Source organism: Gnatocerus cornutus, chromosome 1 (genome assembly GCF_029298725.1).
Source record: "Gnatocerus cornutus isolate USDA-ARS CGAHR chromosome 1, icGnaCorn1.1, whole genome shotgun sequence".
NCBI classification, from domain to species: domain Eukaryota; kingdom Metazoa; phylum Arthropoda; class Insecta; order Coleoptera; family Tenebrionidae; genus Gnatocerus; species Gnatocerus cornutus.
Window position 1 is genome coordinate 22,449,266 of NC_142233.1, and position 72,089 is coordinate 22,521,354.

Sequence of the window (72,089 nt, forward strand, 5' to 3'; positions counted from 1 at the left end):
AAGATTCAACGGCTGAATTGCAAGAAAACAGCAGAATTCTGCACGAAATCATCAAAATTCTTACAGAAAACCGCATTTTTCGATGCAAAACGACGTTTTCTCGCCGATTTTCGTTGTTTTCTGGCTTGAATTCGCAAAGAAGAGCACGAAATCTACAAAATCATGACTTTTTACCAAGATTCAACAGCTGAATTGCAAGAAAACAGCAGAATTCTGCACGAAATCATCAAAATTCTTACAGAAAACCGCATATTTCGATGCAAAACGATTATTTCTCGCCGATTTTCGTTGTTTTCTGGCTTGAATTCGCAAAGAAGAGCACGAAATCTACAAAATCATGACTTTTTACCAAGATTCAACGGCTGAATTGCAAGAAAACAGCAGAATTCTGCACGAAATCATCAAAATTCTTACAGAAAACCGCATATTTCGATGCAAAACGACGATTTCTCGCCGATTTTCGTTGTTTTCTGGCTTGAATTCGCAAAGAAGAGCACGAAATCTACAAAATCATGACTTTTTACCAAGATTCAACGGCTGAATTGCAAGAAAACAGCAGAATTCTGCACGAAATCATCAAAATTCTTACAGAAAACCGCATATTTCGACGCATAACAACGATTTCTCGCCGATTTTCGTTGTTTTCTGGCTTGAATTCGCAAAGAAGAGCACGAAATCTACAAAATCATCACTTTTTACCAAGATTCTACGGCTGAATTGCAAGAAAACAGCAGAATTCTACACGAAATCATCAAAATTCTTACAGAAAACCGCATATTTCGATGCAAAACGACGATTTCTCGCCGATTTTCGTTGTTTTCTGGCTTGAATTCGCAAAGAAGAGCACGAAATCTACAAAATCATGACTTTTTACCAAGATTCAACGGCTGAATTGCAAGAAAACAGCAGAATTCTGCACGAAATCATAAAAATTCTTAGAGAAAACTGCATATTTCGATGCAAAACAACGATTTCTCGCCGATTTTCGTTGTTTTCTATCTTGAATTCGCCAAGAAGAGCACGAAATCTACAAAATCATGACTTTTTACCAAGATTCAACGGCTGAATTGCAAGAAAACAGCAGAATTCTGCACGAAATCGTCAAAATTCTTAGAGAAAACCGCATATTTCGATGCAAAACGACGATTTCTCGCCGATTTTCGTTGTTTTCTGGCTTGAATTCGCAAAGAAGAGCACGAAATCTACAAAATCATCACTTTTTACCAAGATTCAACGGCTGAATTGCAAGAAAACAGCAGAATTCTGCACGAAATCATCAAAATTCTTAGAGAAAACCGCATATTTCGATGCAAAACGACGATTTCTCGCCGATTTTCGTGGTTTTCTGGCTTGAATTCGCAAAGAAGAGCACGAAATCTACAAAATCATGACTTTTTTCCAAGAGTCAACGGCTGAATTGCAAGAAAACAGCAGAGTTTTGCACGAAATCATCAAAATTCTTACAGAAAACCGCATATTTCGATGCAAAACGATTATTTCTCGCCGATTTTCGTTGTTTTCTGGCTTGAATTCGCAAAGAAGAGCACGAAATCTACAAAATCATGACTTTTTACCAAGATTCAACGGCTGAATTGCAAGAAAACAGCAGAATTCTGCACGAAATCATCAAAATTCTTATAGAAAACCGCATATTTCGATGCAAAACGACGATTTCTCGCCGATTTTCGTTGTTTTCTGGCTTGAATTCGCAAAGAAGAGCACGAAATCTACAAAATCATGACTTTTTACCAAGATTCAACGGCTGAATTGCAGGAAAACCGCAGAATTCTGCACGAAATCATCAAAATTCTTACAGAAAACCGCATTTTTCGATGCAAATCGACGATTTCTCTCCGATTTTCGTTGTTTTCTGGCTTGAATTCGCAAAGAAGAGCACGAAATCTACAAAATCAGGACTTTTTACCAAGATTCAACGGCTGAATTGCAAGAAAACAGCAGAATTCTGCACGAAATCATCAAAATTCTTACAGAAAACCGCATATTTCGATGCAAAACGACGATTTCTCGGCGATTTTCGCTGTTTTCTGGCATGAATTTGCAAAGAAGAGCACGAAATCTACAAAATCATGACTTTTTACCAAGATTCAACTGCTGAATTGCAAGAAAACAGCAGAATTCTGCACGAAATCATCAAAATTCTTAGAGAAAACCGCATATTTCGATGCAAAACAATGATTTCTCGCTGATTTTCGTTGTTTTCTGTCTTAAATTCGCAAAGAAGAGCACGAAATCTACAAAATCATGACTTTTTACCAAGATTCAACGGCTGAATTGCAAGTAAACAGCAGAATTCTGCACGAAATCGTCAAAATTCTTAAGGAAAACCGCATATTTCGATGCAAAACGACGATTTCTCGCCGATTTTCGTTGTTTTCTGGCTTGAATTCGCAAAGAAGAGCACGAAATCTACAAAATCATGACTTTTTACCAAGATTCAACGGCTGAATTGCAAGAAAACAGCAGAATTCTGCACGAAATCATCAAAATTCTTACAGAAAACCGCATATTTCGATGCAAAACGACGATTTCTCGCCGATTTTCGTTGTTTTCTGGCTTGAATTCGCAAAGAAGAGCACGAAATCTACAAAATCATGACTTTTTACCAAGATTCAACGGCTGAATTGCAAGAAAACAGCAGAATTCTGCACGAAATCATCAAAATTCTTATAGAAAACCGCATATTTCGATGCAAAACGACGATTTCTCGCCGATTTTCGTTGTTTTCTGGCTTGAATTCGCAAAGAAGAGCACGAAATCTACAAAATCATGACTTTTTACCAAGATTCAACGGCTGAATTGCAGGAAAACCGCAGAATTCTGCACGAAATCATCAAAATTCTTACAGAAAACCGCATTTTTCGATGCAAATCGACGATTTCTCTCCGATTTTCGTTGTTTTCTGGCTTGAATTCGCAAAGAAGAGCACGAAATCTACAAAATCAGGACTTTTTACCAAGATTCAACGGCTGAATTGCAAGAAAACAGCAGAATTCTGCACGAAATCATCAAAATTCTTACAGAAAACCGCATATTTCGATGCAAAACGACGATTTCTCGGCGATTTTCGCTGTTTTCTGGCATGAATTTGCAAAGAAGAGCACGAAATCTACAAAATCATGACTTTTTACCAAGATTCAACTGCTGAATTGCAAGAAAACAGCAGAATTCTGCACGAAATCATCAAAATTCTTAGAGAAAACCGCATATTTCGATGCAAAACAATGATTTCTCGCTGATTTTCGTTGTTTTCTGTCTTAAATTCGCAAAGAAGAGCACGAAATCTACAAAATCATGACTTTTTACCAAGATTCAACGGCTGAATTGCAAGTAAACAGCAGAATTCTGCACGAAATCGTCAAAATTCTTAAGGAAAACCGCATATTTCGATGCAAAACGACGATTTCTCGCCGATTTTCGTTGTTTTCTGGCTTGAATTCGCAAAGAAGAGCACGAAATCTACAAAATCATGACTTTTTACCAAGATTCAACGGCTGAATTGCAAGAAAACAGCAGAATTCTGCACGAAATCATCAAAATTCTTACAGAAAACCGCATATTTCGATGCAAAACGACGATTTCTCGCCGATTTTCGTTGTTTTCTGGCTTGAATTCGCAAAGAAGAGCACGAAATCTACAAAATCATGACTTTTTACCAAGATTCAACGGCTGAATTGCAAGAAAACAGCAGAATTCTGCACGAAATCATAAAAATTCTTAGAGAAAACTGCATATTTCGATGCAAAACAACGATTTCTCGCCGATTTTCGTTGTTTTCTATCTTGAATTCGCCAAGAAGAGCACGAAATCTACAAAATCATGACTTTTTACCAAGATTCAACGGCTGAATTGCAAGAAAACAGCAGAATTCTGCACGAAATCGTCAAAATTCTTAGAGAAAACCGCATATTTCGATGCAAAACGACGATTTCTCGCCGATTTTCGTTGTTTTCTGGCTTGAATTCGCAAAGAAGAGCACGAAATCTACAAAATCATCACTTTTTACCAAGATTCAACGGCTGAATTGCAAGAAAACAGCAGAATTCTGCACGAAATCATCAAAATTCTTAGAGAAAACCGCATATTTCGATGCAAAACGACGATTTCTCGCCGATTTTCGTGGTTTTCTGGCTTGAATTCGCAAAGAAGAGCACGAAATCTACAAAATCATGACTTTTTTCCAAGAGTCAACGGCTGAATTGCAAGAAAACAGCAGAATTTTGCACGAAATCATCAAAATTCTTACAGAAAACCGCATATTTCGATGCAAAACGATTATTTCTCGCCGATTTTCGTTGTTTTCTGGCTTGAATTCGCAAAGAAGAGCACGAAATCTACAAAATCATGACTTTTTACCAAGATTCAACGGCTGAATTGCAAGAAAACAGCAGAATTCTGCACGAAATCATCAAAATTCTTACAGAAAACCGCATATTTCGATGCAAAACGACGATTTCTCGCCGATTTTTGTTGTTTTCTGGCTTGAATTCGCAAAGAAGAGCACGAAATCTACAAAATCATGACTTTTTACCAAGATTCAACGGCTGAATTGCAAGAAAACAGCAGAATTCTGCACGAAATCATCAAAATTCTTACAGAAAACCGCATATTTCGATGCAAAACGACGATTTCTCGGCGATTTTCGTTGTTTTCTGGCATGAATTTGCAAAGAAGAGCACGAAATCTACAAAATCATGACTTTTTACCAAGATTCAACTGCTGAATTGCAAGAAAACAGCAGAATTCTGCACGAAATCATCAAAATTCTTAGAGAAAACCGCATATTTCGATGCAAAACAATGATTTCTCTCTGATTTTCGTTGTTTTCTGTCTTAAATTCGCAAAGAAGAGCACGAAATCTACAAAATCATGACTTTTTACCAAGATTCAACGGCTGAATTGCAAGAAAACAGCAGAATTCTGCACGAAATCATCAGAATTCTTAGAGAAAACCGCATATTTCGATGCAAAACGACGATTTCGCGCTGATTTTCGTTGTTTTCTATCTTGAATTCGCAAAGAAGAGCACGAAATTTACAAAATCATGACATTTTACCAAGATTCAACGGCTGAATTGCAAGAAAACAGCAGAATTCTGCACGAAATCATCAAAATTCTTACAGAAAACCGCATATTTCGATGCAAAACGACGATTTCTCGCCGATTTTTGTTGTTTTCAGGCTTTAATTCGCAAAGAAGGGCACGAAATCTACTAAATAATCACGTTTTACCAAGATTCAACGGCTGAATTGCAAGAAAACAGCAGAATTCTGCACGAAATCGTCAAAATTCTTAGAGAAAACCGCATATTTCGAGGCAAAACGACGATTTCTCGCCGATTTTCGTTGATTTCTGGCTTGAATTCGCAAAGAAGAGCACGAAATCTACAAAATCATCATTTTTTACCAAGATTCAACGGCTGAATTGCAAGAAAACAGCAGAATTCTGCACAAAATCATCAGAATTCTTAGAGAAAACCGCATATTTCGATGCAAAACGACGATTTCTCGCTGATTATCGTTGTTTTCTATCTTGAATTCGCATAGAAGAGCACAAAATCTACAAAATCATGACTTTTTACCAAGATTCAACGGCTGAATTGCAAGAAAACAGCAGAATTCTGCACGAAATCATCAAAATTCTTACAGAAAACCGCATTTTTCGATGCAAAACGACGTTTTCTCGCCGATTTTCGTTGTTTTCTGGCTTGAATTCGCAAAGAAGAGCACGAAATCTACAAAATCATGACTTTTTACCAAGATTCAACGGCTGAATTGCAAGAAAACAGCAGAATTCTGCACGAAATCATCAAAATTCTTGCAGAAAACCGCATATTTCGATGCAAAACGACGATTTCTCGCCGATTATCGTTGTTTTCTGGCTTGAATTCGCAAAGAAGAGCAGAAATCTACAAAATCATGACTTTTTACCAAGATTCAACGGCTGAATTGCAAGGAAACAGCAGAATTCTGCACGAAATCATCAAAATTCTTACAGAAAACCGCATATTTCGATGCAAAACGACGATTTCTCGCCGTTTTTCGTTGTTTTCTGACTTGAATTCGCAAAGAAGAGCACGAAATCTACAAAATCATGACTTTTTACCAAGATTCAACGGCTGAATTGCAAGAAAACAGCAGAATTCTGCACGAAATCATCAAAATTCTTACAGAAAACCGCATATTTCGATGCAAAACGATTATTTCTCGCCGATTTTCGTTGTTTTCTGGCTTGAATTCGCAAAGAAGAGCACGAAATCTACAAAATCATGACTTTTTACCAAGATTCAACGGCTGAATTGCAAGAAAACAGCAGAATTCTGCACGAAATCATCAAAATTCTTACAGAAAACCGCATATTTCGATGCAAAACGACGATTTCTCGCCGATTTTCGTTGTTTTCTGGCTTGAATTCGCAAAGAAGAGCACGAAATCTACAAAATCATGACTTTTTACCAAGATTCAACGGCTGAATTGCAAGAAAACAGCAGAATTCTGCACGAAATCATCAAAATTCTTACAGAAAACCGCATATTTCGACGCATAACAACGATTTCTCGCCGATTTTCGTTGTTTTCTGGCTTGAATTCGCAAAGAAGAGCACGAAATCTACAAAATCATCACTTTTTACCAAGATTCTACGGCTGAATTGCAAGAAAACAGCAGAATTCTACACGAAATCATCAAAATTCTTACAGAAAACCGCATATTTCGATGCAAAACGACGATTTCTCGCCGACTTTCGTTGTTTTCTGGCTTGAATTCGCAAAGAAGAGCACGAAATCTACAAAATCATGACTTTTTACCAAGATTCAACGGCTGAATTGCAAGAAAACAGCAGAATTCTGCACGAAATCATAAAAATTCTTAGAGAAAACTGCATATTTCGATGCAAAACAACGATTTCTCGCCGATTTTCGTTGTTTTTTATCTTGAATTCGCCAAGAAGAGCACGAAATCTACAAAATCATGACTTTTTACCAAGATTCAACGGCTGAATTGCAAGAAAACAGCAGAATTCTGCACGAAATCGTCAAAATTCTTAGAGAAAACCGCATATTTCGATGCAAAACGACGATTTCTCGCCGATTTTCGTTGTTTTCTGGCTTGAATTCGCAAAGAAGAGCACGAAATCTACAAAATCATCACTTTTTACCAAGATTCAACAGCTGAATTGCAAGAAAACAGCAGAATTCTGCACGAAATCATCAAAATTCTTAGAGAAAACCGCATATTCCGATGCAAAACGACGATTTCTCGCCGATTTTCGTGGTTTTCTGGCTTGAATTCGCAAAGAAGAGCACGAAATCTACAAAATCATGACTTTTTACCAAGATTCAACGGCTGAATTGCAAGAAAACAGCAGAATTCTGCACGAAATCATAAAAATTCTTAGAGAAAACTGCATATTTCGATGCAAAACAACGATTTCTCGCCGATTTTTGTTGTTTTCTATCTTGAATTCGCCAAGAAGAGCACGAAATCTACAAAATCATGACTTTTTACCAAGATTCAACAGCTGAATTGCAAGAAAACAGCAGAATTCTGCACGAAATCATAAAAATTCTTAGAGAAAACTGCATATTTCGATGCAAAACAACGATTTCTCGCCGATTTTCGTTGTTTTCTATCTTGAATTCGCCAAGAAGAGCACGAAATCTACAAAATCATGACTTTTTACCAAGATTCAACGGCTGAATTGCAAGTAAACAGCAGAATTCTGCACGAAATCGTCAAAATTCTTAAGGAAAACCGCATATTTCGATGCAAAACGACGATTTCTCGCCGATTTTCGTTGTTTTCTGGCTTGAATTCGCAAAGAAGAGCACGAAATCTACAAAATCATGACTTTTTACCAAGATTCAACGGCTGAATTGCAAGAAAACAGCAGAATTCTGCACGAAATCATAAAAATTCTTAGAGAAATCTGCATATTTCGATGCAAAACAACGATTTCTCGCCGATTTTCGTTGTTTTCTATCTTGAATTCGCCAAGAAGAGCACGAAATCTACAAAATCATGACTTTTTACCAAGATTCAACGGCTGAATTGCAAGAAAACAGCAGAATTCTGCACGAAATCGTCAAAATTCTTAGAGAAAACCGCATATTTCGATGCAAAACGACGATTTCTCGCCGATTTTCGTTGTTTTCTGGCTTGAATTCGCAAAGAAGAGCACGAAATCTACAAAATCATCACTTTTTACCAAGATTCAACGGCTGAATTGCAAGAAAACAGCAGAATTCTGCACGAAATCATCAAAATTCTTAGAGAAAACCGCATATTTCGATGCAAAACGACGATTTCTCGCCGATTTTCGTGGTTTTCTGGCTTGAATTCGCAAAGAAGAGCACGAAATCTACAAAATCATGACTTTTTTCCAAGAGTCAACGGCTGAATTGCAAGAAAACAGCAGAATTTTGCACGAAATCATCAAAATTCTTACAGAAAACCGCATATTTCGATGCAAAACGATTATTTCTCGCCGATTTTCGTTGTTTTCTGGCTTGAATTCGCAAAGAAGAGCACGAAATCTACAAAATCATGACTTTTTACCAAGATTCAACGGCTGAATTGCAAGAAAACAGCAGAATTCTGCACGAAATCATCAAAATTCTTAGAGAAAACCGCATATTTCGATGCAAAACAATGATTTCTCGCTGATTTTCGTTGTTTTCTGTCTTAAATTCGCAAAGAAGAGCACGAAATCTACAAAATCATTACTTTTTACCAAGATACAACGGCTGAATTGCAAGTAAACAGCAGAATTCTGCACGAAATCATCAAAATTCTTACAGAAAACCGCATATTTCGATGCAAAACGACGATTTCTCGCCGATTTTTGTTGTTTTCTGGCTTGAATTCGCAAAGAAGAGCACGAAATCTACAAAATCATGACTTTTTACCAATATTCAACGGCTGAATTGCAGGAAAACCGCAGAATTCTGCACGAAATCATCAAAATTCTTACAGAAAACCGCATTTTTCGATGCAAATCGACGATTTCTCTCCGATTTTCGTTGTTTTCTGGCTTGAATTCGCAAAGAAGAGCACGAAATCTACAAAATCATGACTTTTTACCAAGATTCAACGGCTGAATTGCAAGAAAACAGCAGAATTCTGCACGAAATCATCAAAATTCTTAGAGAAAACCGCATATTTCGATGCAAAACGACGATTTCTCGGCGATTTTCGTTGTTTTCTGGCATGAATTTGCAAAGAAGAGCACGAAATCTACAAAATCATGACTTTTTACCAAGATTCAACTGCTGAATTGCTAGAAAACAGCAGAATTCTGCACGAAATCATCAAAATTCTTAGAGAAAACCGCATATTTCGATGCAAAACAATGATTTCTCGCTGATTTTCGTTGTTTTCTGTCTTAAATTCGCAAAGAAGAGCACGAAATCTACAAAATCATGACTTTTTACCAAGATACAACGGCTGAATTGCAAGTAAACAGCAGAATTCTGCACGAAATCGTCAAAATTCTTAAGGAAAACCGCATATTTCGATGCAAAACGACGATTTCTCGCCGATTTTCGTTGATTTCTGGCTTGAATTCGCTAAGAAGAGCACGAAATCTACAAAATCATGACTTTTTACCAAGATTCAACGGCTGAATTGCAAGAAAACAGCAGAATTCTGCACGAAATCATCAAAATTCTTAGAGAAAACCGCATATTTCGATGCAAAACGACGATTTCTCGCCGATTTTCGTGGTTTTCTGGCTTGAATTCGCAAAGAAGAGCACGAAATCTACAAAATCATGACTTTTTTCCAAGAGTCAACGGCTGAATTGCAAGAAAACAGCAGAATTTTGCACGAAATCATCAAAATTCTTACAGAAAACCGCATATTTCGATGCAAAACGATTATTTCTCGCCGATTTTCGTTGTTTTCTGGCTTGAATTCGCAAAGAAGAGCACGAAATCTACAAAATCATGACTTTTTACCAAGATTCAACGGCTGAATTGCAAGAAAACAGCAGAATTCTGCACGAAATCATCAAAATTCTTACAGAAAACCGCATATTTCGATGCAAAACGACGATTTCTCGCCGATTTTTGTTGTTTTCTGGCTTGAATTCGCAAAGAACAGCACGAAATCTACAAAATCATGACTTTTTACCAATATTCAACGGCTGAATTGCAGGAAAACCGCAGAATTCTGCACGAAATCATCAAAATTCTTACAGAAAACCGCATTTTTCGATGCAAATCGACGATTTCTCTCCGATTTTCGTTGTTTTCTGGCTTGAATTCGCAAAGAAGAGCACGAAATCTACAAAATCATGACTTTTTACCAAGATTCAACGGCTGAATTGCAAGAAAACAGCAGAATTCTGCACGAAATCATCAAAATTCTTAGAGAAAACCGCATATTTCGATGCAAAACAATGATTTCTCGCTGATTTTCGTTGTTTTCTGTCTTAAATTCGCAAAGAAGAGCACGAAATCTACAAAATCATGACTTTTTACCAAGATACAACGGCTGAATTGCAAGTAAACAGCAGAATTCTGCACGAAATCGTCAAAATTCTTAAGGAAAACCGCATATTTCGATGCAAAACGACGATTTCTCGCCGATTTTCGTTGATTTCTGGCTTGAATTCGCTAAGAAGAGCACGAAATCTACAAAATCATGACTTTTTACCAAGATTCAACGGCTGAATTGCAAGAAAACAGCAGAATTCTGCACGAAATCATCAAAATTCTTACAGAAAACCGCATATTTCGATGCAAAACGACGATTTCTCGCCGATTTTCGTTGTTTTCTGGCTTGAATTCGCAAAGAAGAGCACGAAATCTACAAAATCATGACTTTTTACCAAGATTCAACGGCTGAATTACAGGAAAACCGCAGAATTCTGCACGAAATCATCAAAATTCTTACAGAAAACCGCATTTTTCGATGCAAATCGACGATTTCTCTCCGATTTTCGTTGTTTTCTGGCTTGAATTCGCAAAGAAGAGCACGAAATCTACAAAATCATGACTTTTTACCAAGATTCAACTGCTGAATTGCAAGAAAACAGCAGAATTCTGCACGAAATCATCAAAATTCTTAGAGAAAACCGCATATTTCGATGCAAAACAATGATTTCTCGCTGATTTTCGTTGTTTTCTGTCTTAAATTCGCAAAGAAGAGCACGAAATCTACAAAATCATGACTTTTTACCAAGATTCAACGGCTGAATTGCAAGAAAACAGCAGAATTCTGCACGAAATCATCAAAATTCTTACAGAAAACCGCATATTTCGATGCAAGACGACGATTTCTCGCCGATTTTCGTTGTTTTCTGGCATGAATTTGCAAAGAAGAGCACGAAATCTACAAAATCATGACTTTTTACCAAGATTCAACGGCTGAATTGCAAGAAAACAGCAGAATTCTGCACGAAATCATAAAAATTCTTAGAGAAAACTGCATATTTCGATGCAAAACAACGATTTCTCGCCGATTTTCGTTGTTTTCTATCTTGAATTCGCCAAGAAGAGCACGAAATCTACAAAATCATGACTTTTTACCAAGATTCAACGGCTGAATTGCAAGAAAACAGCAGAATTTTGCACGAAATCATCAAAATTCTTACAGAAAACCGCATATTTCGATGCAAAACGATTATTTCTCGCCGATTTTCGTTGTTTTCTGGCTTGAATTCGCAAAGAAGAGCACGAAATCTACAAAATCATGACTTTTTACCAAGATTCAACGGCTGAATTGCAAGAAAACAGCAGAATTCTGCACGAAATCATCAAAATTCTTACAGAAAACCGCATATTTCGATGCAAAACGACGATTTCTCGCCGATTTTCGTTGTTTTCTGGCTTGAATTCGCAAAGAAGAGCACGAAATCTACAAAATCATGACTTTTTACCAAGATTCAACGGCTGAATTGCAGGAAAACCGCAGAATTCTGCACGAAATCATCAAAATTCTTACAGAAAACCGCATTTTTCGATGCAAATCGACGATTTCTCTCCGATTTTCGTTGTTTTCTGGCTTGAATTCGCAAAGAAGAGCACGAAATCTACAAAATCATGACTTTTTACCAAGATTCAACTGCTGAATTGCAAGAAAACAGCAGAATTCTGCACGAAATCATCAAAATTCTTAGAGAAAACCGCATATTTCGATGCAAAACAATGATTTCTCGCTGATTTTCGTTGTTTTCTGTCTTAAATTCGCAAAGAAGAGCACGAAATCTACAAAATCATGACTTTTTACCAAGATTCAACGGCTGAATTGCAAGTAAACAGCAGAATTCTGCACGAAATCGTCAAAATTCTTAAGGAAAACCGCATATTTCGATGCAAAACGACGATTTCTCGCCGATTTTCGTTGTTTTCTGGCTTGAATTCGCAAAGAAGAGCACGAAATCTACAAAATCATGACTTTTTACCAAGATTCAACGGCTGAATTGCAAGAAAACAGCAGAATTCTGCACGAAATCATCAAAATTCTTACAGAAAACCGCATATTTCGATGCAAAACGACGATTTCTCGCCGATTTTCGTTGTTTTCTGGCTTGAATTTGCAAAGAAGAGCACGAAATCTACAAAATCATGACTTTTTACCAAGATTCAACGGCTGAATTGCAAGAAAACAGCAGAATTCTGCACGAAATCATCAAAATTCTTAGAGAAAACTGCATATTTCGATGCAAAACAACGATTTCTCGCCGATTTTCGTTGTTTTCTATCTTGAATTCGCCAAGAAGAGCACGAAATCTACAAAATCATGACTTTTTACCTAGATTCAACGGCTGAATTGCAAGAAAACAGCAGAATTCTGCACGAAATCATCAAAATTCTTACAGAAAACCGCATATTTCGATGCATAACGACGATTTCTCGCCGATTTTCGTTGTTTTCTGGCTTGAATTCGCAAAGAAGAGCACGAAATCTACAAAATCATGACTTTTTACCAAGATTCAACAGCTGAATTGCAAGAAAACAGCAGAATTCTGCACGAAATCATCAAAATTCTTACAGAAAACCGCATATTTCGATGCAAAACGACGATTCCTCGCCGATTTTCGTTGTTTCCTGGCTTGAATTCGCAAAGAAGAGCACGAAATCTACAAAATCATGATTTTTTACCAAGATTCAACGGCTGAATTGCAAGAAAACAGCAGAATTCTGCACGAAATCATCAAAATTCTTAGAGAAAACCGCATATTTCGATGCAAAACGACGATTTCTCGCTGATTTTCGTTGTTTTCTATCTTGAATTCGCAAAGAAGAGCACGAAATCTACAAAATCATGACTTTTTACCAAGATTCAACGGCTGAATTGCAAGTAAACAGCAGAATTCTGCACGAAATCGTCAAAATTCTTAGAGAAAACCGCATATTTCGATGCAAAACGACGATTTCTCGCCGATTTTCGTTGTTTTCTGGCTTGAATTCGCAAAGAAGAGCACGAGATCTACAAAATCATCACTTTTTACCAAGATTCTACGGCTGAATTGCAAGAAAACAGCAGAATTCTGCACGAAATCATCAAAATTCTTAGAGAAAACTGCATATTTCGATGCAAAACAACGATTTCTCGCCGATTTTCGTTGTTTTCTATCTTGAATTCGCCAAAAAAAGCACGAAATCTACAAAATCATGACTTTTTACCAAGATTCAACGGCTGAATTGCAAGAATACAGCAGAATTCTGCACGAAATCGTCAAAATTCTTAGAGAAAACCGCATATTTCGATGCAAAACGACGATTTCTCGCCGATTTTCGTTGTTTTCTGGCTTGAATTCGCAAAGAAGAGCACGAAATCTACAAAATCATCACTTTTTACCAAGATTCAACGGCTGAATTGCAAGAAAACAGCAGAATTCTGCACGAAATCATCAAAATTCTCAGAAAAAAACCGCATATTTCGATGCAAAACGACGATTTCTCGCCGATTTTTGTGGTTTTCTGGCTTGAATTTGCAAAATAGAGCACGAAATCTACAAAATCATGACTTTTTACCAAGATTCAACGGCTGAATTGCAAGAAAACAGCAGAATTCTGCACGAAATCATCAAAATTCTTACAGAAAACCGCATATTTCGATGCAAAACGACGATTTCTCGCCGATTTTCGTTGTTTTCTGGCTTGAATTCGCAAAGAAGAGCACGAAATCTACAAAATCATCACTTTTTACCAAGATTCTACGGCTGAATTGCAAGAAAACAGCAGAATTCTGCACGAAATCATCAAAATTCTTACAGAAAACCGCATATTTCGATGCAAAACAACGATTTCTCGCCGATTTTCGTTGTTTTCTGGCTTGAATTCGTAAAGAAGAGCACGAAATCTACAACATCATCACTTTCTACCAAGATTCTACGGCTGAATTGCAAGAAAACAGCAGAATTCTGCACGAAATCATCAAAATTCTTACAGAAAACCGCATATTTCGATGCAAAACGACGATTTCTCGCCGATTTTCGTTGTTTTCTGGCTTGAATTCGCAAAGAAGAGCACGAAATCTACAAAATCATCACTTTTTACCAAGATTCTACGGCTGAATTGCAAGAAAACAGCAGAATTCTGCACGAAATCATCAAAATTCTTAGAGAAAACTGCATATTTCGATGCAAAACAACGATTTCTCGCCGATTTTCGTTGTTTTCTATCTTGAATTCGCCAAGAAAAGCACGAAATCTACAAAATCATGACTTTTTACCAAGATTCAACGGCTGAATTGCAAGAAAACAGCAGAATTCTGCACGAAATCGTCAAAATTCTTAGAGAAAACCGTATATTTCGATGCAAAACGACGATTTCTCGCCGATTTTCGTTGTTTTCTGGCTTGAATTCGCAAAGAAGAGCACGAAATCGACAAAATCATCACTTTTTACCAAGATTCAACGGCTGAATTGCAAGAAAACAGCAGAATTCTGCACGAAATCATCAAAATTCTCAGAGAAAACCGCATATTTCGATGCAAAACGACGATTTCTCGCCGATTTTTGTGGTTTTCTGGCTTGAATTCGCAAAATAGAACACGAAATCTACAAAATCATGACTTTTTACCAAGATTCAACAGCTGAATTGCAAGAAAACAGCAGAATTCTGCACGAAATCATCAAAATTCTTACAGAAAACCGCATATTTCGATGCAAAACGATTATTTCTCGCCGATTTTCGTTGTTTTCTGGCTTGAATTCGCAAAGAAGAGCACGAAATCTACAAAATCATGACTTTTTACCAAGATTCAACGGCTGAATTGCAAGATAACAGCAGAATTCTGCACGAAATCATCAAAATTCTTACAGAAAACCGCATATTTCGATGCAAAACGACGATTTCTCGCCGATTTTCGTTGTTTTCTCGCTTGAATTCGCAAAGAAGAGCACGAAATCTACAAAATCATGACTTTTTACCAAGATTCAACGGCTGAATTGCAAGAAAACAGCAGAATTCTGCACGAAATCATCAAAATTCTTACAGAAAACCGCATATTTCGATGCAAAACGATTATTTCTCGCCGATTTTCGTTGTTTTCTGGCTTGAATTCGCAAAGAAGAGCACGAAATCTACAAAATCATGACTTTTTACCAAGATTCATCGGCTGAATTGCAAGATAACAGCAGAATTCTGCACGAAATCATCAAAATTCTTACAGAAAACCGCATATTTCGATGCAAAACGACGATTTCTCGCCGATTTTCGTTGTTTTCTGGCTTGAATTCGCAAAGAGGAGCACGAAATCTACAAAATCATGACTTTTTACCAAGATTCAACGGCTGAATTGCAAGAAAACAGCAGAATTCTGCACGAAATCATCAAAATTCTTACAGAAAACCGCATATTTCGATGCAAAACATCGATTTCTCGCCGATTTTCGTTGTTTTCTGGCTTGAATTCGCAAAGAAGAGCACGAAATCTACAAAACCATCACTTTTTACCAAGATTCTACGGCTGAATTGCAAGAAAACAGCAGAATTCTGCACGAAATCATCAAAATTCTTACAGAAAACCGCATATTTCGATGCAAAACGACGATTTCTCGCCGATTTTCGTTGTTTTCTGGCTTAAATTCGCAAAGAAGAGCACAAAATCTACAAAATCATGACTTTTTACCAAGATTCAACGGCTGAATTGCAAGAAAACAGCAGAATTCTGCACGAAATCATCAGAATTCTTAGAGAAAACCGCATATTTCGATGCAAAACGACGATTTCGCGCTGATTTTCGTTGTTTTCTATCTTGAATTCGCAAAGAAGAGCACGAAATCTACAAAATCATGACATTTTACCAAGATTCAACGGCTGAATTGCAAGAAAACAGCAGAATTCTGCACGAAATCATCAAAATTCTTACAGAAAACCGCCTATTTCGATGCAAAACGACGATTTCTCGCCGATTTTTGTTGTTTTCAGGCTTTAATTCGCAAAGAAGGGCACGAAATCTACTAAATAATCACTTTTTACCAAGATTCAACGGCTGAATTGCAAGAAAACAGCAGAATTCTGCACGAAATCGTCAAAATTCTTAGAGAAAACCGCATATTTCGAGGCAAAACGACGATTTCTCGCCGATTTTCGTTGTTTTCTGGCTTGAATTCGCAAAAAAGAGCACGAAATCTACAAAATCATCACTTTTTACCAAGATTCAACGGCTGAATTGCAAGAAAACAGCAGAATTCTGCACAAAATCATCAGAATTCTTAGAGAAAACCGCATATTTCGATGCAAAACGACGATTTCTCGCTGATTATCGTTGTTTTCTATCTTGAATTCGCATAGAAGAGCACGAAATCTACAAAATCATGACTTTTTACCAAGATCCAACGGCTGAATTGCAAGAAAACAGCAGAATTCTGCACGAAATCATCAAAATTCTTACAGAAAACCGCATTTTTCGATGCAAAACGACGTTTTCTCGTCGATTTTCGTTGTTTTCTGGCTTGAATTCGCAAAGAAGAGCACGAAATCTACAAAATCATGACTTTTTACCAAGATTCAACAGCTGAATTGCAAGAAAACAGCAGAATTCTGCACGAAATCATCAAAATTTTTGCAGAAAACCGCATATTTCGATGCAAAACGACGATTTCTCGCCGATTTTCGTTGTTTTCTGGCTTGAATTCGCAAAGAAGAGCAGAAATCTACAAAATCATGACTTTTTACCAAGATTCAACGGCTGAATTGCAAGGAAACAGCAGAATTCTGCACGAAATCATCAAAATTCTTACAGAAGACCACATATTTCGATGCAAAACGACGATTTCTCGCCGATTTTCGTTGTTTTCTGACTTGAATTCGGACTGAAGAGCACGAAATCTACTAATTAATCACTTTTTATCAAGATTCAACGGCTGAATTGCAAGAAAACAGCGGAATTCTGCACGAAATCATCAAAATTCTTACAGAAAACCGCATATTTCGATGCAAAACGACGATTTCTCGCCGATTTTCGTTGTTTTCTGGCTTGAATTCGCTAAGAAGAGCACGAAATCTACAAAATCATGACTTTTTACCAAAATTCAACGGCTGAATTGCAAGAAAACAGCAGAATTCCGCACGAAATCGTCAAAATTCTTAGAGAAAACCGCATATTTCGATGCAAAACGACAATTTCTCGCCGATTTTCGTTGTTTTCTGGCTTGAATTCGCAAAGAAGAGCACGAAATCTACAAAATCATTACTTTTTACCAAGATTCAACGGCTGAATTGCAAAAAAACAGCAGAATTCTGCACGAAATCATCCGAATTCTTAGAGAAAACCGCATATTTCGATGCAAAACGACGATTTCTCGCTGATTTTCGTTGTTTTGTATCTTGAATTTGCAAAGAAGAGCACGAAATCTACAAAATCATGACTTTTTACCAAGATTCAACGGCTGAATTGCAAGAAAACAGCAGAATTCTGCACGAAATCATGAAAATTCTTGCAGAAAACCGTATATTTCGATGCAAAACGAGGATTTCTCGCCGATTTTCGTTGTTTTCAGGCTTGAATTCGCAAAGAAGAGCACGAAATCTACTAAATAATCACTTTTTACCAAAATTCAACGGCTGAATTGCAAGAAAACAGCAGAATTCTGCACGAAATCATCAAAATTCTTACAGAAAACCGCATATTTCGATGCAAAACGACGATTTCTCGCCGATTTTCGTTGTTTTCTGGCTTGAATTCGCAAAGAAGAGCACGAAATCTACAAAATCATGACTTTTTACCAAGATTCAACGACTGAATTGCAAGAAAACAGCAGAATTCTGCACGAAATCATCAAAATTCTTAGAGAAAACTGCATATTTCGATGCAAAACAACGATTTCTCGCCGATTTTCGTTGTTTTCTATCTTGAATTCGCCAAGAAGAGCACGAAATCTACAAAATCATGACTTTTTACCTAGATTCAACGGCTGAATTGCAAGAAAACAGCAGAATTCTGCACGAAATCATCAAAATTCTTACAGAAAACCGCATATTTCGATGCATAACGACGATTTCTCGCCGATTTTCGTTGTTTTCTGGCTTGAATTCGCAAAGAAGAGCACGAAATCTACAAAATCATGACTTTTTACCAAGATCCAACAGCTGAATTGCAAGAAAACAGCAGAATTCTGCACGAAATCATTAAAAATTCTTACAGAAAACCGCATATTTCGATGCAAAACGACGATTCCTCGCCGATTTTCGTTGTTTTCTGGCTTGAATTCGCAAAGAAGAGCACGAAATCTACAAAATCATGACTATTTACCAAGATTCAACGGCTGAATTGCAAGAAAACAGCAGAATTCTGCACGAAATCATCAAAATTCTTAGAGAAAACCGCATATTTCGATGCAAAACGACGATTTCTCGCTGATTTTCGTGTTTTTCTATCATGAATTCGCAAAGAAAAGCACGAAATCTACAAAATCATGACTTTTTACCAAGATTCAACGGCTGAATTGCAAGTAAACAGCAGAATTCTGCACGAAATCGTCAAAATTCTTAGAGAAAACCGCATATTTCGATGCAAAACGACGATTTCTCGCCGATTTTCGTTGTTTTCTGGCTTGAATTCGCAAAGAAGAGCACGAAATCTACAAAATCATCACTTTTTACCAAGATTCAACGGCTGAATTGCAAGAAAACAGCAGAATTCTGCACGAAATCATCAAAATTCTTAAAGAAAACCGCATATTTCGATGCAAAACGACGATTTCTCGCCGATTTTCGTTGTTTTCTGGCTTGAATTCGCAAAGAAGAGCACGAAATATACAAAATCATCACTTTTTACCAAGATTCAACGGCTGAATTGCAAGAAAACAGCAGAATTCTGCACGAAATCATCAAAATTCTTAGAGAAAACCGCATATTTCGATGCAAAACGACGATATCTCGCTGATTTTCGTTGTTTTCTATCTTGAATTCGCAAAGAAGAGCACGGAATCTACAAAATCATGATTTTTACCAAGATTCAACAGCTGAATTGCAAGAAAACAGCAGAATTCTGCACGAAATGATCAAAATTCTTACAGAAAACCGCATATTTCGATGCAAAACGACGATTTCTCGCCGATTTTCGTTGTTTTCTGGCTTGAATTCGCAAAGAAGAGCACGAAATCTACAAAATCATCACTTTTTACCAAGATTCAACGGCTGAATTGCAAGAAAACAGCAGAATTCTGCACGAAATCATCAAAATTCTTACAGAAAACCGCATATTTCGATGCAAAACGACGATTTCTCGCCGATTTTCGTTGTTTTCTGGCTTGAATTCGCAAAGAAGAGCACGAAATCTACAAAATCATCACTTTTTACCAAGATTCTACGGCTGAATTGCAAGAAAACAGCAGAATTCTGCACGAAATCATCAAAATTTTTACAGAAAACCGCATATTTCGATGCAAAACAACGATTTCTCGCCGATTTTCGTTGTTTTCTGGCTTGAATTCGCAAAGAAGAGCACGAAATCTACAAAATCATCACTTTCTACCAAGATTCTACAGCTGAATTGCAAGAAAACAGCAGAATTCTGCACGAAATCATCAAAATTCTTACAGAAGACCGCATATTTCGATGCAAAACGACGATTTCTCGCCGATTTTCGTTGTTTTCTGGCTTGAATTCGCAAAGAAGAGCACAAAATCTACAAAATCATCACTTTTTACTAAGATTCTACGGCTGAATTGCAAGAAAACAGCAGAATTCTGCACGAAATCATCAAAATTCTTAGAGAAAACTGAATATTTCGATGCAAAACAACGATTTCTCGCCGATTTTCGTTGTTTTCTATCTTGAATTCGCCAAGAAAAGCACGAAATCTACAAAATCATGACTTTTTACCAAGATTCAACGGCTGAATTGCAAGAAAACAGCAGAATTCTGCACGAAATCGTCAAAATTCTTAGAGAAAACCGCATATTTCGATGCAAAACGACGATTTCTCGCCGATTTTCGTTGTTTTCTGGCTTGAATTCGCAAAGAAGAGCACGAAATCTACAAAATCATCACTTTTTGCCAAGATTCTACGGCTGAATTGCAAGAAAACAGCAGAATTCTGCACGAAATCATCAAAATTCTTAGAGAAAACTGCATATTTCGATGCAAAACAACGATTTCTCGCCGATTTTCGTTGTTTTCTATCTTGAATTCGCCAAGAAAAGCACGAAATCTACAAAATCATGACTTTTTACCAAGATTCAACGGCTGAATTGCAAGAAAACAGCAGAATTCTGCACGAAATCGTCAAAATTCTTAGAGAAAACCGCATATTTCGATGCAAAACGACGATTTCTCGCCGATTTTCGTTGTTTTCTGGCTTGAATTCGCAAAGAAGAGCACGAAATCTACAAAATCATCACTTTTTACCAAGATTCAACGGCTGAATTGCAAGAAAACAGCAGAATTCTGCACGAAATCATCAAAATTCTCAGAGAAAACCGCATATTTCGATGCAAAACGACGATTTCTCGCCGATTTTTGTGGTTTTCTGGCTTGAATTCGCAAAGAAGAGCACGAAATCTACAAAATCATGACTTTTTACCAAGATTCAACGGCTGAATTGCAAGAAAACAGCAGAACTCTGCACGAAATCGTCAAAATTCTTAGAGAAAACCGCATATTTCGATGCAAAACGACGATTTCTCGCCGATTTTCGTTGTTTTCTGGCTTGAATTCGCAAAGAAGAGCACGAAATCTACAAAATCATCACTTTTTACCAAGATTCAACGGCTGAATTTCAAGAAAACAGCAGAATTCTGCACGAAATCATCAAAATTCTCAGAGAAAACCGCATATTTCGATGCAAAACGACGATTTCTCGCCGATTTTTGTGGTTTTCTGGCTTGAATTCGCAAAATAGAGCACGAAATCTACAAAATCATGACTTTTTACCAAGATTCAACGGCTGAATTGCAAGAAAACAGCAGAATTCTGCCCGAAATGGTCAAAATTCTTAGAGAAAACTGCATATTTCGATGCAAAACAACGATTTCTCGCCGATTTTCGTTGTTTTCTATCTTGAATTCGCCAAGAAGAGCACGAAATCTACAAAATCATGACTTTTTACCTAGATTCAACGGCTGAATTGCAAGAAAACAGCAGAATTCTGCACGAAATCATCAAAATTCTTACAGAAAACCGCATATTTCGATGCAAAACAACGATTTCTCGCCGATTTTCGTTGTTTTCTCGCTTGAATTCGCAAAGAAGAGCACGAAATCTACAAAATCATGACTTTTTACCAAGATTCAACAGCTGAATTGCAAGAAAACAGCAGAATTCTGCACGAAATCATCAAAATTCTTACAGAAAACCGCATATTTCGATGCAAAACAACGATTTCTCGCCGATTTTCGTTGTTTTCTCGCTTGAATTCGCGAAGAAGAGCACGAAATCTACAAAATCATGACTTTTTACCAAGATTCAACGGCTGAATTGCAAGAAAACAGCAGAATTCTGCACGAAATCATCAAAATTCTTACAGAAAACCGCATATTTCGATGCAAAACGACGATTTCTCGCCGATTTTCGTTGTTTTCTGGCATGAATTAGCAAAGAAGAGCACGAAATCTACAAAATCATGACTTTTTACCAAGATTCAACGGCTGAATTGCAAGAAAACAGCAGAATTCTGCACGAAATCATCAAAATTCTTAGAGAAAACCGCATATTTCGATGCAAAACGACGATTTCTCGCTGATTTTCGTTGTTTTCTCGCTTGAATTCGCAAAGAAGAGCACGAAATCTACAAAATCATGACTTTTTACCAAGATTCAACGGCTGAATTGCAAGAAAACAGCAGAATTCTGCACAAAATCATCAAAATTCTTAGAGAAAACCGCATATTTCGATGCAAAACGACGATTTCTCGCTGATTTTCGTTGTTTTCTATCTTGAATTCGCAAAGAAGAGCACGAAATCTACAAAATCATGACTTTTTACCAAGATTCAACGGCTGAATTGCAAGAAAACAGCAGAATTCTGCACGAAATCATCAAAATTCTTACAGAAAACCGCATATTTCGATGCAAAACAACGATTTCTCGCCGATTTTCGTTGTTTTCTGGCTTGAATTCGCAAAGAAGAGCACGAAATCTACAAAATCATCACTTTTTACCAAGATTCTACGGCTGAATTGCAAGAAAACAGCAGAATTCTGCACGAAATCATCAAAATTCTTACAGAAAACCGCATATTTCGACGCATAACAACGATTTCTCGCCGATTTTCGTTGTTTTCTGGCTTGAATTCGCAAAGAAGAGCACGAAATCTACAAAATCATCACTTTTTACCAAGATTCTACGGCTGAATTGCAAGAAAACAGCAGAATTCTGCACGAAATCATCAAAATTCTTACAGAAAACCGCATTTTTCGATGCAAAACGACGATTTCTCGCCGATTTTCGTTGTTTTCTGGCATGAATTTGCAAAGAAGAGCACGAAATCTACAAAATCATGACTTTTTACCAAGATTCAACGGCTGAATTGCAAGAAAACAGCAGAATTCTGCCCGAAATCATCAAAATTCTTAGAGAAAACCGCATATTTCGATGCAAAACGACGATTTCTCGGCGATTTTCGTTGTTTTCTGGCTTGAATTCGCAAAGAAGAGCACGAAATCTACAAAATCATCACTTTTTACCAAGATTCAACGGCTGAATTGCAAGAAAACAGCAGAATTCTGCACGAAATTATCAAAATTCTTAGAGAAAACCGCATATTTCGATGCAAATCGACGATTTCTCGCCGATTTTCGTTGTTTTCTGGCTTGAATTCGCAAAGAAGAGCACGAAATCTACAAAATCATCACTTTTTACCAAGATTCAACGGCTGAATTGCAAGAAAACAGCAGAATTCTGCACGAAATCATCAAAATTCTTAGAGAAAACCGCATATTTCGATGCAAAACGACGATTTCTCGCCGATTTTCGTTGTTTTCTGGCTTGAATTCGCAAAGAAGAGCACGAAATCTACAAAATCATGACTTTTTATCAAGATTCAACGGCTGAATTGCAAGAAAACAGCAGAATTCTGCACGAAATCGTCAATATTCTTAGAGAAAACCGCATATTTCGATGCAAAACGACGATTTCTCGCCGATTTTCGTTGTTTTCTGGCTTGAATTCGCAAAGAAGTGCACGAAATCTACAAAATCATCACTTTTTACCAAGATTCAACGGCTGAATTGCAAGAAAACAGCAGAATTCTGCACGAAATCATCAAAATTCTCAGAGAAAACCGCATATTTCGATGCAAAACGACGATTTCTCGCCGATTTTTGTGGTTTTCTGGCTTGAATTCGCAAAATAGAGCACGAAATCTACAAAATCATGACTTTTTACCAAGATTCAACGGCTGAATTGCAAGAAAACAGCAGAATTCTGCCCGAAATGGTCAAAATTCTTAGAGAAAACTGCATATTTCGATGCAAAACAACGATTTCTCGCCGATTTTCGTTGTTTTCTATCTTGAATTCGCCAAGAAGAGCACGAAATCTACAAAATCATGACTTTTTACCTAGATTCAACGGCTGAATTGCAAGAAAACAGCAGAATTCTGCACGAAATCATCAAAATTCTTACAGAAAACCGCATATTTCGATGCAAAACAACGATTTCTCGCCGATTTTCGTTGTTTTCTCGCTTGAATTCGCAAAGAAGAGCACGAAATCTACAAAATCATGACTTTTTACCAAGATTCAACGGCTGAATTGCAAGAAAACGGCAGAATTCTGCACGAAATCATCAAAATTCTTACAGAAAACCGCATATTTCGATGCAAAACGACGATTTCTCGCCGATTTTCGTTGTTTTCTGGCATGAATTAGCAAAGAAGAGCACGAAATCTACAAAATCATGACTTTTTACCAAGATTCAACGGCTGAATTGCAAGAAAACAGCAGAATTCTGCACGAAATCATCAAAATTCTTAGAGAAAACCGCATATTTCGATGCACAACGACGATTTCTCGCTGATTTTCGTTGTTTTCTCGCTTGAATTCGCAAAGAAGAGCACGAAATGTACAAAATCATGACTTTTTACCAAGATTCAACGGCTGAATTGAAAGAAAACAGCAGAATTCTGCTCGAAATCATCAAAATTCTTACAGAAAACCGCATATTTCGATGCAAAACGACGATTTCTCGCCGATTTTCGTTGTTTTCTGGCATGAATTTGCAAAGAAGAGCACGAAATCTACAAAATCATGACTTTTTACCAAGATTCAACGGCTGAATTGCAAGAAAACAGCAGAATTCTGCACAAAATCATCAAAATTCTTAGAGAAAACCGCATATTTCGATGCAAAACGACGATTTCTCGCTGATTTTCGTTGTTTTCTATCTTGAATTCGCAAAGAAGAGCACGAAATCTACAAAATCATGACTTTTTACCAAGATTCAACGGCTGAATTGCAAGAAAACAGCAGAATTCTGCACGAAATCATCAAAATTCTTACAGAAAACCGCATATTTCGATGCAAAACAACGATTTCTCGCCGATTTTCGTTGTTTTCTGGCTTGAATTCGCAAAGAAGAGCACGAAATCTACAAAATCATCACTTTTTACCAAGATTCTACGGCTGAATTGCAAGAAAACAGCAGAATTCTGCACGAAATCATCAAAATTCTTACAGAAAACCGCATATTTCGACGCATAACAACGATTTCTCCCCGATTTTCGTTGTTTTCTGGCTTGAATTCGCAAAGAAGGGCACGAAATCTACAAAATCATGACTTTTTACCAAGATTCAACGGCTGAATTGCAAGAAAACAGCAGAATTCTGCACGAAATCATCAAAATTCTTACAGAAAACCGCATATTTCGACGCATAACAACGATTTCTCGCCGATTTTCGTTGTTTTCTGGCTTGAATTCGCAAAGAAGAGCACGAAATCTACAAAATCATCACTTTTTACCAAGATTCTACGGCTGAATTGCAAGAAAACAGCAGAATTCTGCACGAAATCATCAAAATTCTTACAGAAAACCGCATTTTTCGATGCAAAACGACGATTTCTCGCCGATTTTCGTTGTTTTCTGGCATGAATTTGCAAAGAAGAGCACGAAATCTACAAAATCATCACTTTTTACCAAGATTCAACGGCTGAATTGCAAGAAAACAGCAGAATTCTGCACGAAATTATCAAAATTCTTAGAGAAAACCGCATATTTCGATGCAAATCGACGATTTCAAATAAAAAAGAAAAATCATCACTTTTTACCAAGATTCAACGGCTGAATTGCAAGAAAACAGCAGAATTCTGCACGAAATTATCAAAATTCTTAGAGAAAACCGCATATTTCGATGCAAATCGACGATTTCTCGCCGATTTTCGTTGTTTTCTGGCATGAATTTGCAAAGAAGAGCACGAAATCTACAAAATCATGACTTTTTACCAAGATTCAACGGCTGAATTGCAAGAAAACAGCAGAATTCTGCACGAAATCATCAAAATTCTTACAGAAAACCGCATATTTCGACGCATAACAACGATTTCTCGCCGATTTTCGTTGTTTTCTGGCTTGAATTCGCAAAGAAGAGCACGAAATCTACAAAATCATCACTTTTTACCAAGATTCTACGGCTGAATTGCAAGAAAACAGCAGAATTCTGCACGAAATCATCAAAATTCTTACAGAAAACCGCATTTTTCGATGCAAAACGACGATTTCTCGCCGATTTTCGTTGTTTTCTGGCATGAATTTGCAAAGAAGAGCACGAAATCTACAAAATCATGACTTTTTACCAAGATTCAACGGCTGAATTGCAAGAAAACAGCAGAATTCTGCACGAAATCATCAAAATTCTTAGAGAAAACCGCATATTTCGATGCAAAACGAAGATTTCTCGGCGATTTTCGTTGTTTTCTGGCTTGAATTCGCAAAGAAGAGCACGAAATCTACAAAATCATCACTTTTTACCAAGATTCAACGGCTGAATTGCAAGAAAACAGCAGAATTCTGCACGAAATTATCAAAATTCTTAGAGAAAACCGCATATTTCGATGCAAATCGACGATTTCTCGCCGATTTTCGTTGTTTTCTGGCTTGAATTCGCAAAGAAGAGCACGAAATCTACAAAATCATCACTTTTTACCAAGATTCAACGGCTGAATTGCAAGAAAACAGCAGAATTCTGCACGAAATCATCAAACTTCTTAGAGAAAACCGCATATTTCGATGCAAAACGACGATTTCTCGCCGATTTTCGTTGTTTTCTGGCTTGAATTCGCAAAGAAGAGCACGAAATCTACAAAATCATGACTTTTTACCAAGATTCAACGGCTGAATTGCAAGAAAACAGCAGAATTCTGCACGAAATCATCAAAATTCTTAGAGAAAACTGCATATTTCGATGCAAAACAACGATTTCTCGCCGATTTTCGTTGTTTTCTGGCTTGAATTCGCAAAGAAGAGCACGAAATCTACAAAATCATGACTTTTTACCAAGATTCGACGGCTGAATTGCAAGAAAACAGCAGAATTCTGCACGAAATCATCAAAATTCTTAGAGAAAACTGCATATTTCGATGCAAAACAACGATTTCTCGCCGATTTTCGTTGTTTTCTATCTTGAATTCGCCAAGAAGGGCACGAAATCTACAAAATCATGACTTTTTACCTAGATTCAACGGCTGAATTGCAAGAAAACAGCAGAATTCTGCACGAAATCATCAAAATTCTTACAGAAAACCGCATATTTCGATGCAAAACGACGATTTCTCGCCGATTTTCGTTGTTTTCTGACTTGAATTCGCAAAGAAGAGCACGAAATCTACAAAATCATGACTTTTTACCAAGATTCAACGGCTGAATTGCAAGAAAACAGCAGAATTCTGCACGAAATCATCAAAATTCTTACAGAAAACCGCATATTTCGATGCAAAACGACGATTTCTCGCCGATTTTCGTTGTTTTCTGGCTTGAATTCGCAAAGAAGAGCACGAAATCTACAAAATCATGACTTTTTACCAAGATTCAACGGCTGAATTGCAAGAAAACAGCAGAATTCTGCACGAAATCATCAAAATTCTTAGAGAAAACCGCATATTTCGATGCAAAACGACGATTTCTCGCTGATTTTCGTTGTTTTCTATCTTGAATTCGCAAAGAAGAGCACGAAATCTACAAAATCATGATTTTTTACCAAGATTCAACGGCTGAATTGCAAGTAAACAGCAGAATTCTGCACGAAATCGTCAAAATTCTTAGAGAAAACCGCATATTTCGATGAAAAACGACGATTTCTCGCCGATTTTCGTTGTTTTCTGGCTTGAATTCGCAAAGAAGAGCACGAAATCAACAAAATCATCACTTTTTACCAAGATTCAACGGCTGAATTGCAAGAATACAGCAGAATTCTGCACGAAATCATCAAAATTCTTAGAGAAAACCGCATATTTCGATGCAAAACGACGATTTCTCGCCGATTTTCGTTGTTTTCTGGCTTGAATTCGCAAAGAAGAGCACGAAATCTACAAAATCATCACTTTTTACCAAGATTCAACGGCTGAATTGCAAGAAAACAGCAGAATTCTGCACGAAATCATCAAAATTCTTACAGAAAACCGCATTTTTCGATGCAAATCGACGATTTCTCACCGATTTTCGTTGTTTTCTGGCTTGAATTCGTAAAGAAGAGCACGAAATCTACAAAATCATGACCTTTTACCAAGATTCAACCGCTGAATTGCAAGAAAACAGCAGAATTCTGCACGAAATCATCAAAATTCTTACAGAAAACCGCATATTTCGGTGCAAAACAACAATTTCTCGCCGATTTTCGTTGTTTTCTGGCTTGAATTCGCAAAGAAAAGCACGAAATCTACAAAATCATCACTATTTACCAAGAGTCTACGGCTGAACAGCAGAATTCTGCACAAAATCATCAAAATTCTTACAGAAAACCGCATATTTCGATGCAAAACGACGATTTCTCGCCGATTTTCGTTGTTTTCTGGCTTGAATTCGCAAAGAAGAGCACGAAATCTACAAAATCATGACTTTTTACCAAGATTCAACGGCTGAATTGCAAGAAAACAGCAGAATTCTGCCCGAAATGGTCAAAATTCTTAGAGAAAACTGCATATTTCGATGCAAAACAACGATTTCTCGCCGATTTTCGTTGTTTTCTATCTTGAATTCGCCAAGAAGAGCACGAAATCTACAAAATCATGACTTTTTACCAAGATTCAACGGCTGAATTGCAAGAAAACAGCAGAATTCTGCACGAAATCATCAAAATTCTTACAGAAAACCGCATATTTCGATGCAAAACAACGATTTCTCGCCGATTTTCGTTGTTTTCTCGCTTGAATTCGCAAAGAAGAGCACGAAATCTACAAAATCATGACTTTTTACCAAGATTCAACGGCTGAGTTGCAAGAAAACAGCAGAATTCTGCACGAAATCATCAAAATTCTTACAGAAAACCGCATATTTCGATGCAAAACGACGATTTCTCGCCGATTTTCATTGTTTTCTGGCATGAATTTGCAAAGAAGAGCACGAAATCTACAAAATCATGACTTTTTACCAAGATTCAACGGCTGAATTGCAAGAAGACAACAGAATTCTGCACGAAATCATCAAAATTCTTACAGAAAACCGCATTTTTCGATGCAAATCGACGATTTCTCACCGATTTTCGTTGTTTTCTGGCTTGAATTCGTAAAGAAGAGCACGAAATCTACAAAATCATCACTTTTTACCAAGAGTCTACGGCTGAACAGCAGAATTCTGCACGAAATCATCAAAATTCTTACAGAAAACCGCATATTTCGATGCAAAACGACGATTTCTCGCCGATTTTCGTTGTTTTCTGGCTTGAATTCGCTAAGAAGAGCACGAAATCTACAAAATCATGACTTTTTACCAAGATTCAACGGCTGAATTGCAAGAAAACAGCAGAATTCTGCCCGAAATGGTCAAAATTCTTAGAGAAAACTGCATATTTCGATGCAAAACAACGATTTCTCGCCGATTTTCGTTGTTTTCTATCTTGAATTCGCCAAGAAGAGCACGAAATCTACAAAATCATGACTTTTTACCTAGATTCAACAGCTGAATTGCAAGAAAACAGCAGAATTCTGCACGAAATCATCAAAATTCTTACAGAAAACCGCATATTTCGATGCAAAACAACGATTTCTCGCCGATTTTCGTTGTTTTCTCGCTTGAATTCGCAAAGAAGAGCACGAAATCTACAAAATCATGACTTTTTACCAAGATTCAACGGCTGAATTGCAAGAAAACAGCAGAATTCTGCACGAAATCATCAAAATTCTTAGAGAAAACCGCATATTTCGATGCAAAACGACGATTTCTCGCCGATTTTCGTTGTTTTCTGGCTTGAATTCGCAAAGAAGAGCACGAAATCTACAAAATCATCACTTTTTACCAAGATTCAACGGCTGAATTGCAAGAAAACAGCAGAATTCTGCACGAAATCATCAAAATTCTTACAGAAAACCGCATTTTTCGATGCAAATCGACGATTTCTCACCGATTTTCGTTGTTTTCTGGCTTGAATTCGTAAAGAAGAGCACGAAATCTACAAAATCATGACCTTTTACCAAGATTCAACCGCTGAATTGCAAGAAAACAGCAGAATTCTGCACGAAATCATCAAAATTCTTACAGAAAACCGCATATTTCGGTGCAAAACAACGATTTCTCGCCGATTTTCGTTGTTTTCTGGCTTGAATTCGCAAAGAAAAGCACGAAATCTACAAAATCATCACTTTTTACCAAGAGTCTACGGCTGAACAGCAGAATTCTGCACAAAATCATCAAAATTCTTACAGAAAACCGCATATTTCGATGCAAAACGACGATTTCTCGCCGATTTTCGTTGTTTTCTGGCTTGAATTCGCAAAGAAGAGCACGAAATCTACAAAATCATGACTTTTTACCAAGATTCAACGGCTGAATTGCAAGAAAACAGCAGAATTCTGCACGAAATCATCAAAATTCTTAGAGAAAACCGCATATTTCGATGCAAAACGACGATTTCTCGCTGATTTTCGTTGTTTTCTATCTTGAATTCGCAAAGAAGAGCACGAAATCTACAAAATCATGATTTTTTACCAAGATTCAACGGCTGAATTGCAAGTAAACAGCAGAATTCTGCACGAAATCGTCAAAATTCTTAGAGAAAACCGCATATTTCGATGAAAAACGACGATTTCTCGCCGATTTTCGTTGTTTTCTGGCTTGAATTCGCAAAGAAGAGCACGAAATCAACAAAATCATCACTTTTTACCAAGATTCAACGGCTGAATTGCAAGAATACAGCAGAATTCTGCACGAAATCATCAAAATTCTTAGAGAAAACCGCATATTTCGATGCAAAACGACGATTTCTCGCCGATTTTCGTTGTTTTCTGGCTTGAATTCGCAAAGAAGAGCACGAAATCTACAAAATCATCACTTTTTACCAAGATTCAACGGCTGAATTGCAAGAAAACAGCAGAATTCTGCACGAAATCATCAAAATTCTTACAGAAAACCGCATTTTTCGATGCAAATCGACGATTTCTCACCGATTTTCGTTGTTTTCTGGCTTGAATTCGTAAAGAAGAGCACGAAATCTACAAAATCATGACCTTTTACCAAGATTCAACCGCTGAATTGCAAGAAAACAGCAGAATTCTGCACGAAATCATCAAAATTCTTACAGAAAACCGCATATTTCGGTGCAAAACAACGATTTCTCGCCGATTTTCGTTGTTTTCTGGCTTGAATTCGCAAAGAAAAGCACGAAATCTACAAAATCATCACTTTTTACCAAGAGTCTACGGCTGAACAGCAGAATTCTGCACAAAATCATCAAAATTCTTACAGAAAACCGCATATTTCGATGCAAAACGACGATTTCTCGCCGATTTTCGTTGTTTTCTGGCTTGAATTCGCAAAGAAGAGCACGAAATCTACAAAATCATGACTTTTTACCAAGATTCAACGGCTGAATTGCAAGAAAACAGCAGAATTCTGCCCGAAATGGTCAAAATTCTTAGAGAAAACTGCATATTTCGATGCAAAACAACGATTTCTCGCCGATTTTCGTTGTTTTCTATCTTGAATTCGCCAAGAAGAGCACGAAATCTACAAAATCATGACTTTTTACCAAGATTCAACGGCTGAATTGCAAGAAAACAGCAGAATTCTGCACGAAATCATCAAAATTCTTACAGAAAACCGCATATTTCGATGCAAAACAACGATTTCTCGCCGATTTTCGTTGTTTTCTCGCTTGAATTCGCAAAGAAGAGCACGAAATCTACAAAATCATGACTTTTTACCAAGATTCAACGGCTGAGTTGCAAGAAAACAGCAGAATTCTGCACGAAATCATCAAAATTCTTACAGAAAACCGCATATTTCGATGCAAAACGACGATTTCTCGCCGATTTTCATTGTTTTCTGGCATGAATTTGCAAAGAAGAGCACGAAATCTACAAAATCATGACTTTTTACCAAGATTCAACGGCTGAATTGCAAGAAGACAACAGAATTCTGCACGAAATCATCAAAATTCTTACAGAAAACCGCATTTTTCGATGCAAATCGACGATTTCTCACCGATTTTCGTTGTTTTCTGGCTTGAATTCGTAAAGAAGAGCACGAAATCTACAAAATCATGACTTTTTACCAAGATTCAACCGCTGAATTGCAAGAAAACAGCAGAATTCTGCACGAAATCATCAAAATTCTTACAGAAAACCGCATATTTCGGTGCAAAACAACGATTTCTCGCCGATTTTCGTTGTTTTCTGGCTTGAATTCGCAAAGAAAAGCACGAAATCTACAAAATCATCACTTTTTACCAAGAGTCTACGGCTGAACAGCAGAATTCTGCACGAAATCATCAAAATTCTTACAGAAAACCGCATATTTCGATGCAAAACGACGATTTCTCGCCGATTTTCGTTGTTTTCTGGCTTGAATTCGCTAAGAAGAGCACGAAATCTACAAAATCATGACTTTTTACCAAGATTCAACGGCTGAATTGCAAGAAAACAGCAGAATTCTGCCCGAAATGGTCAAAATTCTTAGAGAAAACTGCATATTTCGATGCAAAACAACGATTTCTCGCCGATTTTCGTTGTTTTCTATCTTGAATTCGCCAAGAAGAGCACGAAATCTACAAAATCATGACTTTTTACCTAGATTCAACAGCTGAATTGCAAGAAAACAGCAGAATTCTGCACGAAATCATCAAAATTCTTACAGAAAACCGCATATTTCGATGCAAAACAACGATTTCTCGCCGATTTTCGTTGTTTTCTCGCTTGAATTCGCAAAGAAGAGCACGAAATCTACAAAATCATGACTTTTTACCAAGATTCAACGGCTGAATTGCAAGAAAACAGCAGAATTCTGCACGAAATCATCAAAATTCTTACAGAAAACCGCATATTTCGATGCAAAACGACGATTTCTCGCCGATTTTCGTTGTTTTCTGGCATGAATTTGCAAAGAAGAGCACGAAATCTACAAAATCATGACTTTTTACCAAGATTCAACGGCTGAATTGCAAGAAAACAGCAGAATTCTGCACGAAATCATCAAAATTCTTAGAGAAAACCGCATATTTCGATGCAAAACGACGATTTCTCGCTGATTTTCGTTGTTTTCTCGCTTGAATTCGCAAAGAAGAGCACGAAATGTACAAAATCATGACTTTTTACCAAGATTCAACGGCTGAATTGCAAGAAAACAGCAGAATTCTGCTCGAAATCATCAAAATTCTTACAGAAAACCGTATATTTCGATGCAAAACGACGATTTCTCGCCGATTTTCGTTGTTTTCTGGCTTGAATTCGCAAAGAAGAGCACGAAATCTACAAAATCATCACTTTTTACCAAGATTCTACGGCTGAATTGCAAGAAAACAGCAGAATTCTGCACGAAATCATCAAAATTTTTACAGAAAACCGCATATTTCGATGCAAAACAACGATTTCTCGCCGATTTTCGTTGTTTTCTGGCTTGAATTCGCAAAGAAGAGCACGAAATCTACAAGATCATGACTTTTTACCAAGATTCAACGGCTGAGTTGCAAGAAAACAGCAGAATTCTGCACGAAATCATCAAAATTCTTACAGAAAACCGCATATTTCGATGCAAAACGACGATTTCTCGCCGATTTTCATTGTTTTCTGGCATGAATTTGCAAAGAAGAGCACGAAATCTACAAAATCATGACTTTTTACCAAGATTCAACGGCTGAATTGCAAGAAGACAACAGAATTCTGCACGAAATCATCAAAATTCTTACAGAAAACCGCATTTTTCGATGCAAATCGACGATTTCTCACCGATTTTCGTTGTTTTCTGGCTTGAATTCGTAAAGAAGAGCACGAAATCTACAAAATCATGACTTTTTACCAAGATTCAACCGCTGAATTGCAAGAAAACAGCAGAATTCTGCACGAAATCATCAAAATTCTTACAGAAAACCGCATATTTCGGTGCAAAACAACGATTTCTCGCCGATTTTCGTTGTTTTCTGGCTTGAATTCGCAAAGAAAAGCACGAAATCTACAAAATCATCACTTTTTACCAAGAGTCTACGGCTGAACAGCAGAATTCTGCACGAAATCATCAAAATTCTTACAGAAAACCGCATATTTCGATGCAAAACGACGATTTCTCGCCGATTTTCGTTGTTTTCTGGCTTGAATTCGCAAAGAAGAGCACGAAATCTACAAAATCATGACTTTTTACCAAGATTCAACGGCTGAATTGCAAGAAAACAGCAGAATTCTGCCCGAAATGGTCAAAATTCTTAGAGAAAACTGCATATTTCGATGCAAAACAACGATTTCTCGCCGATTTTCGTTGTTTTCTATCTTGAATTCGCCAAGAAGAGCACGAAATCTACAAAATCATGACTTTTTACCTAGATTCAACGGCTGAATTGCAAGAAAACAGCAGAATTCTGCACGAAATCATCAAAATTCTTACAGAAAACCGCATATTTCGATGCAAAACAACGATTTCTCGCCGATTTTCGTTGTTTTCTCGCTTGAATTCGCAAAGAAGAGCACGAAATCTACAAAATCATGACTTTTTACCAAGATTCAACGGCTGAATTGCAAGAAAACAGCAGAATTCTGCACGAAATCATCAAAATTCTTACAGAAAACCGCATATTTCGATGCAAAACGACGATTTCTCGCCGATTTTCGTTGTTTTCTGGCATGAATTTGCAAAGAAGGGCACGAAATCTACAAAATCATGACTTTTTACCAAGATTCAACGGCTGAATTGCAAGAAAACAGCAGAATTCTGCACGAAATCATCAAAATTCTTAGAGAAAACCGCATATTTCGATGCAAAACGACGATTTCTCGCTGATTTTCGTTGTTTTCTCGCTTGAATTCGCAACGAAGAGCACGAAATGTACAAAATCATGACTTTTTACCAAGATTCAACGGCTGAATTGCAAGAAAACAGCAGAATTCTGCTCGAAATCATCAAAATTCTTACAGAAAACCGTATATTTCGATGCAAAACGACGATTTCTCGCCGATTTTCGTTGTTTTCTGGCATGAATTTGCAAAGAAGAGCACGAAATCTACAAAATCATGACTTTTTACAAAGATTCAACTGCTGAATTGCAAGAAAACAGCAGAATTCTGCACGAAATCATCAAAATTCTTAGAGAAAACCGCATATTTCGATGCAAAACGACGATTTCTCGCTGATTTTCGTTGTTTTCTATCTTGAATTCGCAAAGAAGAGCACGAAATCTACAAAATCATGACTTTTTACCAAGATTCAACGGCTGAATTGCAAGTAAACAGCAGAATTCTGCACGAAATCGTCAAAATTCTTAGAGAAAACCGCATATTTCGATGCAAAACGACGATTTCTCGCCGATTTTCGTTGTTTTCTGGCTTGAATTCGCAAAGAAGAGCACGAAATCTACAAAATCATAACTTTTTACCAAGATTCAACGGCTGAATTGCAAGAAAACAGCAGAATCCTGCACGAAATCATCAAAATTCTTACAGAAAACCGCATATTTCGATGCAAAACAACGATTTCTCGCCGATTTTCGTTGTTTTCTGGCTTGAATTCGCAAAGAAGAGCACGAAATCTACAAAATCATGACTTTTTACCAAGATTCAACGGCTGAATTGCAAGAAAACAGCAGAATTCTGCACGAAATCATCAAAATTCTTAGAGAAAACCGCATATTTCGATGCAAAACGACGATTTCTTGGCGATTTTCGTTGTTTTCTGGCTTGAATTCGCAAAGAAGAGCACGAAATCTACAAAATCATCACTTTTTACCAAGATTCAACGGCTGAATTGCAAGAAAACAGCAGAATTCTGCACGAAATTATCAAAATTCTTAGAGAAAACCGCATATTTCGATGCAAAACGACGATTTCTCGCCGATTTTCGTTGTTTTCTGGCTTGAATTCGCAAAGAAGAGCACGAAATCTACAAAATCATCACTTTTTACCAAGATTCAACGGCTGAATTGCAAGAAAACAGCAGAATTCTGCACGAAATCATCAAAATTCTTAGAGAAAACCGCATATTTCGATGCAAAACGACGATTTCTCGCCGATTTTCGTTGTTTTCTGGCTTGAATTCGCAAAGAAGAGCACGAAATCTACAAAATCATGACTTTTTACCAAGATTCAACGGCTGAATTGCAAGAAAACAGCAGAATTCTGCACGAAATCATCAAAATTCTTACAGAAAACCGCATTTTTCGATGCAAAACGACGATTTCTCGCCGATTTTCGTTGTTTTCTGGCTTGAATTCGCAAAGAAGAGCACGAAATTTACAAAATCATAATTTTTACCAAGATTCAGCGGCTGAATTGCAAGAAAACAGCAGAATTCTGCACGAAATCATCAAAATTCTTACAGAAAACCGCATATTTCGATGCAAAACAACGATTTCTCGCCGATTTTCGTTGTTTTCTGGCTTGAATTCGCAAAGAAGAGCACGAAATCAACAAAATCATCACTTTTTACCAAGATTCTACGGCTGAATTGCAAGAAAACAGCAGAATTCTGTTCAAAATCATCAAAATTCTTACAGAAAACCGCATATTTCGATGCAAAACGACGATTTCTCGCCGATTTTCGTTGTTTTCTGGCTTGAATTCGCAAAGAAGAGCACGAAATCTACAAAATCATCACTTTTTACCAAGATTCTACGGCTGAATTGCAAGAAAACAGAAGAATTCTTCACGAAATCATCAAAATTCTTACAGAAAACCGCATATTTCGACGCATAACAACGATTTCTCGCCGATTTTCGTTGTTTTCTGGCGTGAATTCGCAAAGAAGAGAACGAAATCTACAAAATCATCACTTTTTACCAAGATTCTACGGCTGAATTGCAAGAAAACAGCAGAATTCTACACGAAATCATCAAAATTCTTACAGAAAACCGCATATTTCGATGCAAAACGACGATTTCTCGCCGATTTTCGTTGTTTTCTGGCTTGAATTCGCAAAGAAGAGCACGAAATCTACAAAATCATGACTTTTTACCAAGATTCAACGGCTGAATTGCAAGAAAACAGCAGAATTCTGCACGAAATCATGAAAATTCTTAGAGAAAACTGCATATTTCGATGCAAAACAACGATTTCTCGCCGATTTTCGTTGTTTTCTATCTTGAATTCGCCAAGAAGAGCACGAGATCTACAAAATCATGACTTTTTTCCAAGATTCAACGGCTGAATTGCAAGAAAACAGCAGAATTTTGCACGAAATCATCAAAATTCTTACAGAAAACCGCATATTTCGATGCAAAACGATTATTTATCGCCGATTTTCGTTGTTTTCTGGCTTGAATTCGCAAAGAATAGCACGAAATCTACAAAATCATGACTTTTTACCAAGATTCAACGGCTGAATTGCAAGAAAACAGCAGAATTCTGCACGAAATCATCAAAATTCTTACAGAAAACCGCATTATTCGATGCAAAACGACGATTTCTCGCCGATTTTCGTTGTTTTCTGGCTTGAATTCGCAAAGAAGAGCACGAAATCTACAAAATCATGACTTTTTACCAAGATTCAACGGCTGAATTGCAAGAAAACCGCAGATTTCTGCACGAAATCATCAAAATTCTTACAGAAAACCGCATTTTTCGATGCAAATCGACGATTTCTCGCCGATTTTCGTTGTTTTCTGGCTTGAATTCGCAAAGAATAGCACGAAATCTACAAAATCATGACTTTTTACCAAGATTCAACGGCTGAATTGCAAGAAAACAGCTGAATTCTGCACGAAATCATCAAAATTCTTACAGAAAACCGCATATTTCGATGCAAAACGACGATTTCTCGCCGATTTTCGTTGTTTTCTGGCTTGAATTCGCAAAGAAGAGCACGAAATCTACAAAATCATCACTTTTTACCAAGATTCTACGGCTGAATTGCAAGAAAACAGCAGAATTCTGCACGAAATCATCAAAATTCTTACAGAAAACCACATATTTCGATGCAAAACAACGATTTCTCGCCGATTTTCGTTGTTTTCTGGCTTGAATTCGCAAAGAAGAGCACGAAATCTACAAAATCATGACTTTTTACCAAGATTCCACGGCTGAATTGCAAGAAAACAGCAGAATTCTGCCCGAAATGGTCAAAATTCTTAGAGAAAACTGCATATTTCGATGCAAAACAACGATTTCTCGCCGATTTTCGTTGTTTTCTATCTTGAATTCGCCAAGAAGAGCACGAAATCTACAAAATCATGACTTTTTACCTAGATTCAACGGCTGAATTGCAAGAAAACAGCAGAATTCTGCACGAAATCATCAAAATTCTTACAGAAAACCGCATATTTCGATGCAAAACAACGATTTCTCGCCGATTTTCGTTGTTTTCTCGCTTGAATTCGCAAAGAAGAGCACGAAATCTACAAAATCATGACTTTTTACCAAGATTCAACGGCTGAATTGCAAGAAAACAGCAGAATTCTGCACGAAATCATCAAAATTCTTACAGAAAACCGCATATTTCGATGCAAAACGACGATTTCTCGCCGATTTTCGTTGTTTTCTGGCATGAATTTGCAAAGAAGAGCACGAAATCTACAAAATCATGACTTTTTACCAAGATTCAACGGCTGAATTGCAAGAAAACAGCAGAATTCTGCACGAAATCATCAAAATTCTTAGAGAAAACCGCATATTTCGATGCAAAACGACGATTTCTCGCTGATTTTCGTTGTTTTCTCGCTTGAATTCGCAAAGAAGAGCACGAAATGTACAAAATCATGACTTTTTACCAAGATTCAACGGCTGAATTGCAAGAAAACAGCAGAATTCTGCTCGAAATCATCAAAATTCTTACAGAAAACCGTATATTTCGATGCAAAACGACGATTTCTCGCCGATTTTCGTTGTTTTCTGGCATGAATTTGCAAAGAAGAGCACGAAATCTACAAAATCATGACTTTTTACCAAGATTCAACGGCTGAATTGCAAGAAAACAGCAGAATTCTGCACGAAATCATCAAAATTCTTAGAGAAAACCGCATATTTCGATGCAAAACGACGATTTCTCGCTGATTTTCGTTGTTTTCTATCTTGAATTCGCAAAGAAGAGCACGAAATCTACAAAATCATGACTTTTTACCAAGATTCAACGGCTGAATTGCAAGTAAACAGCAGAATTCTGCACGAAATCGTCAAAATTCTTAGAGAAAACCGCATATTTCGATGCAAAACGACGATTTCTCGCCGATTTTCGTTGTTTTCTGGCTTGAATTCGCAAAGAAGAGCACGAAATCTACAAAATCATAACTTTTTACCAAGATTCAACGGCTGAATTGCAAGAAAACAGCAGAATTCTGCACGAAATCATCAAAATTCTTACAGAAAACCGCATATTTCGATGCAAAACAACGATTTCTCGCCGATTTTCGTTGTTTTCTGGCTTGAATTCGCAAAGAAGAGCACGAAATCTACAAAATCATGACTTTTTACCAAGATTCAACGGCTGAATTGCAAGAAAACAGCAGAATTCGGCACGAAATCATCAAAATTCTTAGAGAAAACCGCATATTTCGATGCAAAACGACGATTTCTCGGCGATTTTCGTTGTTTTCTGGCTTGAATTCGCAAAGAAGAGCACGAAATCTACAAAATCATCACTTTTTACCAAGATTCAACGGCTGAATTGCAAGAAAACCGCAGAATTCTGCACGAAATTATCAAAATTCTTAGAGAAAACCGCATATTTCGATGCAAAACGACGATTTCTCGCCGATTTTCGTTGTTTTCTGGCTTGAATTCGCAAAGAAGAGCACGAAATCTACAAAATCATCACTTTTTACCAAGATTCAACGGCTGAATTGCAAGAAAACAGCAGAATTCTGCACGAAATCATCAAAATTCTTAGAGAAAACCGCATATTTCGATGCAAAACGACGATTTCTTGCCGATTTTCGTTGTTTTCTGGCTTGAATTCGCAAAGAAGAGCACGAAATCTACAAAATCATGACTTTTTACCAAGATTCAACGGCTGAATTGCAAGAAAACAGCAGAATTCTGCACGAAATCATCAAAATTCTTACAGAAAACCGCATTTTTCGATGCAAATCGACGATTTCTCGCCGATTTTCGTTGTTTTCTGGCTTGAATTCGCAAAGAAGAGCACGAAATTTACAAAATCATAACTTTTTACCAAGATTCAGCGGCTGAATTGCAAGAAAACAGCAGAATTCTGCACGAAATCATCAAAATTCTCACAGAAAACCGCATATTTCGATGCAAAACAACGATTTCTCGCCGATTTTCGTTGTTTTCTGGCTTGAATTCGCAAAGAAGAGCACGAAATCAACAAAATCATCACTTTTTACCAAGATTCTACGGCTGAATTGCAAGAAAACAGCAGAATTCTGCACGAAATCATCAAAATTCTTACAGAAAACCGCATATTTCGACGCATAACAACGATTTCTCGCCGATTTTCGTTGTTTTCTGGCGTGAATTCGCAAAGAAGAGAACGAAATCTACAAAATCATCACTTTTTACCAAGATTCTACGGCTGAATTGCAAGAAAACAGCAGAATTCTACACGAAATCATCAAAATTCTTACAGAAAACCGCATATTTCGATGCAAAACGACGATTTCTCGCCGATTTTCGTTGTTTTCTGGCTTGAATTCGCAAAGAAGAGCACGAAATCTACAAAATCATGACTTTTTACCAAGATTCAACGGCTGAATTGCAAGAAAACAGCAGAATTCTGCACGAAATCATGAAAATTCTTAGAGAAAACTGCATATTTCGATGCAAAACGATTATTTATCGCCGATTTTCGTTGTTTTCTGGCTTGAATTCGCAAAGAATAGCACGAAATCTACAAAATCATGACTTTTTACCAAGATTCAACGGCTGAATTGCAAGAAAACAGCAGAATTCTGCACGAAATCATCAAAATTCTTACAGAAAACCGCATTATTCGATGCAAAACGACGATTTCTCGCCGATTTTCGTTGTTTTCTGGCTTGAATTCGCAAAGAAGAGCACGAAATCTACAAAATCATGACTTTTTACCAAGATTCAACGGCTGAATTGCAAGAAAACCGCAGATTTCTGCACGAAATCATCAAAATTCTTACAGAAAACCGCATTTTTCGATGCAAATCGACGATTTCTCGCCGATTTTCGTTGTTTTCTGGCTTGAATTCGCAAAGAAGAGCACGAAATCTACAAAATCATGACTTTTTACCAAGATTCAACGGCTGAATTGCAAGAAAACAGCAGAATTCTGCACGAAATCATCAAAATTCTTACAGAAAACCGCATATTTCGATGCAAAACGACGATTTCTCGCCGATTTTCGTTGTTTTCTGGCTTGAATTCGCAAAGAAGAGCACGAAATCTACAAAATCATCACTTTTTACCAAGATTCTACGGCTGAATTGCAAGAAAACAGCAGAATTCTGCACGAAATCATCAAAATTCTTACAGAAAACCACATATTTCGATGCAAAACAACGATTTCTCGCCGATTTTCGTTGTTTTCTGGCTTGAATTCGCAAAGAAGAGCACGAAATCTACAAAATCATGACTTTTTACCAAGATTCCACGGCTGAATTGCAAGAAAACAGCAGAATTCTGCCCGAAATGGTCAAAATTCTTAGAGAAAACTGCATATTTCGATGCAAAACAACGATTTCTCGCCGATTTTCGTTGTTTTCTATCTTGAATTCGCCAAGAAGAGCACGAAATCTACAAAATCATGACTTTTTACCTAGATTCAACGGCTGAATTGCAAGAAAACAGCAGAATTCTGCACGAAATCATCAAAATTCTTACAGAAAACCGCATATTTCGATGCAAAACAACGATTTCTCGCCGATTTTCGTTGTTTTCTCGCTTGAATTCGCAAAGAAGAGCACGAAATCTACAAAATCATGACTTTTTACCAAGATTCAACGGCTGAATTGCAAGAAAACAGCAGAATTCTGCACGAAATCATCAAAATTCTTACAGAAAACCGCATATTTCGATGCAAAACGACGATTTCTCGCCGATTTTCGTTGTTTTCTGGCATGAATTTGCAAAGAAGAGCACGAAATCTACAAAATCATGACTTTTTACCAAGATTCAACGGCTGAATTGCAAGAAAACAGCAGAATTCTGCACGAAATCATCAAAATTCTTAGAGAAAACCGCATATTTCGATGCAAAACGACGATTTCTCGCTGATTTTCGTTGTTTTCTCGCTTGAATTCGCAAAGAAGAGCACGAAATGTACAAAATCATGACTTTTTACCAAGATTCAACGGCTGAATTGCAAGAAAACAGCAGAATTCTGCTCGAAATCATCAAAATTCTTACAGAAAACCGTATATTTCGATGCAAAACGACGATTTCTCGCCGATTTTCGTTGTTTTCTGGCATGAATTTGCAAAGAAGAGCACGAAATCTACAAAATCATGACTTTTTACCAAGATTCAACGGCTGAATTGCAAGAAAACAGCAGAATTCTGCACGAAATCATCAAAATTCTTAGAGAAAACCGCATATTTCGATGCAAAACGACGATTTCTCGCTGATTTTCGTTGTTTTCTATCTTGAATTCGCAAAGAAGAGCACGAAATCTACAAAATCATGACTTTTTACCAAGATTCAACGGCTGAATTGCAAGTAAACAGCAGAATTCTGCACGAAATCGTCAAAATTCTTAGAGAAAACCGCATATTTCGATGCAAAACGACGATTTCTCGCCGATTTTCGTTGTTTTCTGGCTTGAATTCGCAAAGAAGAGCACGAAATCTACAAAATCATAACTTTTTACCAAGATTCAACGGCTGAATTGCAAGAAAACAGCAGAATTCTGCACGAAATCATCAAAATTCTTACAGAAAACCGCATATTTCGATGCAAAACAACGATTTCTCGCCGATTTTCGTTGTTTTCTGGCTTGAATTCGCAAAGAAGAGCACGAAATCTACAAAATCATGACTTTTTACCAAGATTCAACGGCTGAATTGCAAGAAAACAGCAGAATTCGGCACGAAATCATCAAAATTCTTAGAGAAAACCGCATATTTCGATGCAAAACGACGATTTCTCGGCGATTTTCGTTGTTTTCTGGCTTGAATTCGCAAAGAAGAGCACGAAATCTACAAAATCATCACTTTTTACCAAGATTCAACGGCTGAATTGCAAGAAAACCGCAGAATTCTGCACGAAATTATCAAAATTCTTAGAGAAAACCGCATATTTCGATGCAAAACGACGATTTCTCGCCGATTTTCGTTGTTTTCTGGCTTGAATTCGCAAAGAAGAGCACGAAATCTACAAAATCATCACTTTTTACCAAGATTCAACGGCTGAATTGCAAGAAAACAGCAGAATTCTGCACGAAATCATCAAAATTCTTAGAGAAAACCGCATATTTCGATGCAAAACGACGATTTCTTGCCGATTTTCGTTGTTTTCTGGCTTGAATTCGCAAAGAAGAGCACGAAATCTACAAAATCATGACTTTTTACCAAGATTCAACGGCTGAATTGCAAGAAAACAGCAGAATTCTGCACGAAATCATCAAAATTCTTACAGAAAACCGCATTTTTCGATGCAAATCGACGATTTCTCGCCGATTTTCGTTGTTTTCTGGCTTGAATTCGCAAAGAAGAGCACGAAATCTACAAAATCATCACTTTTTACCAAGATTCTACGGCTGAATTGCAAGAAAACAGCAGAATTCTACACGAAATCATCAAAATTCTTACAGAAAACCGCATATTTCGATGCAAAACGACGATTTCTCGCCGATTTTCGTTGTTTTCTGGCTTGAATTCGCAAAGAAGAGCACGAAATCTACAAAATCATGACTTTTTACCAAGATTCAACGGCTGAATTGCAAGAAAACAGCAGAATTCTGCACGAAATCATGAAAATTCTTAGAGAAAACTGCATATTTCGATGCAAAACGATTATTTATCGCCGATTTTCGTTGTTTTCTGGCTTGAATTCGCAAAGAATAGCACGAAATCTACAAAATCATGACTTTTTACCAAGATTCAACGGCTGAATTGCAAGAAAACAGCAGAATTCTGCACGAAATCATCAAAATTCTTACAGAAAACCGCATTATTCGATGCAAAACGACGATTTCTCGCCGATTTTCGTTGTTTTCTGGCTTGAATTCGCAAAGAAGAGCACGAAATCTACAAAATCATGACTTTTTACCAAGATTCAACGGCTGAATTGCAAGAAAACCGCAGATTTCTGCACGAAATCATCAAAATTCTTACAGAAAACCGCATTTTTCGATGCAAATCGACGATTTCTCGCCGATTTTCGTTGTTTTCTGGCTTGAATTCGCAAAGAAGAGCACGAAATCTACAAAATCATGACTTTTTACCAAGATTCAACGGCTGAATTGCAAGAAAACAGCAGAATTCTGCACGAAATCATCAAAATTCTTACAGAAAACCGCATATTTCGATGCAAAACGACGATTTCTCGCCGATTTTCGTTGTTTTCTGGCTTGAATTCGCAAAGAAGAGCACGAAATCTACAAAATCATCACTTTTTACCAAGATTCTACGGCTGAATTGCAAGAAAACAGCAGAATTCTGCACGAAATCATCAAAATTCTTACAGAAAACCACATATTTCGATGCAAAACAACGATTTCTCGCCGATTTTCGTTGTTTTCTGGCTTGAATTCGCAAAGAAGAGCACGAAATCTACAAAATCATGACTTTTTACCAAGATTCAACGGCTGAATTGCAAGAAAACAGCAGAATTCTGCCCGAAATGGTCAAAATTCTTAGAGAAAACTGCATATTTCGATGCAAAACAACGATTTCTCGCCGATTTTCGTTGTTTTCTATCTTGAATTCGCCAAGAAGAGCACGAAATCTACAAAATCATGACTTTTTACCTAGATTCAACGGCTGAATTGCAAGAAAACAGCAGAATTCTGCACGAAATCATCAAAATTCTTACAGAAAACCGCATATTTCGATGCAAAACAACGATTTCTCGCCGATTTTCGTTGTTTTCTCGCTTGAATTCGCAAAGAAGAGCACGAAATCTACAAAATCATGACTTTTTACCAAGATTCAACGGCTGAATTGCAAGAAAACAGCAGAATTCTGCACGAAATCATCAAAATTCTTACAGAAAACCGCATATTTCGATGCAAAACGACGATTTCTCGCCGATTTTCGTTGTTTTCTGGCATGAATTTGCAAAGAAGAGCACGAAATCTACAAAATCATGACTTTTTACCAAGATTCAACGGCTGAATTGCAAGAAAACAGCAGAATTCTGCACGAAATCATCAAAATTCTTAGAGAAAACCGCATATTTCGATGCAAAACGACGATTTCTCGCTGATTTTCGTTGTTTTCTCGCTTGAATTCGCAAAGAAGAGCACGAAATGTACAAAATCATGACTTTTTACCAAGATTCAACGGCTGAATTGCAAGAAAACAGCAGAATTCTGCTCGAAATCATCAAAATTCTTACAGAAAACCGTATATTTCGATGCAAAACGACGATTTCTCGCCGATTTTCGTTGTTTTCTGGCATGAATTTGCAAAGAAGAGCACGAAATCTACAAAATCATGACTTTTTACCAAGATTCAACGGCTGAATTGCAAGAAAACAGCAGAATTCTGCACGAAATCATCAAAATTCTTAGAGAAAACCGCATATTTCGATGCAAAACGACGATTTCTCGCTGATTTTCGTTGTTTTCTATCTTGAATTCGCAAAGAAGAGCACGAAATCTACAAAATCATGACTTTTTACCAAGATTCAACGGCTGAATTGCAAGTAAACAGCAGAATTCTGCACGAAATCGTCAAAATTCTTAGAGAAAACCGCATATTTCGATGCAAAACGACGATTTCTCGCCGATTTTCGTTGTTTTCTGGCTTGAATTCGCAAAGAAGAGCACGAAATCTACAAAATCATAACTTTTTACCAAGATTCAACGGCTGAATTGCAAGAAAACAGCAGAATTCTGCACGAAATCATCAAAATTCTTACAGAAAACCGCATATTTCGATGCAAAACAACGATTTCTCGCCGATTTTCGTTGTTTTCTGGCTTGAATTCGCAAAGAAGAGCACGAAATCTACAAAATCATGACTTTTTACCAAGATTCAACGGCTGAATTGCAAGAAAACAGCAGAATTCGGCACGAAATCATCAAAATTCTTAGAGAAAACCGCATATTTCGATGCAAAACGACGATTTCTCGGCGATTTTCGTTGTTTTCTGGCTTGAATTCGCAAAGAAGAGCACGAAATCTACAAAATCATCACTTTTTACCAAGATTCAACGGCTGAATTGCAAGAAAACCGCAGAATTCTGCACGAAATTATCAAAATTCTTAGAGAAAACCGCATATTTCGATGCAAAACGACGATTTCTCGCCGATTTTCGTTGTTTTCTGGCTTGAATTCGCAAAGAAGAGCACGAAATCTACAAAATCATCACTTTTTACCAAGATTCAACGGCTGAATTGCAAGAAAACAGCAGAATTCTGCACGAAATCATCAAAATTCTTAGAGAAAACCGCATATTTCGATGCAAAACGACGATTTCTTGCCGATTTTCGTTGTTTTCTGGCTTGAATTCGCAAAGAAGAGCACGAAATCTACAAAATCATGACTTTTTACCAAGATTCAACGGCTGAATTGCAAGAAAACAGCAGAATTCTGCACGAAATCATCAAAATTCTTACAGAAAACCGCATTTTTCGATGCAAATCGACGATTTCTCGCCGATTTTCGTTGTTTTCTGGCTTGAATTCGCAAAGAAGGGCACGAAATTTACAAAATCATAACTTTTTACCAAGATTCAGCGGCTGAATTGCAAGAAAACAGCAGAATTCTGCACGAAATCATCAAAATTCTCACAGAAAACCGCATATTTCGATGCAAAACAACGATTTCTCGCCGATTTTCGTTGTTTTCTGGCTTGAATTCGCAAAGAAGAGCACGAAATCAACAAAATCATCACTTTTTACCAAGATTCTACGGCTGAATTGCAAGAAAACAGCAGAATTCTGCACGAAATCATCAAAATTCTTACAGAAAACCGCATATTTCGACGCATAACAACGATTTCTCGCCGATTTTCGTTGTTTTCTGGCGTGAATTCGCAAAGAAGAGAACGAAATCTACAAAATCATCACTTTTTACCAAGATTCTACGGCTGAATTGCAAGAAAACAGCAGAATTCTACACGAAATCATCAAAATTCTTACAGAAAACCGCATATTTCGATGCAAAACGACGATTTCTCGCCGATTTTCGTTGTTTTCTGGCTTGAATTCGCAAAGAAGAGCACGAAATCTACAAAATCATGACTTTTTACCAAGATTCAACGGCTGAATTGCAAGAAAACAGCAGAATTCTGCACGAAATCATGAAAATTCTTAGAGAAAACTGCATATTTCGATGCAAAACAACGATTTCTCGCCGATTTTCGTTGTTTTCTATCTTGAATTCGCCAAGAAGAGCACGAGATCTACAAAATCATGACTTTTTTCCAAGATTCAACGGCTGAATTGCAAGAAAACAGCAGAATTTTGCACGAAATCATCAAAATTCTTACAGAAAACCGCATATTTCGATGCAAAACGATTATTTCTCGCCGATTTTCGTTGTTTTCTGGCTTGAATTCGCAAAGAATAGCACGAAATCTACAAAATCATGACTTTTTACCAAGATTCAACGGCTGAATTGCAAGAAAACAGCAGAATTCTGCACGAAATCATCAAAATTCTTACAGAAAACCGCATTATTCGATGCAAAACGACGATTTCTCGGCGATTTTCGTTGTTTTCTGGCTTGAATTCGCAAAGAAGAGCACGAAATCTACAAAATCATGACTTTTTACCAAGATTCAACGGCTGAATTGCAAGAAAACCGCAGATTTCTGCACGAAATCATCAAAATTCTTACAGAAAACCGCATTTTTCGATGCAAATCGACGATTTCTCGCCGATTTTCGTTGTTTTCTGGCTTGAATTCGCAAAGAAGAGCTCGAAATCTACAAAATCATGACTTTTTACCAAGATTCAACGGCTGAATTGCAAGAAAACAGCAGAATTCTGCACGAAATCATCAAAATTCTTACAGAAAACCGCATATTTCGATGAAAAACGACGATTTCTCGGCGATTTTCGTTGTTTTCTGGCATGAATTTGCAATGAAGAGCACGAAATCTACAAAATCATGACTTTTTACAAAGATTCAACTGCTGAATTGCAAGAAAACAGCAGAATTCTGCACGAAATCATCAAAATTCTTAGAGAAAACCGCATATTTCGATGCAAAACGATGATTTCTCGCTGATTTTCGTTGTTTTCTGTCTTGAATTCGCAAAGAAGAGCACGAAATCTACAAAATCATGACTTTTTTCCAAGATTCAACGGCTGAATTGCAAGAAAACAGCAGAATTTTGCACGAAATCATCAAAATTCTTAGAGAAAACCGCATATTTCGATGCAAAACGATGATTTCTCGCTGATTTTCGTTGTTTTCTGTCTTGAATTCGCAAAGAAGAGCACGAAATCTACAAAATCATGACTTTTTACCAAGATTCAACGGCTGAATTGCAAGTAAACAGCAGAATTCTGCACGAAATCGTCAAAATTCTTAGAGAAAACCGCATATTTCGATGCAAAACGACGATTTCTCGCCGAATTTCGTTGTTTTCTGGCTTGAATTCGCAATGAAGAGCACGAAATCTACAAAATCATGACTTTTTACCAAGATTCAACGGCTGAATTGCAAGAAAACAGCAGAATTCTGCACGAAATCATCAAAATTCTTACAGAAAACCGCATATTTCGATGCAAAACGACGATTTCTCGCCGATTTTCGTTGTTTTCTGGCTTGAATTCGCAAAGAAGAGCACGAAATCTACAAAATCATGACTTTTTACCAAGATTCAACGGCTGAATTGCAAGAAAACAGCAGAATTCTGCACGAAATCATCAAAATTCTTAGAGAAAACTGCATATTTCGATGCAAAACAACGATTTCTCGCCGATTTTCGTTGTTTTCTATCTTGAATTCGCCAAGAAGAGCACGAAATCTACAAAATCATGACTTTTTACCTAGATTCAACGGCTGAATTGCAAGAAAACAGCAGAATTCTGCACGAAATCATCAAAATTCTTACAGAAAACCGCATATTTCGATGCAAAACGACGATTTCTCGCCGATTTTCGTTGTTTTCTGACTTGAATTCGCAAAGAAGAGCACGAAATCTACAAAATCATGACTTTTTACCAAGATTCAACGGCTGAATTGCAAGAAAACAGCAGAATTCTGCACGAAATCTTCAAAATTCTTACAGAAAACCGCATATTTCGATGCAAAACGACGATTTCTCGCCGATTTTCGTTGTTTTCTGGCTTGAATTCGCAAAGAAGAGCACGAAATCTACAAAATCATGACTTTTTACCAAGATTCAACGGCTGAATTGCAAGAAAACAGCAGAATTCTGCACGAAATCATCAAAATTCTTAGAGAAAACCGCATATTTCGATGCAAAACGACGATTTCTCGCTGATTTTCGTTGTTTTCTATCTTGAATTCGCAAAGAAGAGCACGAAATCTACAAAATCATGACTTTTTACCAAGATTCAACGGCTGAATTGCAAGTAAACAGCAGAATTCTGCACGAAATCGTCAAAATTCTTAGAGAAAACCGCATATTTCGATGAAAAACGACGATTTCTCGCCGATTTTCGTTGTTTTCTGGCTTTAATTCGCAAAGAAGAGCACGAAATCTACAAAATCATCACTTTTTACCAAGATTCAACGGCTGAATTGCAAGAAAACAGCAGAATTCTGCACGAAATCATCAAAATTCCTAAAGAAAACCGCATATTTCGATGCAAAACGACGATTTCTCGCCGATTTTCGTTGTTTTCTGGCTTGAATTCGCAAAGAAGAGCACGAGATCTACAAAATCATCACTTTTTACCAAGATTCTACGGCTGAATTGCAAGAAAACAGCAGAATTCTGCACGAAATCATCAAAATTCTTACAGAAAACCGCATATTTCGATGCAAAACGACGATTTCTCGCCGATTTTCGTTGTTTTCTGGCTTGAATTCGCAAAGAAGAGCACAAAATCTACAAAATCATCACATTTTACCAAGATTCTACGGCTGAATTGCAAGAAAACAGCAGAATTCTGCACGAAATCATCAAAATTCTTACAGAAAACCGCATATTTCGATGCAAAACAACGATTTCTCGCCGATTTTCGTTGTTTTCTGGCTTGAATTCGCAAAGAAAAGCACGAAATCTACAAAAGCATCACTTTCTACCAAGATTCTACGGCTGAATTGCAAGAAAACAGCAGAATTCTGCACGAAATCATCAAAATTCTTACAGAAAACTGCATATTTCGATGCAAAACAACGATTTCTCGCCGATTTTCGTTGTTTTCTATCTTGAATTCGCCAAGAAGAGCACAAAATCTACAAAATCATGACTTTTTACCAAGATTCAACGGCTGAATTGCAAGAAAACAGTAGAATTCTGCACGAAATCATCAAAATTTTTACAGAAAACCGCATATTTCGATGCAAAACGATTATTTCTTGCCGATTTTCGTTGTTTTCTGGCTTGAATTCGAAAAGAAGAGCACGAAATCTACAAAATCATGACTTTTTACAAAGATTCAACGGCTGAATTGCAAGATAACAGCAGAATTCTGCACGAAATCATCAAAATTTTTACAGAAAACCGCATATTTCGATGCAAAACGATTATTTCTTGCCGATTTTCGTTGTTTTCTGGCTTGAATTCGAAAAGAAGAGCACGAAATCTACAAAATCATGACTTTTTACCAAGATTCAACGGCTGAATTGCAAGAAAACAGCAGAATTCTGCAGGAAATCATCAAAATTCTTACAGAAAACCGCATATTTCGATGCAAAACGATTATTTCTCGCCGATTTTCGTTGTTTTCTGGCTTGAATTCGCAAAGAGGAGCACGAAATCTACAAAATCATGACTTTTTACCAAGATTCAACGGCTGAATTGCAAGAAAACAGCAGAATTCTGCACGAAATCATCAAAATTCTTACAGAAAACCGCATATTTCGATGCAAAACAAAGATTTCTCGCCGATTTTCGTTGTTTTGTGGCTTGAATTCGCAAAGAAGAGCACGAAATCCACAAAATTATCACTTTTTACCAAGATTCTACGGCTGAATTGCAAGAAAACAGCAGAATTCTGCACGAAATCATCAAAATTCTTACAGAAAACCGCATATTTCGATGCAAAACGACGATTTCCCGCCGATTTTCGTTGTTTTCTGGCTTGAATTCGCAAAGAAGAGCACGAAATCTACAAAATCATGACTTTTTACCAAGATTCAACGGCTGAATTGCAAGAAAACAGCAGAATTCTGCACGAAATCATCAAAATGCTTAGAGAAAGCTGCATATTTCGATGCAAAACAACGATTTCTCGCCGATTTTCGTTGTTTTCTATCTTGAATTCGCCAAGAAGAGCACGAAATCTACAAAATCATGACTTTTTACCAAGATTCAACGGCTGAATTGCAAGAAAACAGCAGAATTCTGCACGAAATCATCAAAATTCTTACAGAAAACCGCATATTTCGATGCAAAACAACGATTTCACGCCGATTTTCGTTGTTTTCTGGCTTGAATTCGCAAAGAAGAGCACGAAATCTACAAAATCATCACTTTTTAACAAGATTCTACGTCTGAATTGCAAGAAAACAGCAGAATTCTGCACGAAATCATCAAATTTCTTGCAGAAAACCGCATATTTCGATGCAAAACGACGATTTCTCGCCGATTTTCGTTGTTTTCTGGCTTGAATTCGCAAAGAAGAGCACAAAATCTACAAAATCATGACTTTTTACCAAGATTCAACAACTGAATTGCAAGAAAACAGCAGAATTCTGCACGAAATCATCAAAATTCTTAGAGAAAACTGCATATTTCGATGCAAAACAACGATTTCTCGCCGATTTTCGTTGTTTTCTATCTTGAATTCGCCAAGAAGAGCACGAAATCTACAAAATCATGACTTTTTACCTAGATTCAACGGCTGAATTGCAAGAAAACAGCAGAATTCTGCACGAAATCATCAAAATTCTTACAGAAAACCGCATATTTCGATGCAAAACAACGATTTCTCGCCGATTTTCGTTGTTTTCTATCTTGAATTCGCCAAGAAGAGCACGAAATCTATAAAATCATGACTTTTTACCTAGATTCAACGGCTGAATTGCAAGAAAACAGCAGAACTCTGCACGAAATCATCAAAATTCTTACAGAAAATCGCATATTTCGATGCAAAACGACGATTTCTCGCCGATTTTCGTTGTTTTCTGGCTTGAATTTGCAAAGAAGAGCACAAAATCTACAAAATCATGACTTTTTACCAAGATTCAACGGCTGAATTGCAAGAAAACAGCAGAATTCTGCACGAAATCATCAAAATTCTTACAGAAAACCGCATATTTCGATGCAAAACGACGATTTCTCGGCGATTTTCGTTGTTTTCTGGCATGAATTTGCAAAGAAGAGCACAAAATCTACAAAATCATGACTTTTTACCAAGACTCAACTGCTGAATTGCAAGAAAACAACAGAATTCTGCACTAAATCATCAAAATTCTTAGAGAAAACCGCATATTTCGATGCAAAACGACGATTTCTCGCTGATTTTCGTTGTTTTCTATCTTGAATTCGCAAAGAAGAGCACGAAATCTACAAAATCATGACTTTTTACCAAGATTCAACGGCTGAATTGCAAGTAAACAGCAGAATTCTGCACGAAATCGTCAAAATTCTTTGAGAAAACCGCATATTTCGATGCAAAACGACGATTTCTCGCCGATTTTCGTTGTTTTCTGGCTTGAATTCGCAAAGAAGAGCACGAAATCTACAAAATCATGACTTTTTACCAAGATTCAACGGCTGAATTGCAAGATAACAGCAGAATTCTGCACGAAATCATCAAAATTCTTACAGAAAACCGCATATTTCGATGCAAAACGACGATTTCTCGCCGATTTTCGTTGTTTTCTGGCTTGAATTCGCAAAGAGGAGCACGAAATCTACAAAATCATGACTTTTTACCAAGATTCAACGGCTGAATTGCAAGAAAACAGCAGAATTCTGCACGAAATCATCAAAATTCTTACAGAAAACCGCATATTTCGATGCAAAACAAAGATTTCTCGCCGATTTTCGTTGTTTTGTGGCTTGAATTCGCAAAGAAGGGCACGAAATCCACAAAATTATCACTTTTTACCAAGATTCTACGGCTGAATTGCAAGAAAACAGCAGAATTCTGCACGAAATCATCAAAATTCTTACAGAAAACCGCATATTTCGATGCAAAACGACGATTTCTCGCCGATTTTCGTTGTTTTCTGGCTTGAATTCGCAAAGAAAAGCACGAAATCTACAAAATCATGACTTTTTACCAAGATTCAACGGCTGAATTGCAAGAAAACAGCAGAATTCTGCACGAAATCATCAAAATTCTTACAGAAAACCGCATTTTTCGATGCAAAACGACGATTTCTCGCCGATTTTCGTTGTTTTCTGGCTTGAATTCGCAAAGAAGAGCACGAAATCTACAAAATCATCAATTTTTACCAAGATTCTACGGCTGAATTGCAAGAAAACAGCAGAATTCTGCACGAAATCGTCAAAATTCTTAGAGAAAACCGCATATTTCGATGCAAAACGACGATTTCTCGCCGATTTTCGTTGTTTTCTGGCTTGAATTCGCAAAGAAGAGCACGAAATCTACAAAATCATCACTTTTTACCAAGATTCTACGGCTGAATTGCAAGAAAACAGCAGAATTCTGCACGAAATCATCAAAATGCTTAGAGAAAGCTGCATATTTCGATGCAAAACAACGATTTCTCGCCGATTTTCGTTGTTTTCTATCTTGAATTCGCCAAGAAGAGCACGAAATCTACAAAATCATGACTTTTTACCAAGATTCAACGGCTGAATTGCAAGAAAACAGCAGAATTCTGCACGAAATCATCAAAATTCTTACAGAAAACCGCATATTTCGATGCAAAACAACGATTTCTCGCCGATTTTCGTTGTTTTCTGGCTTGAATTCGCAAAGAAGAGCACGAAATCTACAAAATCATCACTTTATACCAAGATTCTACACCTGAATTGCAAGAAAACAGCAGAATTCTGCACGAAATCATCAAATTTCTTGCAGAAAACCGCATATTTCGATGCAAAACGACGATTTCTCGCCGATTTTCGTTGTTTTCTGGCTTGAATTCGCAAAGAAGAGCACAAAATCTACAAAATCATGACTTTTTACCAAGATTCAACAACTGAATTGCAAGAAAACAGCAGAATTCTGCACGAAATCATCAAAATTCTTAGAGAAAACTGCATATTTCGATGCAAAACAACGATTTCTCGCCGATTTTCGTTGTTTTCTATCTTGAATTCGCCAAGAAGAGCACGAAATCTACAAAATCATGACTTTTTACCTAGATTCAACGGCTGAATTGCAAGAAAACAGCAGAATTCTGCACGAAATCATCAAAATTCTTACAGAAAACCGCATATTTCGATGCAAAACAACGATTTCTCGCCGATTTTCGTTGTTTTCTATCTTGAATTCGCCAAGAAGAGCACGAAATCTATAAAATCATGACTTTTTACCTAGATTCAACGGCTGAATTGCAAGAAAACGGCAGAATTCTGCACGAAATCATCAAAATTCTTACAGAAAACCGCATATTTCGATGCAAAACAACGATTTCTCGCCGATTTTCGTTGTTTTCTGGCTTGAATTTGCAAAGAAGAGCTCAAAATCTACAAAATCATGACTTTTTACCAAGATTCAACGGCTGAATTGCAAGAAAACAGCAGAATTCTGCACGAAATCATCAAAATTCTTACAGAAAACCGCATATTTCGATGCAAAACGACGATTTCTCGCCGATTTTCGTTGTTTTCTGGCTTGAATTTGCAAAGAAGAGCACAAAATCTACAAAATCATGACTTTTTACCAAGATTCAACGGCTGAATTGCAAGAAAACAGCAGAATTCTGCACGAAATCATCAAAATTCTTACAGAAAACCGCATATTTCGATGCAAAACAACGATTTCTCGCCGATTTTCGTTGTTTTCTGGCTTGAATTCGCAAAGAAGAGCACGAAATCTACAAAATCATCAGTTTTTACCAAGATTCTACGGCTGAATTGCAAGAAAACAGCAGAATTCTGCACGAAATCATCAAAATTCTTACAGAAAACCGCATATTTCGATGCAAAACGACGATTTCTCGCCGATTTTCGTTGTTTTCTGGCTTGAATTCGCAAAGAAGAGCACAAAATCTACAAAATCATGACTTTTTACCAAGATTCAACAACTGAATTGCAAGAAAACAGCAGAATTCTGCACGAAATCATCAAAATTCTTAGAGAAAACTGCATATTTCGATGCAAAACAACGATTTCTCGCCGATTTTCGTTGTTTTCTATCTTGAATTCGCCAAGAAGAGCACGAAATCTACAAAATCATGACTTTTTACCTAGATTCAACGGCTGAATTGCAAGAAAACAGCAGAATTCTGCACGAAATCATCAAAATTCTTACAGAAAACCGCATATTTCGATGCAAAACAACGATTTCTCGCCGATTTTCGTTGTTTTCTATCTTGAATTCGCCAAGAAGAGCACGAAATCTAAAAAATCATGACTTTTTACCTAGATTCAACGGCTGAATTGCAAGAAAACAGCAGAATTCTGCACGAAATCATCAAAATTCTTACAGAAAATCGCATATTTCGATGCAAAACGACGATTTCTCGCCGATTTTCGTTGTTTTCTGGCTTGAATTTGCAAAGAAGAGCACAAAATCTACAAAATCATGACTTTTTACCAAGATTTAACTGCTGAATTGCAAGAAAACAGCAGAATTCTGCACTAAATCATCAAAATTCTTAGAGAAAACCGCATATTTCGATGCAAAACGACGATTTCTCGCTGATTTTCGTTGTTTTCTATCTTGAATTCGCAAAGAAGAGCACGAAATCTACAAAATCATGACTTTTTACCAAGATTCAACGGCTGAATTGCAAGTAAACAGCAGAATTCTGCACGAAATCGTCAAAATTCTTAGAGAATACCGCATATTTCGATGCAAAACGACTATTTCTCGCCGATTTTCGTTGTTTTCTGGCTTGAATTCGCAAAGAAGAGCACGAAATCTACAAAATCATCACTTTTTACCAAGATTCAACGGCTGAATTGCAAGAAAACAGCAGAATTCTGCACGAAATCATCAAAATTCTTAGAGAAAACCGCATATTTCGATGCAAAACGACGATTTCTCGCCGGTTTTCATTGTTTTCTGGCTTGAATTCGCAAAGAAGAGCACGAAATCTACAAAATCATGACTTTTTACCAAGATTCAACGGCTAAATTGCAAGAATACATCAGAATTCTGCACGAAATCATCAAAATTCTTACAGAAAACCGCATATTTCGATGCAAAACGACGATTTCTCGCCGATTTTCGTTGTTTTCTGGCTTGAATTCGCAAAGAAGAGCACGAAATCTACAAAATCGTGACTTTTTACCAAGATTCAACGGCTGAATTGCAAGAAAACAGCAAAATTCTGCACGAAATCATCAAAATTCTTACAGAAAACCGCATATTTCGATGCAAAACGACGATTTCTCGCCGATTTTCGTTGTTTTCTGGCTTGAATTCGCAAAGAAGAGCACGAAATCTACAAAATCATCACTTTTTACCAAGATTCAACAGCTGAATTGCAAGAAAACAGAAGAATTCTGCACGAAATCATCAAAATTCTTACAGAAAACCGCATATTTCGATGCAAAACGACGATTTCTCGCCGATTTTCGTTGTTTTCTGGCTTGAAATCGCAAAGAAGAGCACGAAATCTACAAAATCATGACTTTTTACTAAGATTCAACGGCTGAATTGCAAGAAAACCGCAGAATTTTGCACGAAATCATCAAAATTCTTACAGAAAACCGCATTTTTCGATGCAAATCGACGATTTCTCACCGATTTTCGTTGTTTTCTGGCTTGAATTCGCAAAGAAGAGCACGAAATCTACAAAATCATGACTTTTTACCAAGATTCAACCGCCGAATTGCAAGAAAACAGCAGAATTCTGCACGAAATCATCAAAATTCTTACAGAAAACCGCATATTTCGATGCAAAACAACGATTTCTCGCCGATTTTCGTTGTTTTTGTAGATTTCGTGCTCTTCTTTGCGAATTCAAGCCAGAAAACAACGAAAATCGGCGAGAAATCGTCGTTTTGCATCGAAATATGCGGTTTTCTGTAAGAATTTTGATGATTTCGTGCAGAATTCTGCTGTTTTCTGGCAATTCAGCCGTAGAATCTTGATAAAAAGTGATGATTTTGTAGATTTCGTGCTCTTCTTTGCGAATTCAAGCCAAGAAAAAATCAAAACAAAATCATGACTTTTTACCAAGATTCAACGGCTGAATTGCAAGAAAACAGCAGAATTCTGCACGAAATCATCAAAATTCTTACAGAAAACCGCATATTTCGATGCAAAACGATTATTTCTCGCCGATTTTCGTTGTTTTCTGGCTTGAATTCGCAAAGAAGAGCACGAAATCTACAAAATCATGACTTTTTACCAAGATTCAACGGCTGAATTGCAAGAAAACAGCAGAATTCTGCACGAAATCGTCAAAATTCTTAGAGAAAACCGCATATTTCGATGCAAAACGACGATTTCTCGCCGATTTTCGTTGTTTTCTGGCTTGAATTCGCAAAGAAGAGCACGAAATCTACAAAATCATCACTTTTTACCAAGATTCAACGGCTGAATTGCAAGAAAACAGCAGAATTCTGCACGAAATCATCAAAATTCTTAAAGAAAACCGCATATTTCGATGCAAAACGACGATTTCTCGCCGATTTTCGTTGTTTTCTATCTTGAATTTGCAAAGAAGAGCACGGAATCTACAAAATCATGATTTTTACCAAGATTCAACGGCTGAATTGCAAGAAAACAGCAGAATTCTGCACGAAATCATCAAAATTCTTACAGAAAACTGCATATTTCGATGCAAAACGACGATTTCTCGCCGATTTTCGTTGTTTTCTGGCTTGAATTCGCAAAGAAGAGCACGAAATCTACAAAATCATGACTTTTTACCAAGATTCAACAGCTGAATTGCAAGAAAACAGCAGAATTCTGCACGAAATCATCAAAATTCTTACAGAAAACCGCATTTTTCGATGCAAAACGACGATTTCTCGCCGATTTTCGTTGTTTTCTGGCTTGAATTCGCAAAGAAGAGCACGAAATCTACAAAATCATGACTTTTTACCAAGATTCAACGGCTGAATTGCAAGAAAACAGCAAAATTCTGCACGAAATCATCAAAATTCTTACAGAAAACCGCATATTTCGATGCAAAACAACGATTTCTTGCCGATTTTCGTTGTTTTCTGGCTTGAATTCGCAAAGAAGAGCACGAAATCTACAAAATCATCACTTTTTACCAAGATTCTACGGCTGAGTTGCAAGAAAACAGCAGAATTCTGCACGAAATCATCAAAATTCTTACAGAAAACCGCATATTTCGATGCAAAACGATTATTTCTCGCCGATTTTTGTTGTTTTCTGGCTTGAATTCGCAAAGAAGAGCACGAAATCTACAAAATCATGACTTTTTACCAAGATTCAACGGCTGAATTGCAAGATAACAGCAGAATTCTGCACGAAATCATCAAAATTCTTACAAAAAACCGCATATTTCGATGCAAAACGACGATTTCTCGCCGATTTTCGTTGTTTTCTGGCTTGAATTTGCAAAGAGGAGCACGAAATCTACAAAATCATGACTTTTTACCAAGATTCAACGGCTGAATGCAAGAAAACAGCAGAATTCTGCACGAAATCATCAAAATTCTTACAGAAAACCGCATATTTCGATGCAAAACGACGATTTCTCGCCGATTTTCGTTGTTTTCTGGCTTGAATTCGCAAAGAAGAGCACGAAATCTACAAAATCATCACTTTTTACCAAGATTCTACAGCTGAATTGCAAGAAAACAGCAGAATTCTGCACGAAATCATCAAAATTCTTACAGAAAACCGCATATTTCGATGCAAAACAACGATTTCTCGCCGATTTTCGTTGTTTTCTGGCTTGAATTCGCAAAGAAGAGCACGAAATCTACAAAATCATCACTTTTTACCAAGATTCTACGGCTGAATTGCAAGAAAACAGCAGAATTCTGCACGAAATCATCAAAATTCTTACAGAAAACTGCATATTTCGATGCAAAACGACGATTTCTCGCCGATTTTCGTTGTTTTCTGGCTTGAATTCGCAAAGAAGAGCACGAAATCTACAAAATCATGACTTTTTGCCAAGCTTCAACGGCTGAATTGCAAGATAACAGCAGAATTCTGCACGAAATAATCAAAATTCTTACAGAAAACCGCATATTTCGATGCAAAACGACGATTTCTCGCCGATTTTCGTTGTTTTCTGGCTTGAATTCGCAAAGAAGAGCACAAAATCTACAAAATCATGACTTTTTATCAAGATTTAACGGCTGAATTGCAAGAAAACAGCAGAATTCTGCACTAAATCATCAAAATTCTTACAGAAAACCGCATATTTCGATGCAAAACGACGGTTTCTCGCCGATTTTCGTTGTTTTCTGGCTTGAATTCGCAAAGAAGAGCACGAAATCTACAAAATCATGACTTTTTACCAAGATTCAACGGCTGAATTGCAAGAAAACAGCAAAATTCTGCACGAAATCATCAAAATTCTTACAGAAAACCGCATATTTCGATGCAAAACAACGATTTCTTGCCGATTTTCGTTGTTTTCTGGCTTGAATTCGCAAAGAAGAGCACGAAATCTACAAAATCATCACTTTTTACCAAGATTCTACGGCTGAGTTGCAAGAAAACAGCAGAATTCTGCACGAAACCATCAAAATTCTTACAGAAAACCGCATATTTCGATGCAAAACGACGATTTCTCGCCGATTTTCGTTGATTTCTGGCTTGAATTCGCAAAGAAGAGCACGAAATCTACAAAATCATGACTATTTGCCAAGCTTCAACGGCTGAATTGCAAGATAACAGCAGAATTCTGCACGAAATCATCAAAATTCTTACAGAAAACCGCATATTTCGATGCAAAACGACGATTTCTCGCCGATTTTCGTTGTTTTCTGGCTTGAATTCGCAAAGAAGAGCACGAAATCTACAAAATCATGACTTTTTACCAAGATTCAACGGCTGAATTGCAAGAAAACAGCAGAATTCTGCACGAAATCATCAAAATTCTTACAGAAAACCGCATATTTCGATGCAAAACGATTATTTCTCGCCGATTTTTGTTGTTTTCTGGCTTGAATTCGCAAAGAAGAGCACGAAATCTACAAAATCATGACTTTTTACCAAGATTCAACGGCTGAATTGCAAGATAACAGCAGAATTCTGCACGAAATCATCAAAATTCTTACAAAAAACCGCATATTTCGATGCAAAACGACGATTTCTCGCCGATTTTCGTTGATTTCTGGCTTGAATTTGCAAAGAGGAGCACGAAATCTACAAAATCATGACTTTTTACCAAGATTCAACGGCTGAATGCAAGAAAACAGCAGAATTCTGCACGAAATCATCAAAATTCTTACAGAAAACCGCATATTTCGATGCAAAACGACGATTTCTCGCCGATTTTCGTTGTTTTCTGGCTTGAATTCGCAAAGAAGAGCACGAAATCTACAAAATCATCACTTTTTACCAAGATTCTACAGCTGAATTGCAAGAAAACAGCAGAATTCTGCACGAAATCATCAAAATTCTTACAGAAAACCGCATATTTCGATGCAAAACAACGATTTCTCGCCGATTTTCGTTGTTTTCTGGCTTGAATTCGCAAAGAAGAGCACGAAATCTACAAAATCATCACTTTTTACCAAGATTCTACGGCTGAATTGCAAGAAAACAGCAGAATTCTGCACGAAATCATCAAAATTCTTACAGAAAACTGCATATTTCGATGCAAAACGACGATTTCTCGCCGATTTTCGTTGTTTTCTGGCTTGAATTCGCAAAGAAGAGCACGAAATCTACAAAATCATGACTTTTTGCCAAGCTTCAACGGCTGAATTGCAAGATAACAGCAGAATTCTGCACGAAATAATCAAAATTCTTACAGAAAACCGCATATTTCGATGCAAAACGACGATTTCTCGCCGATTTTCGTTGTTTTCTGGCTTGAATTCGCAAAGAAGAGCACGAAATCTACAAAATCATGACTTTTTATCAAGATTTAACGGCTGAATTGCAAGAAAACAGCAGAATTCTGCACTAAATCATCAAAATTCTTACAGAAAACCGCATATTTCGATGCAAAACGACGGTTTCTCGCCGATTTTCGTTGTTTTCTGGCTTGAATTCGCAAAGAAGAGCACGAAATCTACAAAATCATGACTTTTTACCAAGATTCAACGGCTGAATTGCAAGAAAACAGCAAAATTCTGCACGAAATCATCAAAATTCTTACAGAAAACCGCATATTTCGATGCAAAACAACGATTTCTTGCCGATTTTCGTTGTTTTCTGGCTTGAATTCGCAAAGAAGAACACGAAATCTACAAAATCATCACTTTTTACCAAGATTCTACGGCTGAATTGCAAGAAAACAGCAGAATTCTGCACGAAATCATCAAAATTCTTACAGAAAACCGCATATTTCGATGCAAAACGACGATTTCTCGCCGATTTTCGTTGTTTTCTGGCTTGAATTCGCAAAGAAGAGCACGAAATCTACAAAATCATCACTTTTTACCAAGATTCTACAGCTGAATTGCAAGAAAACAGCAGAATTCTGCACGAAATCATCAAAATTCTTACAGAAAACCGCATATTTCGATGCAAAACAACGATTTCTCGCCGATTTTCGTTGTTTTCTGGCTTGAATTCGCAAAGAAGAGCACGAAATCTACAAAATCATCACTTTTTACCAAGATTCTACGGCTGAATTGCAAGAAAACAGCAGAATTCTGCACGAAATCATCAAAATTCTTACAGAAAACTGCATATTTCGATGCAAAACGACGATTTCTCGCCGATTTTCGTTGTTTTCTGGCTTGAATTCGCAAAGAAGAGCACGAAATCTACAAAATCATGACTTTTTGCCAAGCTTCAACGGCTGAATTGCAAGATAACAGCAGAATTCTGCACGAAATAATCAAAATTCTTACAGAAAACCGCATATTTCGATGCAAAACGACGATTTCTCGCCGATTTTCGTTGTTTTCTGGCTTGAATTCGCAAAGAAGAGCACGAAATCTACAAAATCATGACTTTTTACCAAGATTCAACGGCTGAATTGCAAGAAAACAGCAAAATTCTGCACGAAATCATCAAAATTCTTACAGAAAACCGCATATTTCGATGCAAAACGACGATTTCTCGCCGATTTTCGTTGTTTTCTGGCTTGAATTCGCAAAGAAGAGCACGAAATCTACAAAATCATCACTTTTTACCAAGATTCTACGGCTGAATTGCAAGAAAACAGCAGAATTCTGCACGAAATCATCAAAATTCTTACAGAAAACCGCATATTTCGATGCAAAACAACGATTTCTCGCCGATTTTCGTTGTTTTCTGGCTTGAATTCGCAAAGAAGAGCACGAAATCTACAAAATCATCACTTTTTACCAAGATTCTACGGCTGAATTTCAAGAAAACAGCAGAATTCTGCACGAAATCATCAAAATTCTTACAGAAAACCGCATATTTCGATGCAAAACGACGATTTCTCGCCGATTTTCGTTGTTTTCTGGCTTGAATTCGCAAAGAAGAGCACGAAATCTACAAAATCATGACTTTTTACCAAGATTCAACTGCTGAATTGGAAGAAAACAGCAAAATTCTGCACGAAATCATCAAAATTCTTACAGAAAACCGCATATTTCGATGCAAAACAACGATTTCTTGCCGATTTTCGTTGTTTTCTGGCTTGAATTCACAAAGAAGAGCACGAAATCTACAAAATCATCACTTTTTACCAAGATTCAACGGCTGAATTGCAAGAAAACAGCAGAATTCTGCACGAAATCATCAAAATTCTTACAGAAAACCGCATATTTCGATGCAAAACGACGATTTCTCGCCGATTTTCGTTGTTTTCTGGCTTGAATTCGCAAAGAAGAGCACGAAATCTACAAAATCATGACTTTTTGCCAAGCTTCAACGGCTGAATTGCAAGATAACAGCAGAATTCTGCACGAAATCATCAAAATTCTTACAGAAAACCGCATATTTCGATGCAAAACGACGATTTCTCGCCGATTTTCGTTGTTTTCTGGCTTGAATTCGCAAAGAAGAGCACGAAATCTACAAAATCATGACTTTTTACCAAGATTCAACGGCTGAATTGCAAGAAAACAGCAGAATTCTGCACGAAATCATCAAAATTCTTACAGAAAACCATATTTCGATGCAAAACGATTATTTCTCGCCGATTTTCGTTGTTTTCTGGCTTGAATTCGCAAAGAAGAGCACGAAATCTACAAAATCATGACTTTTTACCAAGATTCAACGGCTGAATTGCAAGAAAACAGCAGAATTCTGCACAAAATCATCAAAATTCTTACAGAAAACCGCATATTTCGATGCAAAACAACGATTTCTCGCCGATTTTCGTTGTTTTCTGGCTTGAATTCGCAAAGAAGAGCACGAAATCTACAAAATCATGACTTTTTACCAAGATTCAACGGCTGAATTGCAAGAAAACAGAAGAATTCTGCACGAAATCATCAAAATTCTTACAGAAACCGCATATTTCGATGCAAAACGACGATTTCTCGCCGATTTTCGTTGTTTTCTGGCTTGAATTCGCAAAGAAGAGCACGAAATCTACAAAATCATGACTTTTTACTAAGATTCAACGGCTGAATTGCAAGAAAACCGCAGAATTCTGCACGAAATCATCAAAATTCTTACAGAAAACCGCATTTTTCGATGCAAATCGACGATTTCTCACCGATTTTCGTTGTTTTCTGGCTTGAATTCGCAAAGAAGAGCACGAAATCTACAAAATCATGACTTTTTACCAAGATTCAACCGCTGAATTGCAAGAAAACAGCAGAATTCTGCACGAAATCATCAAAATTCTTACAGAAAACCGCATATTTCGATGCATAACAACGATTTCTCGCCGATTTTCGTTGTTTTCTGGCTTGAATTCGCAAAGAAGAGCACGAAATCTACAAAATCATCACTTTTTACCAAGATTCTACGGCTGAATTGCAAGAAAACAGCAGAATTCTGCACGAAATCATCAATATTCTTACAGAAAAACGCATATTTCGATGCAAAACGACGATTTCTCGCCGATTTTCGTTGTTTTCTGGCTTGAATTCGCAAAGAAGAGCACGAAATCTACAAAATCATGACTTTTTACCAAGATTCAACGGCTGAATTGCAAGGAAACAGCAGAATTCTGCACGAAATCATCAAAATTCTTAGAGAAATCTGCATATTTCGATGCAAAACAACGATTTCTCGCCGATTTTCGTTGTTTTCTATCTTGAATTCGCCAAGAAGAGCACGAAATCTACAAAATCATGACTTTTTACCAAGATTCAACGGCTGAATTGCAAGAAAACAGCAGAATTCTGCACGAAATCGTCAAAATTCTTAGAGAAAACCGCATATTTCGATGCAAAACGACGATTTCTCGCCGATTTTCGTTGTTTTCTGGCTTGAATTCGCAAAGAAGAGCACGAAATCTACAAAATCATGACTTTTTACCAAGATTCAACGGCTGAATTGCAAGAAAACAGCAGAATTCTGCACGAAATCATCAAAATTCTTACAGAAAACCGCATATTTCGATGCAAAACGATTATTTCTCGCCGATTTTTGTTGTTTTCTGGCTTGAATTCGCAAAGAAGAGCACGAAATCTACAAAATCATGACTTTTTACCAAGATTCAACGGCTGAATTGCAAGATAACAGCAGAATTCTGCACGAAATCATCAAAATTCTTACAAAAAACCGCATATTTCGATGCAAAACGACGATTTCTCGCCGATTTTCGTTGTTTTCTGGCTTGAATTCGCAAAGAGGAGCACGAAATCTACAAAATCATGACTTTTTACCAAGATTCAACGGCTGAATGCAAGAAAACAGCAGAATTCTGCACGAAATCATCAAAATTCTTACAGAAAACCGCATATTTCGATGCAAAACGACGATTTCTCGCCGATTTTCGTTGTTTTCTGGCTTGAATTCGCAAAGAAGAGCACGAAATCTACAAAATCATCACTTTTTACCAAGATTCTACGGCTGAATTGCAAGAAAACAGCAGAATTCTGCACGAAATCATCAAAATTCTTACAGAAAACCGCATATTTCGATGCAAAACAACGATTTCTCGCCGATTTTCGTTGTTTTCTGGCTTGAATTCGCAAAGAAGAGCACGAAATCTACAAAATCATCACTTTTTACCAAGATTCTACGGCTGAATTGCAAGAAAACAGCAGAATTCTGCACGAAATCATCAAAATTCTTACAGAAAACCGCATATTTCGATGCAAAACGACGATTTCTCGCCGATTTTCGTTGTTTTCTGGCTTGAATTCGAAAAGAAGAGCACGAAATCTACAAAATCATGACTTTTTGCCAAGCTTCAACGGCTGAATTGCAAGATAACAGCAGAATTCTGCACGAAATCATCAAAATTCTTACAGAAAACCGCATATTTCGATGCAAAACGACGATTTCTCGCCGATTTTCGTTGTTTTCTGGCTTGAATTTGCAAAGAAGAGCACGAAATCTACAAAATCATGACTTTTTATCAAGATTTAACGGCTGAATTGCAAGAAAACAGCAGAATTCTGCACGAAATCATCAAAATTCTTACAGAAAACCGCATATTTCGATGCAAAACGACGATTTCTCGCCGATTTTCGTTGTTTTCTGGCTTGAATTCGCAAAGAAGAGCACGAAATCTACAAAATCATGACTTTTTACCAAGATTCAACGGCTGAATTGCAAGAAAACAGCAAAATTCTGCACGAAATCATCAAAATTCTTACAGAAAACCGCATATTTCGATGCAAAACAACGATTTCTTGCCGATTTTCGTTGTTTTCTGGCTTGAATTCGCAAAGAAGAACACGAAATCTACAAAATCATCACTTTTTACCAAGATTCTACGGCTGAATTGCAAGAAAACAGCAGAATTCTGCACGAAATCATCAAAATTCTTACAGAAAACCGCATATTTCGATGCAAAACGACGATTTCTCGCCGATTTTCGTTGCTTTCTGGCTTGAATTCGCAAAGAAGAGCACGAAATCTACAAAATCATCACTTTTTACCAAGATTCTACGGCTGAATTGCAAGAAAACAGCAGAATTCTGCACGAAATCATCAAAATTCTTACAGAAAACCGCATATTTCGATGCAAAACAACGATTTCTCGCCGATTTTCGTTGTTTTCTGGCTTGAATTCGCAAAGAAGAGCACGAAATCTACAAAATCATCACTTTTTACCAAGATTCTACGGCTGAATTGCAAGAAAACAGCAGAATTCTGCACGAAATCATCAAAATTCTTACAGAAAACCGCATATTTCGATGCAAAACGACGATTTCTCGCCGATTTTCGTTGTTTTCTGGCTTGAATTCGCAAAGAAGGGCACGAAATCTACAAAATCATCACTTTTTACCAAGATTCAACGGCTGAATTGCAAGAAAACAGCAGAATTCTGCACGAAATCATCAAAATTCTTACAGAAAACCGCATATTTCGATGCAAAACGACGATTTCTCGCCGATTTTCGTTGTTTTCTGGCTTGAATTCGCAAAGAAGAGCACGAAATCTACAAAATCATGACTTTTTGTCAAGCTTCAACGGCTGAATTGCAAGATAACAGCAGAATTCCTCACGAAATCATCAAAATTCTTACAGAAAACCGCATATTTCGATGCAAAGCGACGATTTCTCGCCGATTTTCGTTGTTTTCTGGCTTGAATTCGCAAAGAAGAGCACGAAATCTACAAAATCATGACTTTTTACCAAGATTCAACGGCTGAATTGCAAGAAAACAGCAGAATTCTGCACGAAATCATCAAAATTCTTACAGAAAACCGCATATTTCGATGCAAAACGACGATTTCTCGCTGATTTTCGTTGTTTTCTATCTTGAATTCGCAAAGAAGAGCACGGAATCTACAAAATCATGATTTTTACCAAGATTCAACGGCTGAATTGCAAGAAAATAGCAGAATTCTGCACGAAATCATCAAAATTCTTACAGAAAACCGCATATTTCGATGCAAAACGACGATTTCTCGCCGATTTTCGTTGTTTTCTGGCTTGAATTCGCAAAGAAGAGCACGAAATCTACAAAATCATGACTTTTTACCAAGATTCAACGGCTGAATTGCAAGAAAACAGCAGAATTCTGCACGAAATCATCAAAATTCTTACAGAAAACCGCATTTTTCGATGCAAAACGACGATTTCTCGCCGATTTTCGTTGTTTTCTGGCTTGAATTCGCAAAGAAGAGCACGAAATCTACAAAATCATGACTTTTTACCAAGATTCAACGGCTGAATTGCAAGAAAACAGCAAAATTCTGCACGAAATCATCAAAATTCTTACAGAAAACCGCATATTTCGATGCAAAACAACGATTTCTTGCCGATTTTCGTTGTTTTCTGGCTTTAATTCACAAAGAAGAGCACGAAATCTACAAAATCATCACTTTTTACCAAGATTCAACTGCTGAATTGCAAGAAAACAGCAGAATTCTGCACGAAATCATCAAAATTCTTACAGAAAACCGCATATTTCGATGCAAACGACGATTTCTCGCCGATTTTCGTTGTTTTCTGGCTTGAATTCGCAAAGAAGAGCACGAAATCTACAAAATCATGACTTTTTACCAAGATTCAACGGCTGAATTGCAAGAAAACAGCAGAATTCTGCACGAAATCATCAAAATTCTTACAGAAAACCATATTTCGATGCAAAACGATTATTTCTCGCCGATTTTCGTTGTTTTCTGGCTTGAATTCGCAAAGAAGAGCACGAAATCTACAAAATCATGACTTTTTACCAAGATTCAACGGCTGAATTGCAAGATAACAGCAGAATTCTGCACGAAATCATCAAAATTCTTACAGAAAACCGCATATTTCGATGCAAAACGACGATTTCTCGCCGATTTTCGTTGTTTTCTGGCTTGAATTCGCAAAGAGGAGCACGAAATCTACAAAATCATAACTTTTTACCAAGATTCAACGGCTGAATGCAAGACAACAGCAGAATTCTGCACGAAATCATCAAAATTCTTACAGAAAACCGCATATTTCGATGCAAAACGACGATTTCTCGCCGATTTTCGTTGTTTTCTGGCTTGAATTCGCAAAGAGGAGCACGAAATCTACAAAATCATCACTTTTTACCAAGATTCAACGGCTGAATTGCAAGAAAACAGCAGAATTCTGCACGAAATCATCAAAATTCTTACAGAAAACCGCATATTTCGATGCAAAACGACGATTTCTCGCCGATTTTCGTTGTTTTCTGGCTTGAATTCGCAAAGAAGAGCACGAAATCTACAAAATCATGACTTTTTGCCAAGCTTCAACGGCTGAATTGCAAGATAACAGCAGAATTCTGCACGAAATCATCAAAATTCTTACAGAAAACCGCATATTTCGATGCAAAACGACGATTTCTCGCCGATTTTCGTTGTTTTCTGGCTTGAATTCGCAAAGAAGAGCACGAAATCTACAAAATCATGACTTTTTACCAAGATTCAACGGCTGAATTGCAAGAAAACAGCAGAATTCTGCACGAAATCATCAAAATTCTTACAGAAAACCATATTTCGATGCAAAACGATTATTTCTCGCCGATTTTCGTTGTTTTCTGGCTTGAATTCGCAAAGAAGAGCACGAAATCTACAAAATCATGACTTTTTACCAAGATTCAACGGCTGAATTGCAAGAAAACAGAAGAATTCTGCACGAAATCATCAAAATTCTTACAGAAAACCGCATATTTCGATGCAAAACGACGATTTCTCGCCGATTTTCGTTGTTTTCTGGCTTGAATTCGCAAAGAAGAGCACGAAATCTACAAAATCATGACTTTTTACTAAGATTCAACGGCTGAATTGCAAGAAAACCGCAGAATTCTGCACGAAATCATCAAAATTCTTACAGAAAACCGCATTTTTCGATGCAAATCGACGATTTCTCACCGATTTTCGTTGTTTTCTGGCTTGAATTCGCAAAGAAGAGCACGAAATCTACAAAATCATGACTTTTTACCAAGATTCAACCGCTGAATTGCAAGAAAACAGCAGAATTCTGCACGAAATCATCAAAATTCTTACAGAAAACCGCATATTTCGATGCAAAACAACGATTTCTCGCCGATTTTCGTTGTTTTCTGGCTTGAATTCGCAAAGAAGAGCACGAAATCTACAAAATCATCACTTTTTACCAAGATTCTACGGCTGAATTGCAAGAAAACAGCAGAATTCTGCACGAAATCATCAATATTCTTACAGAAAAACGCATATTTCGATGCAAAACGACGATTTCTCGCCGATTTTCGTTGTTTTCTGGCTTGAATTCGCAAAGAAGAGCACGAAATCTACAAAATCATGACTTTTTACCAAGATTCAACGTGTGAATTGCAAGGAAACAGCAGAATTCTGCACGAAATCATCAAAATTCTTAGAGAAATCTGCATATTTCGATGCAAAACAACGATTTCTCGCCGATTTTCGTTGTTTTCTATCTTGAATTCGCCAAGAAGAGCACGAAATCTACAAAATCATGACTTTTTACCAAGATTCAACGGCTGAATTGCAAGAAAACAGCAGAATTCTGCACGAAATCGTCAAAATTCTTAGAGAAAACCGCATATTTCGATGCAAAACGACGATTTCTCGCCGATTTTCGTTGTTTTCTGGCTTGAATTCGCAAAGAAGAGCACGAAATCTACAAAATCATGACTTTTTACCAAGATTCAACGGCTGAATTGCAAGAAAACAGCAGAATTCTGCACGAAATCATCAAAATTCTTACAGAAAACCGCATATTTCGATGCAAAACGATTATTTCTCGCCGATTTTTGTTGTTTTCTGGCTTGAATTCGCAAAGAAGAGCACGAAATCTACAAAATCATGACTTTTTACCAAGATTCAACGGCTGAATTGCAAGATAACAGCAGAATTCTGCACGAAATCATCAAAATTCTTACAAAAAACCGCATATTTCGATGCAAAACGACGATTTCTCGCCGATTTTCGTTGTTTTCTGGCTTGAATTCGCAAAGAGGAGCACGAAATCTACAAAATCATGACTTTTTACCAAGATTCAACGGCTGAATGCAAGAAAACAGCAGAATTCTGCACGAAATCATCAAAATTCTTACAGAAAACCGCATATTTCGATGCAAAACGACGATTTCTCGCCGATTTTCGTTGTTTTCTGGCTTGAATTCGCAAAGAAGAGCACGAAATCTACAAAATCATCACTTTTTACCAAGATTCTACGGCTGAATTGCAAGAAAACAGCAGAATTCTGCACGAAATCATCAAAATTCTTACAGAAAACCGCATATTTCGATGCAAAACAACGATTTCTCGCCGATTTTCGTTGTTTTCTGGCTTGAATTCGCAAAGAAGAGCACGAAATCTACAAAATCATCACTTTTTACCAAGATTCTACGGCTGAATTGCAAGAAAACAGCAGAATTCTGCACGAAATCATCAAAATTCTTACAGAAAACCGCATATTTCGATGCAAAACGACGATTTCTCGCCGATTTTCGTTGTTTTCTGGCTTGAATTCGCAAAGAAGAGCACGAAATCTACAAAATCATGACTTTTTGCCAAGCTTCAACGGCTGAATTGCAAGATAACAGCAGAATTCTGCACGAAATCATCAAAATTCTTACAGAAAACCGCATATTTCGATGCAAAACGACGATTTCTCGCCGATTTTCGTTGTTTTCTGGCTTGAATTCGCAAAGAAGAGCACGAAATCTACAAAATCATGACTTTTTATCAAGATTTAACGGCTGAATTGCAAGAAAACAGCAGAATTCTGCACGAAATCATCAAAATTCTTACAGAAAACCGCATATTTCGATGCAAAACGACGATTTCTCGCCGATTTTCGTTGTTTTCTGGCTTGAATTCGCAAAGAAGAGCACGAAATCTACAAAATCATGACTTTTTACCAAGATTCAACGGCTGAATTGCAAGAAAACAGCAAAATTCTGCACGAAATCATCAAAATTCTTACAGAAAACCGCATATTTCGATGCAAAACAACGATTTCTTGCCGATTTTCGTTGTTTTCTGGCTTGAATTCGCAAAGAAGAACACGAAATCTACAAAATCATCACTTTTTACCAAGATTCTACGGCTGAATTGCAAGAAAACAGCAGAATTCTGCACGAAATCATCAAAATTCTTACAGAAAACCGCATATTTCGATGCAAAACGACGATTTCTCGCCGATTTTCGTTGTTTTCTGGCTTGAATTCGCAAAGAAGAGCACGAAATCTACAAAATCATCACTTTTTACCAAGATTCTACGGCTGAATTGCAAGAAAACAGCAGAATTCTGCACGAAATCATCAAAATTCTTACAGAAAACCGCATATTTCGATGCAAAACAACGATTTCTCGCCGATTTTCGTTGTTTTCTGGCTTGAATTCGCAAAGAAGAGCACGAAATCTACAAAATCATCACTTTTTACCAAGATTCTACGGCTGAATTGCAAGAAAACAGCAGAATTCTGCACGAAATCATCAAAATTCTTACAGAAAACCGCATATTTCGATGCAAAACGACGATTTCTCGCCGATTTTCGTTGTTTTCTGGCTTGAATTCGCAAAGAAGAGCACGAAATCTACAAAATCATCACTTTTTACCAAGATTCAACGGCTGAATTGCAAGAAAACAGCAGAATTCTGCACGAAATCATCAAAATTCTTACAGAAAACCGCATATTTCGATGCAAAACGACGATTTCT